Here is a 72,089-nt window from a genome sequence, read left to right as displayed (position 1 = left end):
ACCTGCCCCTCTTCATTCCCCAAAACCAAGTCCAGATCCGTCCCCTCCCTTGTTGGACTTGTTACATACTCGCTGATAAAATTCTCCTGAATGCATTGAAGCACAATCTAGTCCAGAGGGTTCCCACGCAGAAGATGCAGTCATGTGTGGCTGCTCAGCCAATCAGGTAGGTAGTTCACAGGTTCCCATTAATAGCACTAAGACTCGCGTATCTACCAGTTCTCAGTGCTATTAATGGTGACAAAACCAAACACACAAAATAATAAAAACTAAAAAACAGACCACAGATATTTAAAATTATTTGAAATTAAAGTTATTATGTCTTATAGAAATAAAATATGTTCCCGATTGCTAAAAAAGTTTTTTTAATTATGGTAATAAACTTACTGTAGTGTGGAGGTTTTTGAACAATAAACTAAATGTCTATAATTTTATTTTACAATTGTTTCTGTATGTTTTAAAGCACTTACGCCTGTAAAAGTAGGCTATGATTTTTGAGGACATTTGCTGGGCAAGATATGGATAAATAGTCCCATCTTGCCCATACAAATGTCCTCGCTCATGATCTGGCTACGATCTCTCCAGCTCCAGCTTGACAGATCGGAAAAGCAGGTTTTCAGTGCATGCGCATTGCACGCTGAAAACCGGCTTTTCCGATGCCTTCCCGGGTCCGTAGAAACTACGTACAGGCCCGGACACGTCAGAATTTCCACCTCAATATCGTTCTCTTAATTGTCTATCTGTGCTCGCAGCTCATCTGCAATATTCCCTATACTCCTTGCATTGAAGTATATACCATTGAGCACTGCCAACCATCTTTGCTGTCTATTTTCTGGGCTTTGTTTCCTCTGTCTTCCAAATTTACTTACTACTTTTCTGCTTTCCAATTCCAGATTTGCTTCTCTCCCCACTGAATCTATTCTCCGGTTCCCATTCCCCTGCCAAGCTAGTTTAAACTCTCCCCAACAGCACTAGCAAATCTCCCGCGAGGATATTGGTTCCGGCTCTGTTGACGTGTAACCCGTCCGACTTGTACAGGTCCCACCTCCCCGAGAAATGGTCCCAATGCCTCAGGTAACTAAAGCCCTCCGTCCTGCACCATCTCTCCAGCCACGCATTCATCTGCTCTATCCTCATATTTCTGTACTCACTAGCTCGTGGCACCGGGAGTAATACAGAGATTACTACCATTGCTGTGTTGCTTTTTAATCTAGCTCCCTAAACTCTGCCTGTAGGACCACATACTTCTTTCTACCTGTGTCATTGGTATCGATATGGACCACAATCTCTGGCTGTTCACCCTCCCCCCTCAGAATGTACTGCAGCCACTCAGTGACATCCTTGACCCTGGCACCAGGCAGGCAACATACCATCCTGGAGTCACGCCTGCGGCCGCAGAAATGCCTGTCTGTTCCCCTAACTATCGAATCCCCTATCACTATTGCTCTTCCACTCTTCTTCCTCCCCCCTGTGCAGCTGAGCCACCCGTGGTGCCGTGGATTTGGCTCTGGCTGAACTTCCTGGAGGAACCATCGCCCCCATCAATACTCAGAACAGAATATTGGTTGGAGAGCGAGATGGACACAGGGGACTCCTGCACTACCTGCCTGGACCTCCTCTTCTGTCTGGTGGTCACCCATTCCCTCTCATCCCTGCACACTCTTAAGCTGAGTGGTGGCCACCTCTAGAAACGTGCTATCCACGAAGTTCTCAGCCTCGCGGATGCACCGCAGTGACTCCAGCCGCCGCTCAATCTCCGAAACGCGGAGCTCGAGTTGCTGTAGCTGGTGACACTTCCTGCACATGTGGTCGTCCAGGCCACGAGAAGTGTCCAGGACTTTCCACGTGGCACAGGATGTGCTCTCCATGGGACAGAACTGCCCTGCCATGCCTCTATTTAATAGACTGAGAACTAACTTAGCAGAAATAAATTTAAAACTTAAAAAAAAGCAAATAATGGCCTAGCCTACATCATTCTGGCCATAATTTCTGGATTTGTTCACCCCACTGAGGGCGAACACAATCGATGGGCCATTAATGAGCCTTAAGTTTCCAGCTCAGTCAGCTGTGGCTCAATGGGCAGCACACTCACCTCTGAGTCCGAAGGTCCACTCCAGAATAGGAGGATAGAACAGATGAATGCGTGGCTGGAGAGATGGTCCACTCCAGAGACTCTCAGAAATCCACACTGACAGTCCCAGTGCAGAACTGAGGTAGTGACGCACTGTCGGAGGTGCCGTCTTTCAGGCGAGAGGTTAAACCAAGGCCCCATCTGCTCTCTCAGGTTGGCGTTAACGATCCCATGCCAATGTTTTGAAGAAGAGCAGGGGAGTTCTCCCCAGTGTCCTGGTCAATATTTATCCCTCAATCAACATCACAAAAACAGACTGGGGATGAAATTCCCCTGCTGTGTGCCTGCCATTAGTGCCTCCGGAGGGCGCTTATGGGGTGTGACAGAGTTTTTCCCCGAGGGTATGGAGTGGCGGTGCGGGGGGGAGCTACCCGCGCGATTTAGCAGAGACACGAAACGGAGAGTGCCCCGTGAGCCGTGTTCGCACCAGGCCTGTGGGTCACGAACCGGGCCGCATTTCACTCACGGGGTGAAAGTTACAGGCGGTGTATGCCTCTGCGCCCCGACATTTGTTTTGGACAACTAACCTGTCGGGTCTTTCTATGCCGATGTGACGGGGTCAGTGCCGCGATGGTGCAGCCTGACACTGGCCCCCGAGCCCGCCCCCAGGGGAAATGCTGTACACCACATTGCACTCCACTTCCTGTCAGGGGCTGTGACCCCAATTTTGCTTCCGGGGCGGGAATTCGGCTTGGAAAAGTTATAATTTGGGCCCAAAGTAACTTGTGGGAGCTTGCTGTGCACACACTGTCTGTCGTGTCTCCTCTATTACCTCAGCGACTACACTTCAAAAGTACTTCATTGGCTGTAAAGCTCTTTGGGATGTCCTGAGGTAGTGAAAGGCGCTATATAAATGCAAGTCCTTCTTTCCAATTCAGCTCTACGTCTTTGAAACCCAAACCCGCGGACAGTGACGGACAGGTAAAGACCCTGTGGTCCATCCAGCCCGTCCCACACAATTGTGATACCTTGTGTATCACAGTATAGACTCTCCACCCCACCCAAAACTACCTGATCTCCTGGGAGAGGCAAAAAACCAGGGAAAAAACCCATTGGGGGAAATAAATCTGGGAAACTCCTCTCCGACCATCCCCCGCTCCCCAGGCGATGGAAACTAGTCCAGGAGGTCACTGTGGCCCTGAATTCCCTGCAGTAACTCCCTTCTGTAAGTGGTGATCTCCGCACCGGTCACAAACAGGTCCTGCTCTCGCTTAGGTACAGCTCATGGATTTAAAATTACAAGCTTTCCCCAGAGTGTCAAGTGCTGCAAATACTGTGTTACATTCTCAGGGTTATATTCTCGCTGTCTGTCATTGTCACAACATGCGCTATATAAATACAAGTTGTTGTTGTATTCAGGGGCCGCTGTATCTGGCTCAGGCTTCTTATCCATCACCCCCTTCCCTTCCCCCTCCATTGGGGGCCGTGCCTTCAGCTGCCTGGGCCCTAACTCTCTGCTCCCTAAACCACTCTGCCACTCCACCTCTCTCCTCTTTTAAGACCTCCCTTCAAACCCAATCTGCGACTGAGCGTTTTGATCACCCTCCCAGCCCCTCCCCATTTGGCTCAGCACCACTTTGACCAGATTACGCCTCTGTCAGCTGCCTTGGGATGTTGTTCTAATGTTCCAGTTGCTATAGCAATGCAGGTTGTTGCTGCTGTACCTGGCGGCAGAGCGTCTCTGTGTGGTTATACCCTCTGTACAGAGCTCCGCGGTGAGGTCTTCCACAGTGGAATGGCCTGCCGATGCTCGATGCAGTGCGGAGTGGCTGCTGACCCACCAATCGGTCTGAGACACCGCCTCACGAGCGGACGAGGAGATACATGCTGAGATCCACCATCAAATGACACGTGGGGAACTGGAAATGATTCTGCAAACCTGACTGGAGGTTTGGTACAAACGGGTTTTACAAACCAATCAATTGAGTTTCACAGAAATTGTCAAAAAATGTGGTCTTTTCAGAAGCAACATCGTCCCCTTTTGGTATGAAGACAGCACTGACAATTTTCCTCACAATTTGACTGAGCTGCAATTTTCAATGTCTCCTTACGTGGCTCGCTGTCAATCTTTATTCTATAACGCTCCTGTAAAGCACTTGGGGAGTTTTACTGTGTTAAAGGTGCTGTATAAAAGTTGCTGTTGTTGTTTGTTCTAAGTTAGCTGTTCCAACTGAGGTCGGGATTTGACTCACAGCTCAGACTGTGCAGCATCCAGTGATGCAATGTTGTATCATGGGTTCAAGCCCCACTCCAGGGACCTGAGTGTAAAATAAAGACATACACTGCTGTGCAGTCCTGAGGGATTGCTGCACTGTCAGAGGGGCAGTACTGAGGGAGTGCTGCACTGTCAGGGGGGCAGTACTGAGGGAGTGCCGCACTGTCAGAATGGCAGTACTGAGGGAGTGCCGCACTGTTGGAGCGTCAGTACTGAGGGAGTGCCGCAATGTTGGTGGGGCAGTACTGAGGGAGTGCCGCACTGTCGGAGCGTCAGTACTGAGGGAGTGCCGCAATGTTGGTGGGGCAGTACTGAGGGAGTGCCACACTGTCAGAGTGACAGTACTGAGTGAGTGCCGCACTGTCAGATTGGCAGTACTGAGGGGGTGCCGCACTGCCGGAGGGGCAGTATTGAGGGAGTGCCGCACTATCGAAGAGGCAGTACTGAGGGGGTGCCTGTAGGTGTTTTTTTCCGGCGTAACGTAAATGCACCTCCAACTACAAGTTCTGGACGATAGGGATTATATGGATAGATCAGACTCGGACACATTTTTTTCAGGCTCAACTGTATTATGTTCAATAAGATTAACAACACCACTCATAAACAGTGCAAAACAGTACAACCCTGGCTTGTCCAATAAGCCCTGCCGTGCTAAGTTACCACGGCTTAATAAAAGAACCCTCCCGTGATATAAACTAACACAGGACCCCCCCAGCACTAAACCCCTTGGGTTTGGTTGGGACTTACAATCACCCCCTCACACAGCTAATATGCTCACCCTGATTGCCCGTTGTCTTGCTTGCAGCTTCTTCCTGAACGTCTCACTCCTGGGTTTTTTCTGAGCTTTTTCCTGGGCTTTTTCCTGAGCTTTTTCCGTAGCGTTCTTCCTCCTGAGCTGGAGCTTTTTGGAAAGCGGCTCCTTATATCCCCAAAACCCATCACCTTTCCTCCCGCCAATACTGACCGATGGATTGACTCCGGTGATCTGTTTGGACCCCCCACCTCCCCGTGTCCTGGAGCGGCTCGTAGCCTTTGAAATCTTTGTGAAAAATTGTGTTTTGTTTTCCCGCTCCCAGGCCTTGCGTCTGGAGAGACAATGGGTGCTGATTACTGGATGTCTGTCGTTTCCTGAGTTGATGGCCCCCATTAGCAGGTAATGGGTTTCGATCACAAACTGATCTTGCTTAACCGGCTTATCTTCTGGAAGACAATGGCCCGGCCATTTCCTGTCCTGCACCAGTTTGGGTTGGGACTGAGTGGTGACTGTGCTTTAACAATGCGAAGGAACAGTGTCTCTGAGTTACCTCTCGGGATATTGTTCCCAGGAATCACTTTAGATGGTGATGACATCAATGGGCCTGGGTTCCCTGCCACCCAACCTGTCAGTGTGAAATGTCCGGTTGTATATGAATGCACCTCAATGCCACCCCCACAAGCTCGCCAAACAGGACAGTTCTTTCTTGGGGATTTGGATTTAAGGATTTAAAGTATTGTTGATAGAAATGGCCAGAAAGCTGGAGCTACAATTCTTCACCTCTCCACTCACCCCCCCGCCCCCCAGGACAATAACGTATGTTCTTCAACGCTCCCCTCCCTCTCTCTTTCTCTCTCTCTCCCTCCCTCCCCCCACCCAGGGACAATAATGGTTTATTCCTCACCTCTCCCTCTCCTCTCCCACCCCCTCCCGGGGACAATAATGGTTTATTCCTCACCTCTCCCTCTCCTCTCCCACCCCCTCCCGGGGACAATAATGGTATGTTCCTCACCTCTCATAAGAACTGAAGAAATAGGAGCAGGAGTTGGCCACACCGCCCCTCGAGCCTGCTCCGCCATTTAATACGATCATGGCTGATCCGATCATGGACTCAGGTGAACTTCCCTGCCGGTTCCCCATAACCCGTTATCATTTAAGAAACTGTATTTCTGTCTAAAATGTATTTAATGTCCCAGCTTCCACAGCTCTCTGAGGCAGTGAATTCCACCGATCCACCAGCCTCTGAGAGAAGATATTCCTCCTCATCTCAGTTTTAAATGGGCGGCCTCCTATTCTCAGATTATGCCCTCTAGTTCTAGTCTCTCCCATCAGTGGAAACATCCTCTCTGCATCCACCTTGTCAAGCCCCCTCATAATCTGATATGTTTTGATAAGATCACCTCTCTTTCTTCTGAATTCCAATGAGTGGTGGCTCAACCTACTCAACCATTCCTCATAAGTCAACCCGCTCTCCTTCTTCGCCCCTCCCCCCCGGGGACAATAATGGTATGTTTCTCACCTCTCCCTCTCCTCTACCCCCTCCCTCCCTGGGAAAATAATGGTATGTTCCGCACCTCTCCCTCTCCCCCACCCCAGGGACAATAATGGTATGATCCTCACCGCTCTCTCTCTTCGTCTCCCCGGGTCAATAATTGTATGTTCCTCAAGTCTCCGTCTCCTCTTCACCACCCCCACCCCTGTGGACAATAATGGTATGTTCCGCATCTCTCCCTCTCCTCTCGCCCCCCCGCCCCCTCCCCCGGGGACAATAATGGTATGTTCCTCACCTCTCCCCATTCGCTCCCTCCCCCGGGGAAAATAATGGTATGTACTCACCTCTTCTCCCTCCACGATGAAAACAATTGTAGTTCCTCACCTCTCCTTCTCCTCTCCCCCCCGGGGAAAATAGTGGTATGTTCCTCACCTTTCCCTCTCCTCTTGCCCCCCTCGGGGACAATAATGGTATGTTCCTGTTGGGTTCCCCTGGATCATTCTCAGTTACTGAGGAAGTCCATGTAGCCCCTGTTGGGTTCCCCTGGATCATTCCCAGTTACTGAGGAAGCCTCGGCAGGTCCAATACGTGGGAATACCGAGCGCAGTGTTGAACAACAGGACCTGGTGACCTGCTCACTGTTTCCATCCAGGTGCAGCAACACCTGGACCCTCCGATTCCCCCCATGGCCAAGTTCCCCAGCACACTGAGAGCTTCAGCCCGCACTTTATCACACGGCATCGCAGAGCGGTTGGATCCTTGCGTGGGTTTTGTCTACAAACAGTTGTGGTTCTGTTTTTCCCAACAACAACTTGTATTTATATAGCGCCTTTAACGTAGTGAAACATCCCATGGTGCTTCACAGGAGTATTATGCGATATAAATTTGAAACTGAGCCGCATAAGTAGAAATTAGCGCAGGGAGATAGAGTTTAAGGAGCATCTTGAAGGAGGAAAGAGAGGTAGAGAGGCGGAGATTTTTAGGGAGGGAGTTCCAGAGCTTGGGACCCAGGCAAAAGAAGGCATGGCCACCAATGGTTGAGCGATTATAATCAGGGGGGCACAATTAGAGGAGCTCAGACATCGCGAGGGGGTTGTGGGGCTGGAGGAGATTAGAGAGATAGGGAGGGGCGAGGTCATGGAGCGATTCAAAAATAAGGATGTGAAATTTGAAATCGAGGCATTACTTAACCAGGAGCCAATGTAGGTCAGTGAGCACAGGGCTGATGGGTGAGCGGGACTTGGTGCAAGTTAGGACACGGGCAGAAGAGTTTTGGATCACCGCTAGTTTACGTAGAGTAGAATCTGGGAGACCAGCCAGGAGAGCATTGGAATAGTCGAGTCTAGAGGTAACAAAGGCATGGATGAGGGTTTCAGCAGCGGATGAGCTGAGGCAGGATTAGTGACGGGCGATGTTGTGGAGATGGAAATAGATGGTCTTAGTTATGCTGCGGATGTGTGGTCGAAAGCTCAGACTAATCAATGTGCCCGTCACTTTATGAGACCAGTAATGGGCTCCAATTGTAAAGTTGCCCAGGCCCGTGAAACACAGAAACTGGACAAGTGTAGAGCAAACACCCCAACAATCTGCTCACCAATGCGTCTGTGAGCTGCAGCTGTGAAACCTGTGGAGATTTGAACAACTCTCCGAAGGAGGAAGCCACGGTGATTGGCTGACAGTCTGGGACGGTAAGGATCGGAGCTGCCTGCCCTTCCACAATGCCAGGCAGGCTGAGGCCAGTGTATTTCACCATTGCTCTGGCCGGCAGGACAGCCTCCTTGTCGGACTTGCCCAGGTCCATCATCTGATCCCATCCCCCACTTTTCCCCGTGTCCTTACTGACTGTTTTATTATTGGTCGGAGCCAGTGGGTCCTTTAGTGCCCCCACACAGTCCATGCCCATCTCTGCTTCTCCATGTTTCACACCCAGCTGAGAAATCTCTCTGGTTGGATTTGCCGTGGGGAGCAGTACCATTGAGCAGAGAAACATTAACACAGGGGTTGAGATGAATGAGCAGGGGGCAGAATAACAGTGGGAATAATGTAGTCACCACCACTGCCAACTCAGGCTTAGTTTTCAGATGGCAGCCAGGGATCGAAGGGTTAAATAGATTGAAGCTCTCTCCTCGTTGCTCTCTCAGGCACAAATGCACAGTCTGTAGCACTTTGCTGTGATTGGTCCACCCCTGCGGTTTCTGTGTTGCCATGGTTTCCATTGTGAGGCCAGGGGACATGACCCCTCAGTGGTGATGTGTCCCGCGGGGGGTCATGTGCCCACATAAGTCCTGCCTGCTGTGTGTGTCAGTTTAAGGTGAGTGTTGGAGGTGGGAAAGGGGCGGTGTTGGGGGATGGAGAGGAGTTGTGTTGGGGGTGGGAGTTGGGGGCGGTGTTGGGGTTGGGTGAGGGGCGGTTTTGGGGGTGGGAGAGGTGAGGTGTTGTGTGTAAGGTTACCAATCTTCAGAAAAGCACAGAAGGAGACCATGCACTAAAAATTGCTTAATACCTGCTTTTGGAATGAAGCTGGACAATTAATGACATTCTGTGGTCAGGGACCAAAACTGACTCCATGCATAACAAGAATGGAGTTGTTACGTGAGGCCCTGAACTTGATTGACCAGGGTGGGGAAAACAAGCTCACTGGAGACACCAAGGGCTAGAACCTCCACTTTTGAGCTTAGTGCCCAAAAATGGGCGTGATTTCCGGCGTGGGTGGTAAAAAAGGATTTTCAGATCGCCGGCTTCTCGCCCATTCTCAAAACACTTAGTTTACATCTTTGAAAATGGCCGTTATCGCGAACGAGTTCAAATGGGCGGCAGCGTTACATTTTTCTGACCTTCTGTTGTAAAGTGCGGTCGTCCTTAGCAACAGCATGGCAATGGTCCATTCCCTCGATTCTGGAGGTCAAGGGTAACCATGACATACGCAGAAGAGGAGACAGAGAGAGAGGGAGCTCAGAGGCACTGAAAGCGTGTGTGTCTGTGGTGTGCGTTTGTTTGGCTGTTGTGGGAGGCACAAGGGAGATTCATCAACAGCAAAAAGCGCACTAAGCACCAAGAACATAGTTGGCATCGAGTTTTTGTCCCACAAATAACATATAAAATGTAAGGGATGGAGGAGGCCCTGGAGCTGGTAGCCAGGAACACTGGTGGCAGAGGGCTCCCAGTGATCCCGGAGTGCCGCACTTCACCCCAAGGTGATGCAACCCCATTGCCAACCACACATGAGAGCCAGGAGCAACATCTCGCTTCTGGCTCGAAGCACATTCCCACCTTGGGACCATCTTCTCCCATATCCGTCCAAGCAGTGCTTTGTCCATCACCTCCCACCTCCCAATGAAGCATCGCCTGAGAACCTCCGCGGTCAGGCGGCTTGGAGTCAGAAGGGGAAGGGGAAGGGGTAGAGTTGGGGAGAAGAAGCGGGGTGGGTGGGGGGAAGGGTTGGTTTGGACAGAAATACTGATGTTTTCAGACTAATGTTTGGTTTAAATGTTTTTTATTGAACAAAACCTTGCAGCACATTGGCTCAGATAGCTGTACCGTAACACGCTGGTGATTTGTTAACATCAAAGGATATAATCAAAGTAAACTTTAACGGTCACCAAGGTGATGTCCACGATTAATTTATGACCTGCACACCCAGCAGTGTGTCAGCTGTGGAAATAACACCAACATTCTTTTAGGCAAAGCGATCATTGATGAGCTCCTGGTGTAAGGCGCTTGCAGCTATCATGCCACCATGGGCCCTTTCATGCGATCTACAGAAGGGCGGGGGCATGGCTTCAGCGTCAGCCTGATTGTCTGATCCGATGTCGGCGTCCGCCTCCTCATCCTCCTCTTCCTCTCTCTGGTGAGATGGACTGTCAGGCTCATCAGGCAATTCTTGTCCCCTCCTGATAGCCAAGTTGTGTAGCATGGAGCACATCACCACGAATTGAGCTACCTGCTCAGGGTAGTATTGGAGCTCACCACCTGAGTGGTCCAGGCATCGAAAGCGCTGCTTCAGCACTCCAATGGTTTTCTCCACAATATTGCGAGTTGCTCTGTGGCTCTCGTTGTATCACCTCTCGGCCTCAGTGTGGGTGTCACGCAGGGGGTCATCAGCCAGGTGGCAAGGCCATATCCTTTGGCCCCAAGTTTCCAGCATTGACCTTGTGGCTCAATGTTAAACAAGTCAGATACAATGCTCTCACGCAGGATGTGTGCAGCATGGATGCTGCCCAGAAATTGAGCATTCACTGCCAGTATAATTTGCTGGTGGTCGACAACCAGCTGGACATTCAGGGAGTGGAATCCCTTGCGGCATCCTGAAAAGGTGCCCACATCGCGATGTGCGTACAGTCTATTGCTCCCTGCATCTTGGGGAAGTTTGCAATTCTGGAGAAACCTCGAACCCTCTCACTCTGTGCCTTCCTGGTCATAGAGAAGCTGATCAAGTCCCTCCTGCGTGTGTACAGGGCTTCAGTGACCTGTCTAATGCAGCAATGTGTGGCATGCTGAGAAAGTCTGCAAATGTCACCAGCTGTGGCCTGAAAAGAACCCGAGGCATAGAACGATAGTGGCGTGGTGACTTTGACCTCGACGGACAGTGCAGTTCTGATGGTGCTGCCAGGCTGTAGGCCTGCCCTTATCAGCTGGCATACCTCAGTGATAACCTCTTTGTGGAAGCGCAGTCTCCGAAGGCAGGTGGTGTCGGGCAAGTCGAGGTAAGAATGCTTCTCCTTGTACTTGCGGGGGGTGTAACGTCTGGTCCTCCTCATCTGTCTGTTATTTCGTACATTGGGCACATAATGCAATGTAGCGTTCCTTCAGCGATGTTGAGTCTGCTGCATATATTTGGTCACCAAGAGAGAGTGAGAAAGGACAGGCCCCATTGCAGTAGCTCTGTGTCTGTCACCGATTGCACACAAGCAAAGAATGTCCCGACGAGCACACCTCTTCAATTCCAATCGGTCACAGTGTGGTCAAGATGTTTTCAGAGATGTTCAAATCAACTCCAACGACCTGCAGAGTACATCTGAACTCCGCCGAGGTGAAAGGACGCGACATGTGATCTACATCATGGCGTCCATAACGCTGTGATTCGTTCTGGTTAGTTCCACTTTTTGTGGGTGGTTTTTTGAGCGAGCGATATTGTGGGCGATATGTGTACGAGGTGGTGAAATTGACGGTGGGTGATCTCCATGGCCGTTACTTTGGGGAAATATGCTGTTCATGACAAAAAACAGTCGGCGGGTGTTAATGTTGAATCTCGGCATTAATTCCATGAGGAAAGTAACGCTGGGTGATAATATGGGCGTTGAATTTGCCCATTCTGCTGATTCCGCCCCAAAAAAGTAGGTGGGCGATAATATTTATTCTCTGCGTTAAGCCCATTGGGAAAGTAACGCTCGGCGACAAGTCTCCTAAAAAAGCCCGTCAGTTTCCATTTTGTGCCAAAATGGGTGATATCTGGGCATTATATGTCATTTCAGTGGTAAAATGGGTGTTAAGTGTGCATTAAACAGGCAATAAAAGAGGAGGTTCTAGCCCCAAGTCTGTAAAAGGACCTGACAACAAAGGAACCACAACAGTTGCACATTTTTTAGGATGAGGTGTTAAGATGAGAAATCAACTTGAGCCTTGCAGACTCAGTGTGCAAATGGGAAAACAGACGAGTTCATTATTGTAATCAATCAACCAAGGGGACCACAAAACAATGTATTGATGCAAACACTTTATCAGAAAGCGCAGTGGCGGGAGATCAGTCATAACCTGGATATAAATATGTGAGCTCGAAGCAGCTCAGCAGGAGATGGAACAAGGACAGGAACAGACGGAAGAAGAAGCACACAGAAGAAGTAGAAGGACACATGTACAGATGGACACAGGTTGAAAGCACGAACAGACGAATGGACGGAGGAACATGTTGTACGAAACGTACACAGAAGTAACAGCACTGCAGAGAACGGCCAGAAGAAGAACCAACCGGTCACGGAACCAATGACCACGGACCTACAATAGCTACAGCCAGGAAGGGCAATTGTATGAATTCAGTCGATTTCTCTCAGAAGTCTAGTCCTGTAGTTTTCGACGGTTTTTGTGCATAATAAAACTGACACTGGGTAAAGCCTAAATGTTGTGCCACGTGTTGTCCTTTCCCACTACAAGTTCCCAGGTCTAAGAATCAGAGTAGAGTGAAAAATAAACTACCTACAGAAATTGGTGACCGCGGCAGGACCTCGGCTTTGGGAATAGTATTACGGACACATACCAGAGCAAAAACCCCGAGGGAGGCTTGGTTATGTCTAAGGTCGGCTAAGGTGGTCGAAAAGGATCTTCTCCAGGGCGGCTAGGGCGACCAGGAGAGTAACAGGGTCTGATAGGCTTGAGTCGATTAGGGTAGCCACTGAGAAAAGAAGTCTCAGGTAGTTGCTCAGTGGTCTGAGGGAGACCATTGTACTCTCAAGGGCAGCTAGGGCAGCCAGCAGACGAAGGAACAGTCTTGGGTAGGCTGGAGTAATCCTGGCTTGACGAGTGTAGCCACCGAGAAAGCCGCAGGTAGTCTGCGAAGGGGTCTCAGGGAGACCAAGGGAATCTCAAGGGGGACCAGGAGTAGCCGAAGAGCTCCGGCTGACTAGGGCAGCCACCGGGTGAAGTAATCACAGGTAGTCTGCGCAGGGGTCTCAGGGAGACCAAGGGAATCTCAAGGGGGACCAGGAGTAGCCGAAGAGCTCCGGCTGACTAGGGCAGCCACTGGGAGAAGTAATCGCAGGTAGTCTGCGCAGGGTGTCAGGGAGGCCAGGGATAATCTCACAGGCAGCCAGGGCAGCCTGAGGGAGAAACAGTCTCGGATAGTCTGGAGTAATCTCGGTTGACTGGGGTAGTCACAGAGAAAAGCCAATATTGTCACGGGGTCGTCTCAGGGAGGCCAAAGGTGATCTCAAGGGCGACTAGGGGACCAGGAGAGAAAGTCTCTGACATGCTGGAGTAGTCTCGGGTCGACTAGGGTAGCCACAGAGAGAAGCCAAAGTAACAGGAACCGCAGGTCACTGCGAGGTGGTCTCAGGGGACACCAAGGTAGTCAGAGAGAATTTCTCAGCCAGAGGCACTGGAAATGGACTCACCGCAGCAAAGCGCGGTAGAGCCCGCAGCTAACAGCCATCGTAGGAAGTCCATGGAGGCTAAGGTAGCTGGATATATAGGCAACAAATTGAACATTTCAGGGCTATGGGCACGGGAAATGCTGCACTCTGGGGATCCGCAGGAAAAAACAGCAGAGTGGACAGTCAGTAGTAACCACAAAGGGTCAAAAGAGAAGGAGGTTTGGCTCATGTGCCTGCAGAAGCAGACACAACTGTTGAGAGAAAGGGTAGGAAAGCTGGAGAAGGAGAATAAAGGGTTAAAGGGCGAGGTAGGCAGTTTGGAGAAGGAAAGGCAGGACCAGGGTAGGAAGGAAGAAACAGCACGGAATCACCTTGAGTATTTACAATGCCAGGTGACCGAGTACAAAAAGCAGCAGCAGACCCACATTGAACAAAGTGAAAGGCATTTAGAAAGAGCCAAGAGGCAGAGGACCAGGTCAGGAGAGTCGATAGCCTATCACGTAGCCCAGAAACAGGGTTACGCGAGAGCAGATCACGGACCTTGTAAGGAAAAAATCCACCAATTAACGGCAGAGTTAGACGGGACCAAAGGGATGGTTTGTCTCAGGGCACCCGGAACAGGCGAGGAAGATTGGGATCCAGAGGGGAAAGAGTCAGATTATGGGCCCGAGTATCACGAGCATCGGCCGGCTCCCGAGGCACCGGGACCCCTGAAACCTATGTGTCCTTTGAGACAGCAGAAATTCAGGCCACCCCCCCAAATGGTGGTCCGGCACCATTACAGAGCGACTAGTGATCCCATACACACCGCTTCAGCTGCAGGAGATGCTGACGGGTATAGTACAGTTAAAGCAAGGAGGAGATGCCTCTGTTCATTTTACTAATATAGAGCAGATAGCGGGTATCAATAACTGCAGCGAGGAGGAGAAAGTGCAGCTAACACTGCTCTCGCTGGAGGGGAAGCTTTATCAGAGCTTGTCGACAGCCACCAAGTTAGGTGCAGGAACCCCACAGGGCTTAAAGGAGCAAATGATGGCAGTGCTCGGGTACAGTCAGGGTAGTCCGTTCTGGCAGGTAGAACAGACTAGGCAGCAAGTAAACGAATCACCCGATACGTTTGCAGACAGACTGTGGGTGATTTATTTAAGGGCTGCTGGAGGAAATCTGGTGTGGGCAGATTTAATAGAGGAACCCAGGAACCATTGGCTGAGAACCGTAATGGTAACTGTTTGCCACAGCTCAGAGCAAAGGTCGAAGTATGGTTTGACCCAGACCATCTCCAGAATACAGAGGCAGGGGTGCTGAGAAGATTAACTCTCGCTTTAAGTCCAGGCAAGGGGAGGAGGAGAAACTAAACGGGAAGGTACACGAAGTAAAAGGAGAGGTTAGGCCATAGAAAGAATGGAGACAAGAGGGAGGTAATGCGGGTCGATCTAAAGGCGAGTGTTTTAACTGTGGGAAGTTGGGACACTGGAGCAAGGATTGTAGGCTCTCTAAAGGAGGGAAGCCAGGGTACGAGGTGCTGAGGCAGGAAAAGGCCAGAAGAAGGTAGCCGACGACCCAGTGCAGGTTTTAGTGGCCGCATTACAGCAGGTTATGGGCACGGGTGGAGGAAAGCTGGACGCAGCAGTGGGAGAAAAGGGACCCAATGTGTCGGCACCCCCACTGTGACGGTGTGCCCAGCCAGAATACCTGTGTCTGCTCATATATGATGGGTGGGGCAGGCCATGTGTGGATGTGAAGGTGGAAACAATTAGGGGAAGGGATCTAGTAGATACAGGAGCCTCTAGCACGGTTGTCCACTCACCGAATCCGACCACTTCCCCGTGGTTGAGCGGAGTACCATTTACACTGGTGGGTTTTACGGGTAATGAGCAGGCTGGGGCAGTGTGGAAACCCTCAACCGTAGAGTTAAGACCGAACATAATGAAATGGGAGGGCATTTTAATGAAGTGGGAACAGCCCGGTTCGGGAGTTCTCGGGACCGACTACATGTTGGCACACCACACCATAGTGGATATGAAAAACAATTGTCTATGGGGGGCAGTTGATGCAGATAAGATGGGAGAGATCGTAGTGATTCCCAGGGACAGTACAGACAAAGGTAGCACCTGCACGATGAAGCCGAAAGAGAGTTATGACTGAGAACGATTAGTAGATAACATTCCGGCCCGGTATCAAGGTATGTACAGGAGAATATGGATGCGTTTGCAATTCACAAGCACGATTGCGGGAGAGTATCTAGGGTGGAGGTGAAGATAGATGGGGATTGGATGACACGACCCCAGAAACAGTATAATTTTCCCCGGGAAGCAGAAAGGGATTTGGAAACTGCTATAAATTCCCTGGTGGATCAAGGTGTGTTGAGGACCATAGCCACACATGTAAACTCACCCCTATGGCCAGTAAAGAAGCCCGATAACTCATGGAGGGCCACGGTAGATGACCGAAACCTGAATAAAAATATTCCAGCCTGTGCGCCCACGGTAGCAGTGGTAGCGGATTTGATCGGGAGTATCCCTGCGGCCACAACAACTTTCACAGTGCTGGACATTTCAAACGGGTTTTGGTCCATTCTCCTGAGATGGGAGGACCAGTATAAATCGACCTTTACCTTTAAAGGTCAGCAGTATAAGTGGACATGTCTTCCACAAGGGTTTCACAACAGTCCCTCGATCTTCCACCAAAGTATGGCCGAGGCATTAAACGGTTTTAGTCAGCCAGACCGGTTGGTCCAATACGTGGACAACCTGTTGTTATTCTCCGAAAGTGCGGAGGACCACGGGCCCTTATTCAGTGAGTTACTGCATTTGTTGAAAGAAGCAGGTTTTAAAGTCAGTCCCAAGAAAGCTCAAATAGGCAAAGAGGAGGTGCAGTTTCTAGGTTTGACCATTAGGGCAGGAGAAAGGGCCATAGATGGAGCGAAGAGAAAGTCAGTCCAGGAACTACCTGTTCCGAAGGACGTTTCTGGAGTAAGGTCTTTCCTGGGAATAACGGGTTACTGCAGGGAATTCATAGAGGGATATATAACTATGGCAGCTCCTTTGTTGAGGCTTCTTAGGAAAGGAGTAGAGTGGGAATGGAGTGAGAGTTGTCAGGAAACTTTCATTTGGTTAAAAGAGGTGTTACAGACAGCACCAGCGTCGGGAGCAGTAAATGGGGACCAGGACTTTAGTCTGGAGGTAGCAATGACTGGGGACAGTTTGAGTGCAGTGTTACTCCAGGAGCGACACAGCAAGCTGAGACCGGTGGCCTACGTCTCCCGAGTTCTCACCGAAATAGAAAAGAGCTTTTCGAATTGCGAACGACATCTGTTAGTAATATGTTGGGCAGTGAAGCATTTTCGGTCGCTCACAGGGTTAGCTACAGTAACTTTACTGACCTGTCACACCACAACACAAGTGTTACTGGATGGTAGAATGAAAGATGGGACAGTGAGCAGTAACAGGATTGCCCGCTGGACATTGTTGCTTACTCAGTTAGACCTGAAGGTCGAGAGGCCAGGAGAATTAAAGCTCGCCCCGAACCTGGTTTATCCAGGGGCAGCTCATGTGTGTTCAGTGGAAGGAGTGTGGGATGTAGATGTGGGATTCTGAGCAGGAGAACACCTGACAGGCAGGGACGTCTATGTAGATGGGTCCAGTTCAGTAATAAACAGAGAGAGAAAGACAGGCTGTGGGATTTACGATCCAGAGGCAGTGATGGAGAAAGCCATAAAATCCCCAACACTTTAAGTACGCAGCAGACCGAGCTAGCAGCAGTAGCGTATGTAGTCACACACCCGAACGAATTCCCAACTCCCTATACGATATGTTCAGACTCCATGTTCATTTCTAACTCCTGTACAGAGTATTTAGCCATATTGGCGAGGCGAGGGTTTAAGCCCTCAGATGGAAAATGGTTGGTGATGGTTCCATTGTTAAAAGTCATTTTGCACGTCAAGGGTACGGACCAGAAGGGTGACTACATCCAAAAGGTCAAAGCACACTCTAAGACAGAGCCCAAGTGGGAAGGGAATGAGAAAGCAGACACACTGGCTAAAACAGGGGCAGGAGAAGGGACACCTTGGGACCCATGTCACTGTGGACAGATCACGGCTGTAACAGGCAGAGAGAGGCCCAAAGAAGTCCCATTGCCGCCTGATTTAAAACAGGCTCAGCTACAGGATGCAGACCTTAGAGCAGCGATTAGGGACAAAATAGACGGGAAGTCTGCAGTGGGACCTTTGGGAGCTGCAGACATAGCAGTAAAGCAAGGAATGTTGTTCAAGGGAGATAGTTGGATCGTGCCAGGGCAGTGCAGGGAAGAATTCTTGCAGCTGGTGCATGTGGGTCCAGGAGCTGGACATCCAGGGCCAGAAACAATGTGGAATAAAGTAGAAGCCGTGGGATGGTGGCCCGGGCTTAGAAGTGATGTCAGGGATTATTGCCAGAATTGTCTGGTATGTGCCACAAACAATCCACACCCTCACCGAGGAAGGCTCCGTTGGGACACACGAGGAGGGTAGAGGGGCCATGGCAGTCTATACAGATAGATTTAATTGGGCCACTGCCCACCTCAGGCAGAGGCAATAAATATTGCTTGGTGTTAATACATCTCTTTACAAAATGGGTTGAAGCTTTTCCATGTCGGGGCCACCGCGATAGTCACAGCAAAGATTCTGGTGCGAGAAGTATTTTCTCAATGGGGACTGCCCCTGATAGTGGAATCAGATCAAGGGAGTCATTTCACCGGAGCAGTAATGCAGGCCACGCTAAAGCTGTTTGGGATACAGGGGAAATTTCATGTGACGTATAACCCCCAATCGTTAGATCCAGTAGAGGACAAACCGGACCTTAAAAGAGAGGCTTAGGAAGGAGATAGGAGATACTCCGAAGAAATGGGATGAGACCCTACCCCGAATACTGATGAGCCACCGAGCCAGTCTCTCTAAGAGTACGGGACACTCCCCACATGTGATGATGACAGGGAGACTAATGAGGACCCCGACCCATATCCTAGCACGAGTCCTGACTGAAACGCAGGTTAAAGAGATCACACGGGACAGGTTTGTCAGATCTGTATGGTAATCTGAAGGGGCTGCATTGGGAAACAGCTAACAATATGGGCAGGCAGCACCAGCAGAATAAACTGCTGCTGGAACTCTGGGTTACACAGGAATGGAGGGCCAGGGGATCAGGTAATGGTCAGGAATTATGCCAGAATAGGGGCATTTGAACCATTGTATAAAGGATCATATAGCATTGTAGACAAGGCAAGCCCTATGATGTACACGATCCAGCTGCCAAAACATAAAATGGTTCCATATAAACCAGTGTAAGCTGTACAACCCCGGAGAGAAAAGTAAAAAGCGGGCGAAGGCCCCAGGAACAATAATGAGTTTGATCAGTGTAAGCCTCCCACCAATACTGTGGGATGATGAGGATGGAGAAGTAAGGGACGGAGCAGTAAGGTGGAGTGGTCAGGTACTGTGACCTAGGGTGCCCTGGACACCTCCTCCATCTCCACCCCCGAGCCTCCGTAAGCCCAAGCATCGGGATAAAAGGAGAGGGAAGCAGTGATTGTAAAAAGGAGTTATGTACATTTGTGAATAACTGAAGGAGGACCTGTGAGGGGGAGGCCCCACAGAGCAAAGGTATTTCTTTCATTTTTGTCTTTATAGGAGCGAATCGAGCCAAGGGTACGAGAGGAGGTGGACGTTGTGGATAGGCCTGTGGATGGCCATTATTATTAAAGGATTGGGAGATCGGGGAGACACCGGGACATTCCTTACACACGGGTGTATGGGAGGAACCGGCCCCACTGTAACTCAAGGGGGAGCCGTACGGAGCAACAAGGGCACAAACGCCTATGCTCACACTGGGAGCTGGCCAGGGTGGTTAGGGTCAAATTCGACCAAGTACTCCAGACAAACCGAGGGTAAACTTGGGGAGGTGTAAGTGTCCTGCCCCAGGGTAAACATCACGGCCAGGAATGTACGGGTGAGAGAGGGGAGACGAGTTTGTCTGGAATGTAAAGGGATTGCCCCCATGGGAGGGTGGTGGTGGTTACAGAAAACATACAGGGGAAAAGTTAATGCATCCACAGAATGGGAGAAACTGGGTAATAACTCAAACAGGCGGAGCAGAGGAACAAGAGAAGGGGTGAAATTGTGTTGGGAAAAGTGGTGGAAGGAGGAACAAGGGATTTATGTCTGTGTGGTTGGATCTAGCCACAAGTGCAGGGGAGGTGTGGGGATTGTTTTTAAATGACAATGACAGGATTTCGGGTTAGGAATGAATTGGACCCAGGGTTTTGATTCCTGTGTGACCTTGACCAAAGGCAGTAAATGCGACCGAACTGATCGCAAGCAGATTAAAACCTCTCCCTAAAATGCTGACAGATTCTTCCTTTTGTTTCAAACCCCAGGTTGAGGCACAAGTAGCACAAGAAAGAATAATTCCTATCTCAGACCACAAACATATCCATATTACAGTCAATGATACGTTACGAACCTCCAGGGATACATATCGCGTGTTGGATACTATATCCCACCGTGACCCGAACATTTGACTGAACTGTTAAAGAACATCGAGTTGTCCCACAAACATTATTACATGTTACACCAAAAGAATGAAAAAGTAAGGGCGGAAATTGAGGAAATGATTGCCCCTCCACAGTGGGATGTGGGACTCAATATTGAGATCCCATCCTGGGTTCGAATCGTATCACACTTGTTAGTAATTGTACAGTTGGTAATAGTGTTGTATCTATTCGTCTTGTCCTGTTAATTAAAGCAAAAGATGAGGGAAGGGAATCTTGAAAGGTTATTAAAATCAACCAAGGCGAAAGTGTTTGTAAAAGTATAAACTGAAGTCAGATGGATTAAGGCCAAACATTGTTTTGTTGTAAAAAGTATGTAAATGGAGATTTGACTGAAGACTGCAATACACCCAAAAGAGCTCAATGGAAAGAAGAAGAAGCCACCTATAGTAATGTCTCTGAGTTTATAACAAGAGATATTAAAGGGGGAAGTGTAAGGGTTATATGTTTCATGATTGAGGCACAGCAAGAGGCCATGGACTAAAATGGCTTAAAAGAAAACCTTTGGGACTGTAAGGAAGGAGAAAGAGCACCAGCCTGGGGCAGGTGGTGACTGATCACTGATTAATGTGATTTCTGGGGTCAGGAGTGAGACCCGATTAACATCGAGACAAAGGGTTTGACACAATCAAGCAGAGGAGCCCATGGATTCATTGGCCGGAGGGGAAAACCAGTTCCCTCTGGAGACTCCAAGTCTGCGAAAACCCAGGACAACAAAAAATCCCACAAGGCGTGCATTCTTGGATAACGGGGCACAAAAGATAAGCAGTTATCTTTTGCCCCGTCGATTCCATGTGTGAATTGTGGCCGTCCGAACAGATCCAGACCCATCACCACAGCCATCGAGACTCATCCAGCTGCATTAACTGAAAGGCAGCCCAGCAGGAGATGTGTATAATCGAATGGATATATCTGTAAGAGCTGAGAACAAAGGTTCAGAGAGAGGAAGAACAGGTCGAAGAAACATCTCAGACCAGCAGGTCAATGAACTACAGCCACGAAGCAGCAGCAGGGCCACAACACCTTCCCTCGCTCCACGAGCCGACAATGGACAACAGTAGCAACTGGCTGGATGGGCGATTGTATGTCTTCGGTCAATCTCTAAGAAGTCTTGTTCTGTAATGTTTAGTTGTTTTTTGTGTAACAAAATAACAGTTGGGTTTAAGCCGAAACTTTGCATTACGTGGAGTCCTTCCTGTAATTCCCGAGGTCTATGAATCAGAGGAGAGTGGAAAATTAACACCTTGCATCACATGAGCTCATGACCGCGAGGTAAACCTGGACAGGTTGGTCCAGAATCTGTTTGATGTTTTAAAACAGATTCACTGGCAGGCAGCCAGTAACCTGGGGAACCAGCACCAGGAAACATCGGTTGCTACTCGAGCCCCGGAGAAGCCACGAGTGGAAGGTGGGAGACCAGGTAATGTTCAGGAACTGTGCCCGAGTGGGGGCATTCGAGCCACTGTACATGGGGCCTTATAACATCGTAGATAAGGCCAGCCCCATGGTATATGCAGTCAGACTCCCGAAACATACAAAATGCTACCATATCAACCAGTGTAAGTTGTTTAACCCCGAGGGGGGGAAGACAAAGGCAAAGAGAAACCAGGGCACAATAATGAGCCTGGTGGACGCGGGTCTTCCTCCCATGGTGTAGGATGATGATGATGACCCAGATGGCAGGGCAGTAAGGAGAAACAGTCGGATACCACGGCCTAGGGCACCGTGGATGCCTCCTTACTCACCGGCCGCGAGCCGCAAGAGGCCCCAACAGGAGAGATTTTAACCGGGGGCACTCGATAATGCAGAACGAACTGTATATATATGTAAATAACGAAAGCCCGACCTGTGGAGGGAAAAAGCGCTCACTCACAGGTGGTGCTGTATCTGTTTGTCTTAATCAGGAAATCAGAAGAAACGGGAGCCCGGGTGTAATTGATCAGTTATGGACCCACAATGCACCTCCCGCAGCAGAAGACGACGGAATTCGAGATATTTCTGGTTTTGGTGACAAAATATCATCAGGGGGATTGTAGCACCAGCTTTCTGGCCATTTCTATCAACAATATTTTAATTTCATAAATCCAAATCCCCAAGAAAGAACTGTACTGTTGGCGAGGTTGTGGGGTGGCACTTAGCTGCATTCATATACAACCGGACATTTCACACTGACAGGCTGGGTAATAGGGAACCCAGGCCCATTGATGTCATCACCATCTAAAGTGATTCCTGGGAACAATACCCCGAGAGGTAACTCAAAGACACTGTACCTTCGCATTGTTAAAGCACAGTCACGACTCAGTCCCAACCCAAACTGGTGCTAGGCAGGAAATGGCCGGCCCATTGTCTTCCAGGAGATAAGCCAGTTAAGCAAGTTCGGTTTGTGATCGAAACCCATTACCTGCTAATGGGGGCCATCAACTCAGGAAACGACAGACATCCAGTAATCAGCACCCATTGTCTCTCCAGATGCAAGGCCTGGGAGCGGGAAAACAAAATATCATCTTTCACAAAGATTTCAAAGGCTACGAGCCACTCCAGGCCACGGGGGGAGGGCGGGGAGGAGGGGTCCAGACAGATCACCGGAGTCAATCCATCGGTCAGTATTGGCAGGAGGAAAAGTGATGGGTTTTGGGGATATAAGGAGCCACTTTGCAACAAACTCCAGCTCAGGTGGAAGAAGCTCAGGAAAAGACCCAGGAGCGAGACGTTCAGGAAGAAGCTGCAAGCAAGACAACGGGCAATCAGGGTGAGCATATTGCCTACGCCTACACATCCACAAGACCACTTAGCTGTGTGATGGGGTGATTGTAAGTCCCAACCAAACCCAAGGGGTTTAGTGCTGGGGGGGTCCTGTGTTAGTTTATTTCACGAGAGGGTCCTTTTATTAAGCCGTGGTAGCTTAGCACGGCAGGGCTTATTGGACAAGCCAGGGATGTACTGTTTTGCACTGTTTATGAGTGGTGTTGTTAAACTTATTAAACACAATACGGTTGAACCCGAAAAACATGTGTCTGAGTCTCGTCTGTCCATATAATCCCGATCGTCCAGAACTTGTAGTAGGAGGTGCGTTTTTGGTACGGCTGAGAGAACCACTTACAGGCAACCCCTCAGTACTGCCCCTCCAACAGTGCAGCACTTCCTCAGTACTGCCCTTCCGACAGTGCAGCACTCCCTCAGGACTGCCCCTCGGACGGTGCAGCACTCCCTCAGTACTGCCTCTTTAACAATGCAGCACTCCCTCAGTACTGCCCCTCTGACAGTGCAGCACTTACTCAGTACTGCCCTTCCGACAGTGCAGCACTCCCTCAGTACTGCCCCTCGGACGGTGCAGCACTCCCTCAGTACTGCCTCTCTGACAATGCAGCACTCCCTCAGTACTGCCCCTCTGACAGTGCAGCACTCCCTCAGAACTGCCCCTCTGACAGTGCGGCACTCCCTCAGTACTGCTCCTGCGACAGTGCGGCACTCCCTCAGTACTGCCCCTCTGACAGTGCAGCACTCCCTCAGTACTGCCCCTCTGACAGTGCAGCACTCCCTCAGGACTGCACAGTCGTGTATGTCTTTATTTTGCACTCAGGTCCCTGGAGTGGGGCTTGAACCCACGATACAACATTGCATCACTGGATGCCGCACAGTCTGAGCTGTGAGTCATATCCCGACCTCAGTTGGAACAGCTAACTCAGAACAAACAACAACAGCAACTTTTATACAGCACCTTTAACACAGTAAAACTCCCCGAGTGCTTCACAGGAGCATTGTTGTTATGTATTTAACCCCTTTTAACATTGTAACCTGCTTCACACCTGCCCACCAGAGGGCCTGCCTACCTGTTGGAGTCCCAAGGGATCCCAGCATCCCTTGGCAGTACAGTATATAAGCAGGCCACCCACGAGGTACCTGCACTCTGGAACTACAATAAAGGAGCTAAGGTCACACTTGCTCATTACACGCAGTAATCGGTCTGAGCATTTATTATGAGCATAACAATTGGTGACAAGATAACGAACCGCGCGTAAATGCAAAGAACAGTTGGCATCCTGGAGAAGTTCTCGGAGGGGGATGATAGGGAGGACTATGTGGAGAGACTCGACCAATACTTCATAGCCAACAAGCTGGAAGGGGACGAGAACGCGACCAAACGAAGGGCGATCCTCCTAACCGTCTGTAGGGCCACTACCTATGGCCTCATGAAGAATCTCCTGGCCCCGGCTAAACCAACAGATAAATCCTATGAAGAACTGTGTACGCTGGTCCGGGAGCACCTAAATCCTAAGGAAAGCCTTTTGATGGTGAGATATCGGTTCTACACGTGTCAACGATCGGCGGACCAGGAAGTGGCGAGCTACGTCACCGAACTAAGGCGCCTTGCAGATCATTGTGAGTTTGAGGCATTCCGAGAACAAATGCTCAGAGACTCTTTTGTACTGGGCATTGGACATGAGACAATCCTTCGCAAGCTTGTTGACTGTAGAAACTGCGAATCTGAATAAAGCCATAACGATAGCCTAAGCATTTATGTCCACCAGCGACAACACCAAGCAGATTTCGCAGAACAAAGAAGTTTTGGCCAGTACTGTGCATAAAGTAACGTCGGTTTTGAGCAGAAATGTACATGGCAGAATGTACACACTGGCTGCTGTGGCCTGACCTCAATTGACCCAGAATCCGTCATCATCTGTTAATGCGAGGCAGTTAACACCCTGTTGGTGCTGCGGAGGTGATCATCGGTCCCATCAATGCCGCTTTAAGCACTATGTATGCAATGGTTGCAGAACAATGGGACACCTCCAACGAATGTGCAGGCGAGCTGCAAACCCTGCAAACCACCACGTTGCAGAGGAAGATCAGTCCACAGTGGATCAGATGGAATTGGAAACTCATACTGAGGAGGCAGAGGTGTATGGGGTACACACGTTCACGACGCAATGCCCACCAATAATGTTGAAAGTTGAACTGAACGGTATTCCAGTGTCGATGAAGCGGTACACGGGAGCAAGTCCATAATGAGTAAAACAGCCTTCGACAGGCTGTGGGGGAAGAAGGCACCCAGATCCGTCTGCTCCACTGCGGACCGATCTTCCTCTGCAACGTGGTAATTTGCAGGGTTTGCAGGGTTTGTAGCTCACCTGCACATTCGTTGGAAGTGTCCCATTGTTCTGCAGCCATTGCACACAGGCCCAAGCTCAGCCCCATTCACACGAAGTTAAGGACTTATACAAAGGAACTAATCTCGGTAATTGGCTGTGCTGAAGTCAAAGTCTCCTATGATGGAGCAGTACACGAACTCCCGCTATGGATTGTGCCAGGGGATGGCCCCACGTTATTTGGCAGAAGCTGGCTGGGGAAAATCCGCTGGAACTGGGACGACATCCGAGCGCTTTCGTCAGTTGATGACACCGCATGTACCCAGGTTCTAAGCAAGTTCTCATCGTTATTCGAGCCAGGCATTGGAAGTTTCTCGGGGGCGAAAATGCAGATCCATTTGGTTTCTGGTACGCGACCGATCCACCACAAGGCTCGGGCGGTACCGTACATGAAGCGTGAAAAAGTGGAAATCGAGCTGGACAGGCTGTAACGCGAGGGCATCATCGCGCCGGTGGGATTCAACACTGGGCCGGCCTGATTGTTCCCATACTCAAGGAGGACAGTACAGTTAGAATTTGCGGTGACTATAAAGTAACAATTAACCGTTTTTCGCTACCCAAGGCAGACGCCCTATTTGCGACCTTGCTGGAGGGAAGACGTTCACAAGCTGGACCTGAGCTCGGCCTACATGACGCAGGAGCTGGAGGAGTCTTCAAAAGGCCCCACCTGCATCAACTCGCACAAAGGTCTATTCATTTAGAACCGGTGCCCGTTCGGGATTCGGTCGGCTGCAGCAATCTTCCAGCAAAACATGGAAAGCCTGCTAAAGTCGGTTCCTTGTACACTGGTCTTCCAGGACAACATATTGGTTACAGGTTGGGACACTATGGAGCACTATGGATGAGGTTCTTAGTCGGTTGGATCGCGTGGGGCTCAGGTTGAAACGCTCAAAGTGTGTATTTCTGGCACAGGAGGTTGAATTCTTAGGAAGAAGGATCGCAGCAGATGGCATCAGACCGACCGACGCCAAGACGGAGGCCATCAAGAACACGCTGTGACCACAGAACTGCCGTCGTTTCTGGGACTCCTGACTACTTCGGTAATTTCCTACCTGGGTTAAGCACCCTACTAGAACCCTTGCATGCGCTACTGCGCAGGGGAGACGACTGGGTATGGGGGAATTCACAAGAGGCTGCTTTTAAGAAAGCCAGAAATTTACTGTGTTCTAACAAACTGCTTGTCCTGTATAACCCATGTAAACGACTAGTGTTAGCTTGCGATGCGTCGTCATACAAGTTCGGGTGTGTTTTACAACAGGCTAATGAATTGGGGATTTTGCAACCGGTTGCATATGCATCTAGGAGTTTGTCCAAGGCCGAAGGGGCCTACAGCATGATTGAAAAAGAGGCTCTGGCGTGTGTTTACATTGTAAAAAAAATGCACCAGTACTTGCTTGGCCTGACTTTCGAACTTGAAACAGATCACACGCCGCTCATTTCGCTATTCTCAGAGAGCAAACGATAAATACCAATGCCTCTGCCCGCATGCCAAGATGGGCGCTCATGCTGTTGGCATGCAACTATGTAATTCGCCACAGACCGGGCACAGAGAACTGCACAGATGCTCTCAGTCGGCTACCATTGCCCACCACTGGGGTGGAAATGGCACAGCCAGCGGACTTGCTTATGGTCATGGAGGCATTTGAGAATGAGAAATCCCCTGTTACGGCCCGCCCGATCAGAATATAAGAACATAAGAACATAAGAATTAGGAACAGGAGTAGGTCATCTAGCCTCTCGAGCCTGCTCCGCCATTCAACAAGATCATGACTGATCTGGCCGTGGACTCAGCTCCACTTATCCGCCCGCTCCCCATAACCCTTAATTCCCTTGTTGGTTAAAAATCTATCAATCTGTGACTTGAATACATTCAATAAGCGAGCCTCAACTGCTTCCTTGGGCAGAGAATTCCACAGATTCACAACCCTCTGGGAGAAGAAATTCCTTCTCAACTCGGTTTTAAATTGGCCCGTATTTTGATGCTGTGCCCCCTAGTTCTAGTCTCCCCGACCAGTGGAAACAACCTCTCTGCCTCTATCTTGTCGATCCCTTTCATTCTTTTAAATGTTTCTATAAGATCACCCCTCATCCTTCTGAACTCCAATGAGTAAAGACCCAGTCTACTCAATCTATCATCATAAGGTAACCCCCATCATCTCCGGAATCAACCTAGTGAATCGTCTCTGTACACCCTCCAAAGCTAGCATATCCTTCCTTAAGTAAGGTGACCAAAACTGCATGCAGTACTCCAGGTGCGGCCTCACCAATACCCTATACAGTTGCAGCAGGACCTCCCTGCTTTTGTACTCCATCCATCTCGCAATGAAGGCCAACATTCCATTCGCCTTCCTGATTACCTGCTGCACCTGAAAACTAACTTTTTGGGATTCATGCACAAGGACCCCCAGGTCCCTCTGCACCTCAGCATGTTGTAATTTCTCCCCATTCAAATAATATTCCCTTTTACTGTTTTTTTTCCCAAGGTGGATAACCTCACACTTTCCGACATTGTATTCCATCTGCCAAACCTTAGCCAAACGTTAGTCAGGACCTGGACCAGCCAGGATCCTTTACTGGCCCTGGTAAAAAAAACTGTGTCCTCCATGGGAACTGGTCCAGTGTCCCAGTGGAGATGCAGGAAGCGATTAAGCCATTCCATAGATGCAAAGATGAGCTGTCCCTGCAGGCGGACTGTCTCTTGTGGGGCAATCCTGTGGTATTGCCCAAGAAAAGCAGAGACACATTTATTGGGGAACTACACAGCACCCACTCAGGCATCATAATGATGAAAGCCATATCAGATCCCATGTGTGGTGGCCAGACATCGACTCAGATTTAGAGTCATGTGTACGCCAGTGCTTGCTCTCCATTGAGCAATGCACCCAGAGAGGCACCACTAAGTTTATGGTCCTGACCATCCAAACTGTGGTCGAGGATCCATGTAGACTATGCAGGCCCATTCCTAGGCAAAATGTTTTTGGTTGTCGTGGATGTATGTCCTTACACACGACTATATATTCACATGAGGCACATTCTGCAGATAAGGTCACTCTGTGACCTGAACCTTTATTCACAGGACCAAGAAGTGATGACCCTGCGTGGGACCTCCCTTTATATACCTGGAAGACCAGGTGAGGAATGTCTCCCACAAGTTCACCCCCTGTGGTCAAGGTATGCATTTCTTAGGTGTATATAGTATGCAGTGTTATTACATAAAGGTTACAGTTACATGAAGGTTGCATACATGACATCACCTCCCTCCAACATCTTATGGGGTTAAAGATTAAGTCTTTCAGGCGGTCGACGTTCTCTCGTGGAGCGCCGAAGTTGGGGCTCTGGTTGTTGAGCCTTGGTATGCGTCTCTGTCACCTGTGGTGACTCCGGCCTGTCCGGGCTGGCCACAGGAACTGTGCATGCTGCTGAATGTTCTTGTTGCTCGTTCACTGGCAGTGGTGTGGGCAACATCTCATGATCTTCCACAGGTTCCTCAGTGTCCATGCTGAACCTTTTTTTTTACTTGGTCCACATGCTTGCGGCATATCTGTCCATTTTTAAGTCTGACCACTATGACCCTATTCCCCTCTTTGCCAATTACAGTACCCTCAAGCTACTTGGGCCCCAAAGCGTGATTAAGTACAAATACAGGGTCATCGATTTCTATACATCTCCCCTTTGAGTTACGGTCATGGCACTCATTTTGGGACTGGCGCTTGCCCTCAACAATGTCTGACAGGACTGGATGAATGAAGGACAGCCGAGTTTTAAGTGTACGTTTCATGAGTAGTTCCATGGGCGGGACTCCCGTGAGTGAATGTGGTCGGGACTTATAGGCCAGCAGGAGGCACGATAGGTGGCATTGAAGGGAGGGTCCTTGAATCTGGAGCATGCCTTGTTTTATTATTTGGACCGCACGTTCCGCCTGGCCATTGGAAGCCGGCTTGAACAGCGCCGTCCTGACATGTTTGATGTCATTACCCGACATGAACTCCCGGAATTCATAGTGAGTGAAACACGGGCCATTGTCGCTAACCAGAATGTCCGGCAAGCCGTGAACCGCTAAGACCGCATGCAGGCTCTCCACAGTGGTGGATGTCGGACACAAATTCAATATGATGCACTCGATCCATTGAGGAACAACAATGAGGAACATTTTTTCCATGAATGAGCCCGCGTAGTCTAGGTTAATACGTGACCATGGCCTGGTGGGCAAGGGCCACGGGCTGAGTGGGGCCTCGCTGGGGGCATTGCCCAGCTGGGTATACGTCGTGCACCTGTGAACACAGTGTTCCAGGTCCGAGTCAATTCCCGGCCACCATATATGTGACCGGGCAATGGCTGTGCAGTTCTCTGACAAATGCTTCCCTGCTCCTCTGGGGCATGACTACCCGGCTGCCCCATAGTAGGTAGTCGGCTTGGATGGAGAGCTCATCCATCTGTCTGTGAAACGGTCTGACCTCCTCGGGGCATGCTCCATGTGCGGGCGCCAAATCCCCAGGCAGGACACATTTCTTAATCAAGGATAGGAGGGGATCTCTGTTGGTCCAGATTTTGATCTGGTGGGCTGTGATGGGGGAGCCTGCGCTGTCAAAGGCATCGACAGCCATGACCATCTCAGCACTTTGCTCTGCTGCCCCCTCTGTGGTGGCCAGTGGAAGCCTGCTGAGCGCGTCAGCGCAATTTTCGGTGTCTGGCCGGTGCCGTATGGTGTAGTCATATTCAGCCAGCGTGAGAGCCCATTGCTGTATGCGAGCTGACACATTGGCATTGAAAGCTTTGTTGTCTGACAACAGGGATGTTAATGGCTTGTAGTCCATTTCTAACTTCTGCCAAAAAGGTACTGTGCATCTTTTTCACCCCGTAGACACATGCGAGTGCTTCCTTTTCAACCATCCCATATCCCCGTTCTGCTTGGGAGAGTGACCTGGAGGCATAAGCCACAGCTTGGAGTTGGCCCTCATCATTACTCTGCTGCAACACGCACCCAACCCCATAGGATGGTGCATCACATGTCAAATCCAATTTCTTACAGGGTTTGTACAGGGTCAACAGCTTATTTGAACAAAGCAGGTTCCGCGCCTGATTGAAAGCCCATTCCTGACAGACCCCCAAAACCAATCGCAACCCTTATACAGGAGCATGTGTAGCGGCTCCAACAATGTGCTTAAGTTCGTCAGAAAGTTCCCGAAATAGTTCAAGAGTCCCAGAAGTGCACGTAACTCCGATGTGTTGCCGGGCTTGGGCGCACGACGAATCGCCTCCGCTTTGGTTTCGGTAGGCCGGATCCGGTCTGCGACAACCATCCTGCCCAAAAACTCGACCTCTGGGACCAAAAACACACACTTGGACTTCTTTAGTCGCAGGCCTACTCGGTCCAGTCGGCGTAGCACCTCCTCCAGGTTGTGGAGGTGTTCCTCGGTGTCTTGACTTGTGATAAGGATGTCGTCATGAAATACGATTGTTCCAGGGATGGATTTGAGCAGGCTTTCCATGTTCCTTTGAAAGATAGCAGCTGCTGATCGAATGCCAAATGGACACCTATTGTAGACAAACAGCCCTTTGTGCATGGTGATGGTTGTCAGTAGCTTGGATTCTTTGGCCAGTTCCAAGGTATGTAGACTGAAGTGAGGTCCAACTTGGTGAACAGCTTGCTGCCTGCCAGCGTGGCAAAAAGTTCCTCTGCTTTCGGAAGCGGGTATTGGTCTTGTAGAACCACTCGGTTGATAGTGGCCTTATAGTCACCACAGATCCTGACCGAGCCATCCTTTTTTAGGACAGGGACGTTGGGGCTTGCCCAGTCGCTGAATTCAACGGGCGTAATTAAGCACTCTCTTAGCAACCTGTACAACTCACTCTCAATTTTCTACCGCATCACATACGGCACAGCTCTGGCTTTGTGGTGCACTGGTCTGGCGTCCGGGGTGATGCGTAACACGACTTTGGTAACCTTAAACGTCCCGACACCGGGTTGAAATAGTGACTCAAATTTCTGTCGGACCTGTGAGCGTGAACTTTGCTCCATGGATGAAATGGTGTCACATCCCCCCATTTCCAGTTCATCTCGGCTAGCCAGCTCCTCCCCAAAAGCGCGGGACCATTTTCCGGGACAATCCAGAGTGGCAGCCGGTTCTCTGATCCATTATGTGTGACCAGCAACATTGCACTGCCTCGCACTGGGATGATCTCTTTGGTGTACATCCGTAATTGCATGTCAATGCGTTCTAGTTTGGGTCTGCTAGCTCAGAGTGGCCATAACTTCTCGAATTGTTGGACACTCCTAAGTGGCTGGCTGGCCCTTTGTCCAGCTCCATGCGTACCGGGATGCTGGTTAATAGGACTTTCATCATCATGGCTGGCGTTTTGGTATATGAGCTGTGGATGTTTGCTACATGAACCCGCTGAACTTCAGCGTCCATTGCTTTGTCCCAAGCATCAACCTGCCTTGCAGACCCCTCTTCTGGTTCATCTGCCTCGTAAATTAGCCTCGCTGCAGGCTTCCTGCACATTCTGGCTAAATGTCCACTGAAGTTACAATTTCTACAGGTAAATTGTTGAAACCTACAGGTTTTTGCAGCATGTCTGCCCCCGCACCTCCAGTGAGTAGTGGGGTACCGCAAGGTTCTGTGCTGGGGCCCCAGCTGTTTACATTGTACATTAATGATTTAGACGAGGGGAATAAATGTAATACCTCCAAATTTGCAGATGACACTAAGTTGTGTGGCAGTGTGAGCTGCGAGGAGGATGCTATGAGGCTGCAGAGCGACTTGGATAGGTTAGGTGAGTGGGCAAATGCATGGCAGATGAAGTATAATGTGGATAAATGTGAGGGTATCCACTTTGGTGGTAAAAACAGAGAGACAGACTATTATCTGAAAGGTGACAGATTAGGAAAAGGGGAGGTGCAACGAGACCTGGGTGTCATGGTACATCAGTCATTGAAGGTTGGCATGCGGGTACAGCAGGCAGTTCAGAAAGCAAATGGCATGTTGGCCTCCATAGCGAGGGGATTTGAGTACAGGGGCAGGGAGGTGTTGTTACAGTTGTACAGGGCCTTGGTGTGGCCACACCTGGAGTATTGTGTCCAGTTTTGGTCTCCGAACCTGAGGAAGGACATTCTTGCTACTGAGGGAGTGCAGCGAAGGTTCACCAGACTGATTCCCGGGATGGCGGGACTGACCTATCAAGAAAGACTGGATCAACTGGGCTTGTATTCACTGGAGTTCAGAAGAATGAGAGGGGACCTCATAGGAACATTTAAAATTCTGATGGGTTTAGACAGGTTAGATGCAGGAAGAATGTTCCCAATGTTGGGGAAGTCCAGAACCAGGGGTCACAGTCTAAGGATAAGGGGTAAGCCATTTAGGTCGAGATGAGGAGAAACTTCTTCACCCAGAGAGTGGTGAACCTGTGGAATTCTCTACCCCAGAAAGTTGTTGAGGCCAATTCACTAAATATATTCAAAAAAGAGTTAGATGAAGTCCTTACTACTAGGGGGATCAAGGGGTATGGCAAGAAAGCAGGAATGGGGTACTGAAGTTGCATGTTCAGCCATGAACTCATTGAATGGCGGTGTAGGCTAGAAGGGACGAATGGCCTACCCTTGCACCTATTTTCTATGTTTCTATGTTTCTATGAGCTGAGATTGTTGTGAACAAAAGAGCTGTTGCCAGGCATTCCTCTCTGATTATCTCTTTGATTACTCTTGAGCACTCTGTTAGTGTGTGTCAATGGCCCCATCCCTCGACACATTGTCCACCGTGATGGCGTAAATGTCCATTCAACCTGCCATTGTCTCTGTTGAGGACCCACTCTCGAGTCTGTTGCTGCCTGAGTGGTGTCGAATTGCCCTTGCCTGCCTGCGGGGTTCTGAGTCGCGTTTACAATGTTAACTCCCTGATCCATTGCCACCTTGGAAACAGAGTTGCGCGCGTATATTGTCTTGGTTTCCTCTTCCCCTGCCATGAAGGTCTGAGCCATGAACGCCACCACTTCCAAGGTCAAGTCCTTGGTCTCAATTAGCTTTCTGAAAATACCGACATGACCAATGCCCTCAATAAAGAAATCCCTTAACATCTCCCTCCTGCAGGCGTCTGTTAACTTACAGAGGCTGGCCGAGCACCGAAAGTCTGCAACGAAGTCCAGTATGCTCTGTCCTTCCCAACGTCGGTGTGTATAGAATCGGTGTCGGGCCATGTGTATACTGCTCGCCGGTTTGAGGTGCTCACTGATCAGTTTGCTGAGCTCTTCAAAGGTTTTGTCCGCCGGCTTATCGAGTGCGAGCATGTCTTTCATCAGCGCGTACGTCTTAGGTCCACAGCTGGTCAGTAGATGCGCACTTCGCTTGTCAGCCGCTGCATCTCCCAGCCAGACCTTTGTGACAAAGCTCTGCTGGAGCCTCTCAATGAAATCGTCCCAGTCGTTACCAACACAGTACCGTTTCTCTGTGCTACTGGTGGCCATTCTCGTGAGTTGTTGATTCCTGTTTCTCTTCGCCAAATGTAATGTCCTTACACACAAATATAAATTCACATGAGGCACATTCTGCAGACAAGGTCACTCTGTGACCTGAACCTTTATTCACAGGACCAAGAAGTGATGACCCTGCATGGGACCTCCCTTTATATACCTGGAGGACCAGATGAGGAGTGTCTCCCACAAGTTCACCCCCTGTGATCAAGGTGTACATTTCTTAGGTATATATAGTATGCAGTGTTATTACATGAAGGTTACCGTTACATGAAGGTTACATATATGACAGTGGATGCTTACACAAAATGGATTGATTGTGCAGTAATGTTTGGAAGCACGTCCACAGCCACCATTGAAAGTCTAAGAGCTATGTTTGCCACGCAAAGCCTGCCCAATGTCCTAGTCAGCGACAATGGGCCATGCTTCACTAGTGCCGTATTCAAAGAATTCATGATCCGCAACAGGATCAAACATGTCACATCTCCGCCGTTGAAGCCCGCATCCAACGGCCAAGCAGAACGGGCAGTTCAGACCATCAAGCAAAGCTTGAAACACGTGTCGGAAGGCTCCCTGCCAAACCGGTTGTCCGAGTAATGCTCAGCGACTGCACCAGACCCCACTCACACACAGGGATTCCCCCAGCCGAGCTGCTCATGAAAAGGGCGCTTAAAACAAGGCTCTCTCTGGTCCACCCTGATCTACATGATCACGTGGAGGACAAGCGGCATCAACAGAGTGTGTATCATGACCTCGCAAACTTGTCACGCGATATTGAGATCAATGATCCTGCGTTTATGCTCAATTTTGGACATGGTCCCAAATGGCTTGCTGGCATGATCACAGCCAAAGAGGGGAGTAGGGTGTTTGAGGTCAAAGTGACCAATGGACAAATGCACAGAAAACACTTGGACCAAATTAAACTGCGGTTCACCAACAGCTACGGACAACCTCAAGAGGACGCTACCAACTTTGACCTTCCAACACGCACACAAGTGACAACTGACATCACAGTTGACCAGGAAACAGAACTCGTCATCACCAGCAGCCCGGCAAGGCCGGCTGCCCAACAGTCCAATGAAGAACTGACCAACCCAATCATATCAACATTTGTACCAAGACGATCGACAAGGGAGCGCAGAGACCCAGATCGTCTCACCTTGTAAATAAGTGTATTGTTGACTTCACGGGGGAGGGATGTCATGTATTTAACCCCTTGTAACCTTGTAACCTGCATCAGACCTGTCCACCAGAGTGCCTACCTGTTGGAGTTCCAAGGGATCCCAGCATCCCTTGGGAGTACAGTCTATAAGCAGGCCACCCACGAAGTACCTGCATTCTGGAACTACAATAAAGGAGCTAAGGTCACACTTGCTCATGACACACAGTACTCGGTCTGAACATTTATTATGAGCATCACAGTTATAAAATAAAGATTGACAGCGAGCCACATAAGGAGACATTGAAAATTGCAGCTCAGTCAAATTGTGAGGGAAATTGGCAGTGCTGTCTTCATACCAAAAAGGGACGATGTTGGTTCTGAAAAGATCACATTTTTTGACAATTTCTGTGTCATGCAATTGATTGGTTTGTAAAACCCATTTGTACCAAACCTCCAGTCAGGTTTACAGAATCATTTCCAGTTCCCCATGTGTCATTTGATGGTGGATCTCAGCGTGTATCTCCTCGTCCGCTCATGAGGCGGTGTCTCAGACCGATTGACGGGGCAGCAGCCACTCTGCACTGCAGCGAGCATCGGCAGGCCATTCCACTGTGGGAGGCCTCACCGCGGAGCTCGGTGCACGGGGTATATCCACAGAGAGACGCTCTGTTGCCAGGTACAACAGCAACAACCGGCATTGCTATAGAAACTGGAACATGAGAAGAACATCCCAAGGCAGCTGAAAGAGGCGTAATCTGGTCAAAGTGGTGCTGAGCCAAAGAGGGAGGAGCTGGGAGGGTTGTACAAAATGCTCAGTCACAGATTGGGTTTGAAGGGAGGTCTTAAAAGAGGAGAGAGGTGGAGTGGCAGAGAGGTTTAGGGAGCAGGGAGTTAGTGCCCAGGCAGCTGAAGGAGGCCCCCAATGGAGGGGGAAGGGAAGGGGGGGATGGATAAGAAGCCTGAGCCAGATACAGCGGCCCCTGAACACAACAACAACTTGCATTTATATAGCGAGTGTTGTGACAATGACAGACAGTGAGAATATAACCCTGATAATATAATCCTGATAATAAAAAATTCTGGAATTTTTTGAGGATGCAACTCGTAGAGTGGACAAGGGAGAACCAGTGGATGTGGTGTATTTGGACTTTCAAAAGGCTTTTTGACAGGGACCCGCACAAGAGATTGGTGTGCAAAATTAAAGCACATGGTATTGGGGATAATGTACTGACATGGATAGAGAACTGGTTGGAAGCAGTGTGTCGGAATAAACGGGTCCTTTTCAGAATGGCAGTCAGTGACTAGTAGAGTGCCGCAGGGCTCAGTGCTGGGACTCCAGCTCTTTGCAATATACATTAATGATTTGGATGAAGGAATTGAGTGTAATGTCTCCAAGTTTGCAGAAGACACTAAATTGGGTGGCGGTGTGAGCTGTGAGGGGGACTTAAGAGGCTGCAGGGTGACTTGGACAGGTTAGGTGAGTGGGCAAATGTATGGCAGATGCAGTATAATGTGGATAAATGAGAGGTTATTCATTTTGGAGGCAAAAAATTAAGGCAGAATATTATCTGAATGGCGGCAGATTAGGAAAAGGGGAGGTGCCATGAGACGTAGGTGTCACGGTTCATCAGCCTTTGAAGGTCGGCATGCAGGTACAGCAGGTGGTGAAGAAGGCAAATGGTTTGTTGGCCTTCATAGCTAGGGGATTTGAGTATAGGAGCAGGGAGGTCTTACTGCAGTTGTACAAGGCCTTAGTGAGAACTCACCTGGAATATTGTGTTCAGGTTTGGTCTCTTAATCTGAGGAAGGACGTTCTTGCTATTGAGGGAGTGCAGCGAAGGTTCACCAGACTAATTCCAGGGATGGCTGGACTGTTATATGAGGATAGACTGGATCAACTGGGCCTTTATTCACTGGAGTTTAGAAGGATAGAAACATAGAAACATAGAAAATAGGTGCAGGAGCAGGGCATTCGGCCCTTCGAGCCTGCACCGCCATTCAATGAGTTCATGGCTGAACATGCAACTTCAGTGCCCCAATCCTGCTTTCTCGCCATACCCCTTGATCCCCCTAGTAGTAAGGACTACATCTAACTCCTTTTTGAATATATTTAGTGAATTGGCCTCAACAACTTTCTGTGGTATGGAATTCCACAGGTTCACCACTCTCTGAGTGAAGAAGTTTCTCCTCATCTCGGTCCTAAATGGCTTACCCCTTATCCTTAGACTGTGACCCCTGGTTCTGGACTTCCTCAAAATTGGGAAAATTCTTCCTGCATCTAACCTGTCTAAACCCGTCAGAATTTTGAATGCTTCTATGAGATCCCCTCTCATTCTTCTGAACCCCAGTGAATACAAGCCCAGTTGATCCAGTCTTTCTTGATATGTCAGTCCCGCCATCCCGGGAATCAGTCTGGTGAACCTTCGCTGCACTCCCTCAATAGCAAGAAGGTCCTTCCTCAAGTTGGGAGACCAAAACTGTACACAATACTCCAGGTGTGGCTTCACCAAGGCCCTGTACAACTGTAGTAACACCTCCCTGCCCCTGTACTCAAATCGCCTCGCTATGAAGGCCAACATGCCATTTGCTTTCTGAACTGCCTGCTGTACCTGCATGCCAACCTTCAATGACTGATGTACCATAAAACCCAGGTCTCGTTGCACCTTCCCTTTCATTAATCTGTCACCATTCAGATAATAGTCTGTCTCTCTGTTTTTACCACCAAAGTGGATAACCTCACATTTATCCACATTATACTTCATCTGCCATGCATTTTCCCACTCACCTAACCTATCCAAGTTACTCTGCAGCCTCATAACATTCTCCTCGCAGCTCACACTGCCACCCAACTTAGTGTCAACCACAAATTTGGAGATACTACATTTAATCCCCTTGTCTAAATCATTAATGTACAATGTAAACAGCTGGGGCCCCAGCACAGAACCTTGTTGTACCCCACTCGTCACTGCCTGCCATTCTGAAAAGTACCCATTTCTCCTACTCTTTGCTTCCTGTCTGCCAACCAGTTCTCAATCCATGACAGCACTCGACCCCCAATCACATGTGCTTTAACTTTGTGGGACCTTGTCAAAAGCCTTCTGAAAGTCCAAATACACCATAGAAACATAGAAACATAGAAACATAGAAAATAGGTGCAGGAGTAGGCCATTCGGCCCTTCTAGCCTGCACCGCCATTCAATGAGTTCATGGCTGAACATTCAACTTCAGTACCCCATTCCTGCTTTCTCGCCATACCCCTTGATCCCCCTAGCAGTAAGGACCTCATCTAACTCCTTTTTGAATATATTTAGTGAATTGGCCTCAACAACTTTCTGTGGTAGAGAATTCCACAGGTTCACCACTCTCTGGGTGAAGAAGTTCCTCCGCATCTCGGTCCTAAATGGCTTACCCCTTATCCTTAGACTGTGACCCCTGGTTCTGGACTTCCCCAACATTGGGAACATTCTTCCTGCATCTAACCTGTCTAACCCCGTCAGAATTTTATATGTTTCTATGAGGTCCCCTCTCATTCTTCTGAACTCCAGTGAATACAAGCCCAGTTGATCCAGTCTTTCTTGATAGGTCAGTCCCGCCATCCCGGGAATCAGTCTGGTGAACCTTCGCTGCACTCCCTCAATAGCAAGAATGTCCTTCCTCAGGTTAGGAGACCAAAACTGTACACAATACTCCAGGTGTGGCCTCACCAATGCCCTGTACAACTGTAGCAACACCTCCCTGCCCCTGTACTCAAATCCCCTTGCTATGAAGGCCAACATGCCATTTGCTTTCTTAACCGCCTGCTGCACCTGCATGCCAACCTTCAATGACTGATGTACCATGACACCCAGGTCTCTTTGCACCTCCCCTTTTCCTAATCTGTCACCATTCAGATAATAGTCTGTCTCTCTGTTTTTACCACCAAAGTGGATAACCTCACATTTATCCACATTATACTTCATCTGCCATGCATTTGCCCATTCACCTAACCTATCCAAGTCGCTCTGCAGCCTCACAGCATCCTCCTCGCAGCTCACACTGCCACCCAACTTAGTGTCATCCGCAAACTTGGAGATACTACACTCAATCCCCTCATCTAAATCATTAATGTACAGTGTAAACAGCTGGGGCCCCAGCACAGAACCCTGCGGTACCCCACTAGTCACTGCCTGCCATTCTGAAAAGTACCCATTTACTCCTACTCTTTGCTTCCTGTCTGACAACCAGTTCTCAATCCATGTCAGTACACTACCCCAATCCCATGTGCTCTAACTTTGCACATCAATCTCTTGTGTGGGACCTTGTCGAACGCCTTCTGAAAGTCCAAATATACCACATCAACTGGTTCTCCCTTATCCACTCTACTGGAAACATCCTCAAAAAATTCCAGAAGATTTGTCAAGCATGATTTCCCTTTCACAAATCCATGCTGACTTGGACCTATCATGTCACCTCTTTCCAAATGCACTGCTATGACATCCTTAATAATTGATTCCATCATTTTACCCACTACCGATGTCAGGCTGACCGGTCTATAATTCCCTGTTTTCTCTCTCCCTCCTTTTTTAAAAAGTGGGGTTACATTGGCTACCCTCCACTCCATAGGAACTGATCCAGAGTCAATGGAATGTTGGAAAATGACTGTCATCGCATCCACTATTTCCAAGGCCACCTCCTTAAGTACTCTGGGATGCAGTCCATCAGGCCCTGGGGATTTATCGGCCTTCAATCCCATCAATTTCCCCAACACAATTTCCCGGCTAATAAGGATTTCCCTCAGTTCCTCCTCCTTACTAGACCCCCCGACCCCTTTTATAACCGGAAGGTTGTTCGTGTCCTCCTTCGTGAATACCGAACCAAAGTACTTGTTCAATTGGTCCGCCATTTCTTTGTTCCCCGTTATGACTTCCCCTGATTCTGACTGCAGGGGACCTACGTTTGTCTTTACTAACCTTTTTCTCTTTACATATCTATAGAAGCTTTTGCAATCCGTCTTAATGTTCCCTGCAAGCTTCTTCTCATACTCCATTTTCCCTGCCCTAATCAAACCCTTTGTCCTCCTCTGCTGAGTTCTAAATTTCTCCCAGTCCCCAGGTTCGCTGCTATTTCTGGCCAATTTGTATGCCACTTCCTTGGCTTTAATACTATCCCTGATTTCCCTTGATAGCCACATCAACTGGTTCCCCCTTGTCCACTCTACTGGAAACTTCCTCAAAAAATTCCAGAAGATTTGTCAAGCATGATTTCCCTTTCACAAATCCTGCTGACTTGGACCTATCATGTCACCTCTTTCCAAATGTGCTGCTATGATATCTTTAATAATTGATTCCATCATTTTATCCACTACCGATGTCAGGCTGACCGGTCTATAATTCCCTGTTTTCATTCTCCCTCCTTTTTTAAAAAGTTGGATTACATTGGCTACCCTCCACTCCATAGGAACTGATCCAGATTCTATGGAATGTTGGAAAATGACTGTCAATGCATCCGCTATTTCCAAGGCCACCTCCTTAAGTACTCTGGGATGCAGACCATCAGGTCCTGGGGATTTATCGGCCATCAATTTCCCCAACACAATTTCCCGCCTAATAAGGATTTCCCTCAGTTCCTCCTTCTTACTAGACCCTCTGACCCCTTTTATATCCGGAAGGTTGTTTGTGTCCACCTTAGTGAATAACGAACCAAAGTACTTGTTCAATTGGTCTGCCATTTCTTTGTTCCCAGTTATGACTTCCCCTGATTCTGACTGCAGGGGACCTATGTTTGTCTTCACTAACCTTTTTCTCAATACATATCTATAGAAGCTTTTGCAGTCCATCTTAATGATCCCTGTAAGCTTCCTCTCGTACTCTATTTTCCCTGCCCTAATCAAAGCCTTTGTCCTCCTCTGCTGAGTTCTAAATTTCTCCCAGTCCCCGGGTTCGCTGCTGTTTCTGGCCAATTTGTATGTCACTTCCTTGGCTTTAATAATATCCCTGCTTTCTCTTGATAGCCACGGTTGAGCCACCTTCCCTTTTATATTTTTACGCCAGACAGGGATGTATAATTGTTGTAGTTCAACTATGCGGTCTCTAAATGTCTGCCATTGCCCATCCACAGTCAACCCTTTAAGTATCATTCGCCAATCTATCCTAGCCAATTCACGTCTCATACCTTCAAAGTTACCCTTCTTTAAGTTCTGGACCATGGTCTCTAAATTAACTGTTTCATTCTCCATCCTAATGTAGAATTCCATCATATTATGGTCACTCTTCCCCAAGGGGCCTCGCACAACAAGATTGCTAATTAATCCTCTCTCATTACACAACACCCAGTCTAAGATGGCCTCCCCCCTAGTTGGTTCCTCGACTTATTGGTCTAGAAAACCATCCCTTATGCGCTCCAGGAAATCCTCCTCCACCGTATTGCTTCCAGTTTGGTTAGCCCAATCTATATGCATATTGAAGTCACCCATGATAACTGCTGCACCTTTATTACATGCAGCCCTATTTTCCAGTTTGATCCCCTCCCCAACAGAAGGGATCTCATAGAAACTTATAAGATTCTGCCGGGGCGGGATATGTTTGATGCGGGAAGAATGTTCCCGATGTTGGGGAAGTCCAGAACCAGGGGACATAATCTTAGGATAAGGGGTAGGCCATTTAGGCCTGAGATGAGAAGAAACTTCTTCACTCAGAGAGTTGTCAATCTGTGGAATTCCCTACCGCAGAGAGTTGTTGATGCCAGTTCATTGGATATATTCAAGAGGGAGTTAGATATGGCCCTTACGGCTAAGGTGTCAAGGGGTGTGGCGAGAAAGCAGGAAAGGGGCACTGAGTGAATGATCAGCCATGATCATATTGAATGGCGGTGCAGGCTCGAAGGGCCGAATGGCCTACTCCTGCACCTATTTTCTATGTTTCTGTGTAACACAGTATTTACAGCACTTGACACTGTGGGGAAAACTTGTAATTTTAAATCCATGAGCTGGACATAAGCAAGAGCAGGACCTGATTGTGGCCGGTGCGGAGATCACCACTTACAGAAGGTAGTTACTGCAGGGAATTCAGGGCCACAGTGATCTCCTGGACTAGTTTCAATCGCCTGCGTGTGGGGGGCAGGGGCGGGGTGTCGGAGAGGAGTTGCCCAGATTTATTTTCCCCCAAGGGTTTTTTACCTGGTTTTTCTCCTCTCCCAGGAGATCAGGTAGTTTTGGGTGGGGTGGAGAGTCTGTACTGTGATACACAAGGTATCACAATTGTGTGGGACGGGCTGGATGGACCACAGGGTCTTTACCTGTCCTTCACTCTCCATGGGTTTGGATTTCAAAGATGTAGAGCTGAATTGGAAAGAAAGACTGGCATTTATAAACCGCCTTTCACCACCTCAGGATGTCCCAAAGTGCTTTACAGCCAATGAAGTATTTTTGAAGTATAGTCACTGCGGTAATGGAGGAGACATAACAGACAGTTTGTGCACAGCAAGCTCCCACATATGACTATGACCAGATAATGGGCCCAAATTGCGTATTGCCCCGGTTGGGGCGGTAACTTTTCCCACACCGAAATCCCGCCCTGGAAGCAAAATTGGGGTCACGACACCTGACAGGAAAGGGAGCGCAATGTGGTGTTCTGCACTTCCCCTGGGGGTGGGCTCGGGGGCGAGTTTCGGGCTGCACAATTGCGGCATCGACCCCACCACATCGGCACAGAAAGACCCAACCGGTAAGTCGTCAAAAACAAATGACGGGGTGCGACAGCACGCACCTCCCTATAAATTTTACCCCGCAATTGAAGTGCAGCCCGGTTAATGATCCACAGGCCCAGCGCGGACACAGCTCACGTACACCGCTCATGGTCATGGACACAGCTAACAGGAGGCGGACACGACTCACTGGGCGCTATCCGTTTCAAGTCTCAAGAATGTGACTTGAACCCACAACCTTCGGACTCAGAGGTGAGTGTGCTGCCCATTGAGCCACAGCTGACTGAGCTGAAAACTTAAGGCCCATTAATGGCCCATCGACGGTGTTCGCCCTCAGTGGGGTGAACAAATCCAGAAATTATGGCCTGAATGATGTAGGTCAGGCCATTATTTGCTTTTTTTTAGTTTTAAGTTTATTTCTGCTAAGTTAGTTCTCAGTCTTTTAAATAGAGGCATGGCAGGGCAGTTCTGTCCCGTGGAGTGCACATCCTGTGGCATGTGGGAAGTCCTGGACACTTCTCGTGGCCTGGATGACCACATGTGCAGGAAGTGTCACCAGCTACAGCAACTCGAGCCCCACGTTTCGGAGATTGAGTGGCGGCTGGAGTCACTGCGGTGCATCCGCGAGGCTGAGAACTTCGTGGAATGTATGTTTCTAGAGGTGGCCACCCCGCAGCTTAAGAGTGTGCAGGCAGAGAGGGAATGGGTGACCACCAGACAGAAGAGGAGGTCCAGGCAGGTAGTGCAGGAGACCCCTGAGTCCATCTCGCTCTCCAACCAGTATTGTGTTGTGAGTACTGGTGGGGGCGATGGTTCCTCTAGGAAGTGCAGCCAGAACCAAGTCCACGGCACCACGGGTGGCTCAGCTGCACAGGGGGGAGGAAGAAGAGTGGAAGAGCAATAGTGGTAGGGGATTCGATAGTTAGGGGAACAGACAGACATTTTTGCGGCCACAGACATGACTCCAGGATGGTATGTTGCCTCCCTGATGCGAGGGTCAAGGATGTCACTGAGTGGCTACAGTACATTCTGAGGGGGGAGGGTGAACAACCAGAGGTTGTGGTCCATATCGATACCAATGACATAGGTAGAAAGAGGGATGAGGTCCTACAGGCAGTGTTTTGGGAGCTTGGAGAGAGATTAAAAAGCAAGACCTCAAAGGTAGTAATCTCCGGATTACTCCCGGTGCCACGTGCTAGTGAGTACAGAAATATGAGGATAGAGCAGATGAATGTGTGGCTGGAGAGATGGTGCAGGACGGAGGGCTTTAGTTTTCTGAGGCATTGTGACCGTTTCTCGGGGAGGTGGGACCTGTCCAAGTCGGACGGGTTACACCTCAACAGAGCCGGGACCAATATCCTCGCTGGAGGTTTGCTAGTGCTGTTGGGGAGGGTTTAAACTAGCTTGGCAGGGTGATGGGAACCGGAGAATAGGTTCAGTGGGGAGAGAAGCAAAGCTGGAATTGGAAAGCAGAAAAGCAGAAAGTGAATTTGGAATACAGAGGAAACAAAGCCTAGAAAATAGACAAAAAGGTATTTTGGCAGTGCTAAATGGTATATACTTCAATGCATGGAGGATAGGGAGTAAGGCAGATGAGCTGAGAGCACAGATAAACACTTGGGAGTACGATATTATAGTTATTACTGAGACATGGCTGAAAGAAGGGCAGGTATGGCAGCTCAACATTCCTGGTTGCAGCCTTTCCTGATGGGATAGAGAGGGGGATAAAAAAGGAGGAGTTCGCAGTTGTAAAACAATTGAAAGAAACAATTACAGCTGTGAGGAGGGATGATATGTCGGAAGGATCATCAAATGAGGCCATATAGGTCGAATTGAAGAACGAAAAAGGGGTAATCACACTGCTGGGAGTGTACTATAGACCCCCAAACAGTCAGAGGGAGAGAGAAGAGTAGGCACATTTCTGACAATTGCAAAAACTATAGGGCAGTAATAGTCGGGGATTTCAACTACCCTAATATTAACTGGGATAAAATTAGTGTGAAATGTATAGAGGGTGCGGAATTCCTAAAAATGCATTCAGGAGAACTTTTTTAGCCAGTATGTAACAAGTCCAACAAGGGAGGGGACGGTTCTGGACTTGGTTTTGGGGAATGAAGAGGGGCAGGTGGAAGGGGTATCAGTGGGAGAGAATTTTGGTGCTAGTGATCATAATTCAGTTAGATTTAGGATAGTTATGGAAAAGGACAAAGATAGACCAGGAATAAAATTTCTCATTTGGGGAAATGCCAATTTTGCTGAGCTGAGATGAGATTTGACCAAAGTGGACTGGAAACGGCTACTTGAAGGTAAATCAGTGTCAGAGCAGTGGGAGGCATTCAAGGAGGAAATCCTGTGGTTTCAGAGTAAGTCTGTTCCCTTAAAGAAAAAGGGTGGGGCTAACAAATCTAGTGGCCCTGGATGTCGAGGGAAATACAGTGTAGGATAAAGTAAAAAAATGGAGGCTTTTGACAGATACCGAGGGCTCAATACTGCAGGAACTTTAGAGGAGTATAGAAAGTGCAGGGGTGCAATTAAAAAGAAAATTAGGAAAGAGAGAGCATGAAAACATTTTGGCAAGTAAAATCAAGGAAAACCCAAAAATGTTTTATAAATACATTAAGAGCAGGAGGATAATTAAAGAAAGAGATTGGCCTAATTGAGACCATAAAGGTAATCTGTGTGTGGAGGCTCGATGAGGGCTGTGCGTTTGATGTAGTGTCTATGGATTTTAGAAAGACTTTTGATCAGGTCCCACTTTACAGACTGGTATCGAAAGTAAAAGCCCATGGGATCCAGGGCAAAGTGGAAAGTTGGATCCAAAATTGTCTCAGAGGCAGGAAGCAAAGGGTAATGGTTGATGGGTGTTTTTGTGACTGGAAGGCTGTTTCCCCTGGAATTCCGCAGGGCTCAGTACAAGGTCCCTTGCTTTTTGTGGTGTATATCGAGGATTTAGACTTGAATGTAGGGGATATGATTAAGAATTTTGTAGATGATATTAAAATCGGCCGTGTGGTTGATAATGAAGAAGAATGCTGTAGACTGCAGGAAGATATCAATGAAATGTTCAAATGGGCAGAACAATGGCAAATGGAATTTAATCCGGAGAAGTGTGAGGTAATGCATTTGGGCTAACAAGGCAAGGGAATACACATTAAATGGCAGGATACTGAAAGGTGTAGAGGAACAAAGGGACCTGGGTATGCATGTCCACAGATCCCTGAAGGTAGCAGGCCAGGTTGATGGGTATTTACGACAATCCGGCAGTTTCATGGTCACTTTTACTGACACTAGCTTTTTACTCTAGATTTATTTAATTAACTGAATTTAAATTCCCCAGCTGCCATGGTGGGATTTAAACTTGTGTCTCTGGATCATTGGTCCAGACCATAGTAGTCCATAGTTCTTTCAAAGAGCCAGCACAAGTTTGATGGGCCGAATGGCGTCCGTCTGTGCTGTGAGATGCTGTGACGAAGGAGCGGGGCTCCAGCTAGCGTAGGCAACGTGGGTTCAAGGGTTGAAAGCAGGGGTTTGGGTGGAGCCCATATCGATGTACCACAAGGAAGCGCTACAGCATCGATTGATCCAATTATTGGCAGCGGGGAAACCAGGGACGGGAATAGCTTCAATAAAATGTATGCTGCGACTTTTAAAGTGGTCAACACCACCAGCACGATCATAGAATCACAGAAAATTACAGCACGGAAGGAGGCCATTTCGGCCCATCATGTCTGCGCCGGCCAACAAAGAGCTACCCAGCCTAATCCCACTTTCCAGCTCTGGGTCCGTAGCCCTGTGGGTTACGGCACTTTAAGGGCACATCTAAGTACTTTTTAAATGTGGTGAGGGTTTCTGCCTCTCTCACCCTTTCAGGCAGTGAGTTCCAGACCCCCAGCACCCTCTGGGTGAAGAATTGTTTCCTCATCTCCCCTCTAAACCTTCCACCAATTACTTTAAATCTATGCCCCCTGGTTGTTGACCCCTCTGCTGAGGGAAATGGGTCCATTCTATCCGTATCATGATGCTGAATGCCCGATATCCTGGCAGCAGTCACGATGCTTTTATTCTGCACCAGGCCGCTGCCCCCTCAGTCTTTGAGTCACCGAGACAAACCAGAGGCTGGCTACTGGGCGACAAGGGCTATCCACTGACCATGGGCTCCATGACTCTGCTCCACAACCCAACCACACGTGGGCAGCATGAGGACAATGAGAGCCATGCTGCCACACACAATCTGATGGAGCAGAACATTGGTGTCCTGAAACAATGCTTCCACGGCCTGGGCCGCTCTGGAGGAGTGCTGCTGTACTCACCAGAACATGTGTCCTGATTGGCCGTGGCCCGCTGCGTGCCCCACAACCTCGACCATCAGGAGGGCACTGTCCTTGTCACCAGGTGTACAGTGAGCAGCTGGGGAGGAGGAAAAGGAAGAGGAGGATGAAGTGGAAGGGAGTAGTGACCCAGACAGCCCCTTTCTGCCCGGGCTGTCCGTGATCGAATCCTCCGAGTGTGGTACCAGTGAACCCAACCCCCACTCCCCATTGACCAATAGTCCCACACTTTGCTGTCCCTCTCTAACTGACAATCACACCCAGCACTTGGCCCCACAGCCACAATAAAGGCCCCCCAACACAAACATTCCAACCCAATGTTATATAACAATCCATCCAATATTACATCACAAACTCAACTAACCCCGTTGTGAATACCCTCAGTGGGTGCCTTGCGTGTATCTTTGGCTGTCCCAGTGAGTGCTCCTGTACAGTGCTACCCCAGGGGCTGCAGCATGGATGGTGGAAGGCTGCTGACTTTCAGTGGGGGAGGCTGCGGATGGCCTTGCCAGACCATCTCGAGCAGCTCTGGGCCTAGAGGGCCCGGCTGTAGACTGCCCCACCTCAGCCTGGGGCGGCAGTGGAGTGGCAGTGCGGGGAGGGGGGAAAGGCAGTGGGTGGAGGGGGTGTGGCAGTAGGGGAGGGGGAGTGGCAGTGGGGGGAGGGGAGTGGCAGTAGGGGAGGGGGAGTAGCAGTGGGGGGAGTGGCAGTGGGGGGAGTGTGTTGAGGGGGGAGTGACAGTGGGGGGAGGGGGTGTGGCGGTAGGGGAGGGGGAGAGGCAGTGGGGGGAGGGGAGTGGCAGTAGGGGAGGGGGAGTAGCAGTGGGGGGAGTGGCAGTGGGGGGAGTGGCAGTGGGGGAGTGGCAGTGGGGGGAGTGGCAGTGGGGGGAGTGGCAGTGGGGGGAGGGGAGTGGCAGTGGGGGGAGGGGAGTGGGGGCAGGACAAATGCTCACAGCCTGAGAGAAGACACATGTTCTTGCTCCATGTAGCCCCTGCCACTACCCTGGGGCAGCACCTCAGCGTTCCTTTTGGAGAACAAAGGACGGGACGGCGATCGGCATATTAACAGTGAAAGGTTTGTCAGAGGTGCAGTGGGGCCGATTAGGGAGCACAATACAGATCGATTGGTGGAGGCAGAAGGTATCGCTGAGGTACTGAATGACGCTGTGCACCAGTGTTTACCAAGGAAGGGGACTTTGTCCAAACTACAGTAAACGAGGAGGCTGTTGGGATACTGGATGATAAAAGTAGATAAAGAGGAGGTACTGGAAAGGATGGAAATAATTAAAGTGGATAAGTGACCCGGTGCAGACAGGAGCCATCCTTGGATACTGAGGGAAAGGTAGAAAGTGCAGAGTGGCGGACCACAATCGTCCAATCCTCATTAGATACAGGGGCCAGGGGACTGAGGATTGTAAATATTACACCCTTGTTCAAAAAAGGGGAGAGGGATAAAGCTGCCAATGACAGGCCGAGCAGTTTAACATTATGGTGAGGGAGCTTCAAGGACAATAATCCGCGAGAAAATGAGCAGCCATGTGGATAAGCACGGACCAATAACGGAGAGGCAGCACCTAGTGGTTACAGGCAAATCATGTGACTAACTTGATTACATTTTTTGATGAGGTAACAGAGGGTGGATGAGGATAGAAACATAGAAACATAGAAAATAGGAGCAGGAGTAGGCCATCCGGCCTTGGAGCCTGCACCACCATTCAATAAGATCATGGCTGATCATTTTTTCATTACCCCTTTCCTGCTTTCTCTCCATACCCCTTGATCCCTTTAGCTGCAAGGGCCATATCTAACTCCCTCTTGAACATATCCAATGAACAACAACTCACTGCGGCAGGGAATTCCACGGGTTAACAACTCTCTGAGTGAAGAAGTTTTTCCTCACCTCAGTCCGAAATGGCCTGCCCCTTATCCTAAGACTGTGTCCGCTGGATCTGGACTTCCCCAACAGCGGAAACATTCTTCCCGCATCTAACCTGTCCAGTCCAGTCAGAATCTTATACGTTTCTATGAGATCCCCTTTCATCCTTCTAAACTCCAGTGTACAAAGGGCCAGTTGATCCAATCTCTCCTCATATGTCAGTCCAGCCATCCCTGGAATCAGTCTGGTGAACCTTCGCTGCACTCCCTCAATAGCAAGAACATCCTTCCTCAGATTAGGAGACCAAAACTGAACACAATATTCCAGGTGAGGCCTCACCAAGGCCCATACAACTGCAGTAAGACCTCCCTGCTCTTATACTCAAATCCCCTTGCTATGAAGGCCAATATACCATTTGCCTTCTTCACCGCCCGCTGTACCTACATGCCAACCGTCAATGACTGATGAACCATGACACCCAAGTCTCGCTGCACCTCCCCTTTTCGTAATGTGCCGCCATTCAGATAATATTCTGCCTTCATGTTTTTGCCCCCAAAATGGATAACCGAACATTTATCCACATTATACTGCATCTGCCATGTATTTGCCCACTCGCCTAACCTGTCCAAATCACTCTTAGCATTCTCCTCACAGCTCATTCCGCCACCCAGTTTAGTGTCATCTGCAAACTTGGACATATTACACTCAATTCCATCATCTAAATCATTAATGTATATTGTAAAGAGCTGGGGTCCCAGCACTGAACCCTGCGGCACTCCACTAGTCACTGCTTGCTCTTCTGAAAAGGACCCGTTAATCCCGACTCTGCTTCCTGTCTGCCAACCAGTTCTCTATCCAAGTCAGTACATTACCCCCAATACCATGTGCTTTGATGTGAGCCCATGAGCTGCCACATAAAAGGTTACTGCACAAGATTCCTATGGACTGGAGGGTAGCTAATGTAACACCACTTTTTACAAAAGGAGGGAGAGAGAAAACGGTTAATTATAGACCGGTTAGCCTGACATCAGTGGTGGGGAAAATGTTGGAATCAATCATTAAGGATGAAATAGTAAAGCAGTTGGAAAACAATGACAGGATCAGACCAAGTCAGCATGGATTTGTGAAAGGGAAATCATGCTTGACAAACCTTCTGAAATTTTTTGCGGATGTAACTAGCAGAGTGGACAAGGGAGAACCAGTGGATGTGGTGTATTTGGACATTCAAAAGGCTATTGACAAGGTTCCGCACAAGAGATTGGTGTGCAAAATCAAAGGGCATGCTATTGGGAATAATGTACTGACGTGGATAGAGTACTGGTTGGTAGACAGGAAGTAGAGAGCCGGGATAAACGGGTCCTTTTCAGAATGGCATGCAGTGACGAATGGAGTGCTGCAGGCTTCAGTGCTGGGTCCCAGCTCTTTACAATATACATTAACGATTTAGATGAAGAAATTGAGTGCAATACCTCCAAGTTTGCAGATGGCACTAAACTGGATGGTGGTGTGGGCTGTGAGGACGATGCTAAGAGGCTGCAGGGTGATTTGGACAGGTTGGGTGAGTGGGCAAATGCATGCTCGTGCAGTATAATGTGGATATATGTGAGGTTATCCACTTTGGTGGCAAAAACACGAGGGCAGAGTATTTTCTGAATGGTGGCAGATTATGAAAAAGGGAGGTGCAACGAGACCTGGGTGTCATGGTTCATCAGTCATTGAAAGTTGGCATGCAGGTGCAGCAGGCGGTGAAGAAGGCAAATGGTATGTTGGCCTTCATAGCTAGGGGATTTGAGTATAGGAGCAGGGAGGTCTTACTGCAGTTGTACAGGTCCTTAGTGAGTCCACACCTGAAATATTGTGTTCAGTTTTGATCTCCTAATCTGAGGAAGGACGTTATTGCTATTGAGGGAGTGCAGCGAAGGTTCACCAGACTGATTCCAAGGATGGCTGGACTGTCATATAAGGAGAGACTGGATCAACTGGGCCTTTATTCACTGGAGTTTAGAAGGATGAGAGGGGATCTCATAGAAACGTATAAGATTCTGACGGGACTGGACAGGTTAGATGCTGGAAGAATGTTCCCGATGTTGGGGAAGTCTAGAACCAGGGGACATAGTCTTAGGATAAGGGGTAGGCCATTTTGGTCTTAGATGAGAAGAAACTTCTTCACTCAGAGAGTTGTTAACCTATGGAATTCCCTGCCGCAGAGAGTTGTTGATGCCAGTTCATTGGATATATTCAAGATGGAGTTAGATATGGCCCTTACGGCTAAGGGGATCAAGGGGAATGGAGAGAAAGAAGAAAAGGGGTACTGAGGGAATGATCAGCCATGATCTTATTGAATGGCGGTGCAGGCTCGAAGGGCCGAATGGCCTACTCCTGCACCTATTTTCTATGTTTCTATGTTTCACGGGGATGGAAGTAATGTATTAGCATGGTTAGAGGATTGGCTAACTAACAGAAAACAGAGAGTTGGGATAAATGGTTCATTCTCGGATTGGCAATCAGTAACTAGTAGGGTGCCGCAGGGATCAGTGCTGGGACCCCAACTATTTACAATCTATATTAACGACTTGGAAGAAGGGACTGAGTGTAACGTAGCCAAGTTTGCTGACAATACAAAGCTGGGAGGAAAAGCAACGTGTGAGGAGGACACAAAAAATCTGCAAAAGGACATAGACAGGCTCAGTGAGTGGGCAAACATTTGGCAGATGGAGTATAATGTTGGAAAATGTGAGATCATGCACTTTGGCTGAAAAAAATCAAAGTGCATGTTATTATTTAAATGGAGAAAGATTGCAAAGTGCTGCAATACAGCGGGACCTGGGGGTACTTATGCATGAAACACAAAATGATAGTATGCAGGCACAGCAAGTGATCAGGAAGGCCAATGGAATCTTGGCCTATATGGCAAAGGCAATGGAGTACAAAAGCAGGGAAGTTTTACAGGGTATTGGTGAAGCCTGGAATACTGTGTGCAGTTTTGGTTTCCATATTTACGAAAAGATATATTTGCTTTGGAGACAATTCAGAGAGGGTTCACTAGATTGATTCCAGAGATGAGAAGGTTTATTTATGAGGAAAGGTTGAATAGGTTGGGCCTCTACTCATTGAAATTCAAAAGAATGAGAGGTGATCTTATCGAAACGTATAAGGTTATGAGGGGGCTTGACAAAGTGAATGCTGAGAGGATGTTTCCACTAATGGGGGAGACTAGAACGAGAGAGCGAATTAGAATAAGGGGCTGCCCATTTTAAACTGAGATGAGAAGAAATTTCTTCTCTCAGAAGGTTGTAAATCTGTGGAATTCACTGCCTCAGAAAGCTGTGGAAGCTGGGACATTGAATAAATTTGAGACAGAAATAGACAGTTTCTTAAACGATAAGGGGATAAGGGATTATGGGGAACGGGCAGAGAAGTGGAGTTGAGACCATGATCGGATCAGCCATGATCGTATTAAATGGCGGAGCAGGCTCGAGGGGCTGTATGGCCTACTCCTGCTCCTATTTCTTATGTTCTTATAATGTGTTTTTGGACTTTCAAACATTTGATAAAGTACCACGTATTAGGCAAGTTAACAAAATTGAAGCTGATGGGATAAAGGGGTCAGGAACAGCATGGACACAATATTGGCCAAGGGATAAGTGTGGTGTTGAATGTCTGTTTTCCAGACTGGAGACAGGTGAACAGTGGTGTTCCCCAGGGTTCAGGACCAGGACCACTGCTGCGTTTGATTCACATTAATGATTTGGGCTTTGGGGAGGGGGAATATAGGATACAACTAGGCAATTTGTAAATAGCCCAAAACATGGAAGTGCAGTAAACAGTGAGGAAGATAGCAAGCGACTTCAAGAGGACACAGACAGGCTGGTGAAATGGGCAGACACATGGCAGATGGAAATCAATGCAGCAAAGTCTGATGGAAGACATTTTGGCGGGAGGAATGTGCAGAGATAATACAAGCTAAGTGGGGCAATTTTAAAGGGGGTGCAAGAAGGGAGACCTGGGGGGGTTTATGCACAAATATTTGAAGGTGGTTGGACAGGTTAGCAAAGCATCTGGGATCCTAGGCTTTAAAAATAAGAGGCATAGAGTACAAAAGCCAGGAAGTTACACTAAACCTATATCAAAGACGAGTTGGCCCCAGCTGGAGTATTGTGTCCAATTCTGGGCACCACACCTTAGGAAGGAAGTGATGGTATTGGAGAGGGTACAGAAGAGATTTACTACAATGGTTCCAGGGATGAGGGATTACAGTTCCGGGGATAGACTGAAGAAGTTGGGGTTGTTTTCCTTAGAGCAGAGAAGGCTATGAGAAGATTGGTTAAAACCATGAAGGGTTTAGATGGAGTAAATAAAGAGAAACTGTTTGCAATGGTGGAAGGGTTGATAACCAGAGGGCACAGATTTAAGTTGACTGGCAAAAGAACCAGAGGCGAAATGAGGGAAAACTTTTTTTACGCACCGAGTGGTTGGGATTTGGAAAGCGCTGCCTGATAGCAAAATTCCAGCTTACATTTTTCGGGGTTTCAGCCCAAATAATCGTGCATGCGCAGTTTTTCCATTTAAAAGCCAGCAAGCAGCCTGGGCAGGACCTCCAGATCATTGAATGGCCACAGAACTTAACGGGAACATTCCCGATCGGGTGGTGGAAATGGATTCAATAGTAGCCTCCAAAAGGGAATTGGATAAATACCTGAAGGGAGAATGATAACCAAAGCATGACAGGTAGGGACAGAGCATATAAACATAAGTGCATCAGAAAGTTGGGTCAGAGTAGGGAAAATGGTAAAAAGACAAAATTAAAAGCTCTTTAATCTGAATGCATGCAGCATGCATAACAAAATAGATGAGTTGACAGCACAAATAGAAATACATGGGGATACATCTGATAACCATTACAGAGACGTGGTTGCAAGGTGACCAAAGCTGGGAACTGAATATTCAGGGTTATTTGCCATTTCGGAAGGATAAGCAGAAAGGAAAAGGAGGTGGGGTTAATAAAGGATGAGATCAGTGCAGTAGTGAGAAATGATATTGGCTCAGAAGATCAAGATGTAGAATCAGTTTGGGTAGGGATAAAAATTAAAGGGAAAAAGTAACTGGTGGAAGTAGTCTATAGGCTCCCTAACAGTAGTACACTGTAGCACCAAGTACAAATCAAGAACTAATGGAGGCTTGTAAGAAAGGTACAGCAACAATCATCGGTGATTTCAATCTTCATATTGATTGGACAAATCAAATTGGCAAAGGTAGCCTTGAAGAAGAATTCATCGCGTGTATTCGGGATGGTTTCCTAGAACACTGCATTGTGGAACCAATCAGGGATCAGGCTATTTTAGATCTTGTACTGTGTAATGAGACTGGATTAATTAATTATATCATAGTTGAACTTCAAGCCATCGTCAACACTTTCACCGAAGCGTACGAGAGTATGGGTCTTACATTAAACATCCGTAAGATTAAGGTCCTCTACCAACCTGCCCCCGCCATACAGTACTGCTCCCCGATTATCAAAATCCATGATGAGGCTTTGGACAATGTGGACCATGTTCCATACCTCGGGAGCCTACTGTCAACAAAGGAAAATGACGATGATGAAGTCTAACACCGCCTTCAATGTGCCAGTGCAGCCTTCGGTCGCCTGAGGAAGGGAATGTTTGAAGACCAGGACCTCATAGCCGGACCAAGCTCATGGTCTACAGGGCAGTAGTGATCCCGCTCTCCTATACGCTTCAGATACATGGACTATATACAGCAAGTACCTCAAACCACTGGAGAAGTACCACCAACGCCGTCTCCGCAAGATCCTGCAAATCCATTGGCAGGATAGGCGCATCGACATTAGTGTTTTCACTCAGGTCAACATCCCCAGCATTGAAGCACTGTCCACGCTCAATCAGCTCCGATGGTTGGGCCACATCGTCCACATGCCTGACACTAGATGCCCAAAACAAGCACTCTACTCAGATCTCCAACATGGCAAGCAAACCCCAGGTGAGCAGACAATATGCTTCAAGGACACCCTCAAAGCCTCCTTGAAATAGTGTAACATCCCCACCGACATTTGGAAATCTCGGTCCCAAGACTGGAGGAGACATTCGGGAAGGCACCGAACACCTCGAGTTTCTTCACTGGGAGCAAACGGAAGCCAAGCGCTAATAGCAGAAGGAGTGCATGACAACCCAAGTACCCGACCCACCCATCCCTTTAACCACCATCTGCCCCACTTGTGACAAAGACTGTTGGTCCCACACTGGACTCATCAGTCACCTGAGAACACATATTAGTGTGGAAACAAGTCATCCTCGACTCCGAAGGAATGCTTAAGAAGGAGGAGAAGGCAAAGTAAAGGATCCTCTTGGGAAGAGTGATCATAGCATGGTAGAATTTCAAATTCAGTTTCAGGGTGATAAACCTTGGTCTCAAACTAGGGTCCTGAACTTATATAAAGGGAATTACAAAGGTATGAAGGCAGAGTTGGCTAAAGTGGACTGGGAAAATATATTAAAGTGTAAGACAGTAAAGAAGCACTGGCAAATATTTAAAGAGATATTTCAAAACTCTCAGAAAAGATATATTCCAGTGAGAAAGAAAGACTCTAAGAGAAGGATGAACCATCCATGGCTAACTAAGGAAGGAAAGGATGGTATCGAATTAAAAACAAAAGCATGCAATGTTGCGAAGAATAATGGAAAGCCAGAGGATTGGGAAATTTTTCAAACCAGCAAAGGACAACAAAAAAAAATAATAAAGAGAAGACAGTTTATGAGAGTAAACTAGCAAGAAATATAAAAACACACAATAAGAACTTACACAGGTATATAAAAAGGAAGAGAGTAGTTAAAGTAAACGTTGGTCCTTTCGAGGATGAGACTGAGGAATTAATAATGGGGAACAGGGAAATTGCAGAAACTTTCAACAAATATTTTGTCTTGGTCTTCATGGTAGAAAACACTTGAAACATCCTAATAATTGATAATCAAGGGACTTTTGAGAGGGGCGAACTTAATCAGGAAGGCAAATCATTGCAAGGGGAATAGAGTATAAAAGCAGAGAAGTTCTGCTACAACTGTGAGACCACACCTAGAATACTGCATGCAGTTTTGGTCTCTGTATTTAAGGAAGGACATACTTGCATTGCAGGCATTTCAGAGAAGGTTCACTAGGTTGATTCCGGAGATGAGGGGGGTTGACATGAAGATAGGTTGAGTAGGTTGGGCCTATAATCATTGGAGTTCAGAAGAATGAGAGGATTCTTATTGAAACATATAAAATAATGAGGGGACTCGACAAGGTGGACGCAGAGAAGATATTTTCACTCATAGAGGAAACTAAAAATAGGGGACATAGTCTTAGAATAAGGAGCTGCCCATTTAAAACTGAGATGTGGAGAAATGTCTTCTCTCAGAGGGTTGCAAATCTGTGGAATTCTCTGCCGCAGAGAGCTGTGGATGCTGGGTCATTGAATATATTTAAGGCAGAGATAGACAGATTTTTGAGCGATAAGGGAATAAAAGGTTATGGGGAGCGTCCATGATCAGATCAGCCATGAACTTATTAAATGGCGGAGCATGCTCGAGGGGCCAAATGGACTAATCCTGCTCCTATTTCTTATGTTCATATGTTCTTAAAACAATCACTGGAGAAAAAGTACTCGGCAAACTAATGGGACTAAAGATGGACAAGTCCCCTTGACCTGATGGCCTGCTTCCTAGGGTCTTTAAAGAAGTAACTGCAGAGATAGTGGATGCATTGGTTGTAATCTACTAAAATTCCCTGGATTCTGGAGAGGTCCCAGCGGATGAGAAAATGGCAAATGTAACGCCCCTATTTAAGAAAGGAGGGAGACAGAAAGAAGGAAACTATAGACCAGTTAGCGTAACATTTGTCATTGGGGAAAATGCTGGAGTCCTTCATTAAGGAAGTAGTAGCAGGACATGGAGAAAATCATAACACAGTCAATCAGAGTCAGCATGGTTTTATGAAAGGTAAATCATGTTTGACACATTTGCTGGAGTTCTTTGAGGATGTAACGAGCAGGGTGGATAAACGGGAACCAGTAGATGTCGTGTATTTGGATTTCCAGAAGGCATTCGATAACGTGCCACATAAAAGATTACTGCACAAGATAAGAACACACGGGGTTGGGGGTAATATATTAGCATCGATAGAGGATTGGCTAACTAACAGATAACTGAGAATCGGGATAAATGGGCCAGTTTCAGGTTGTAAAACGGTAACTAGTGGGCTGCCACAGGGATCGGTGCTGGGGCCTCAACTATTTACAATCTATATTAATGACTTGGATGAAGGAACTGAGTGTTATGTAGCGAAATTTGCTGATGATACAAAGATAGTTGGGAAAGCAATTTGTGAGGAGGACGCAAAGAATCTGCACAGGGCTATAGATAGGGGGGAGGTTTCAGGTGAGCAGAAACCTAAAAGCTCAAAGAATAAGGCAATAGAGCAGGGTAGCATTGGGAGAAACAAAAACCAGTGCATGACAGGAAGGGATAGAATGTATAAACAAAAGAGTGTATCAGAAACTGGGACCATAGCAGGAGAAAATGGTATGAAAACACGTTTAAAAGCTCTTTATCTGAAACACATAACATTCGTAACAAAACAGATGAGCTGTCGGCACAAATAGTTACAAATGGGTATGATCTGATAGCCACAACAGCGACGTGGTTGCAAGGTGACCAAAACTTGGAACTAAACATTCAGGGGTACTTGACAATTCGGAAGGACAGATAGAAAGGAAAAGGAGGTGGGATACCTCTGTTGGTAAAGGATGGAATCACTGCAATAGTGAGAAATGATATTGGCTCAAATGATCAGGATGTTGAAACAGTTTGTGTGGAGATAAGGAATAATAAGGGGGAAAAGTCACTGCTGGGCGTAGTCTATAGGCCCCCTAACAGTAGCAACTCTGATGGTCGGAGTACAAACCAAGAAATAGTGAGGGTTTGTAAAAAGGGAACAGCAATAATTATGGGCGATTTTAACCTCCACATTGATTGAACAAATCAAAATGGTCAGGATAGACTTGAGGAGGAGTTCGTAGAGTGCATAAGGAACGGGTTCCTTGAGCAGTATGAAAAGGAACCAACCAGGGGGTAGGCTATCTTAGATCTGGTCCTGTATAATGAGACAGTATTAATAAACAATCTCCCAGTAAAGGATCCCCTTGGACTGAGTGATGATAACATGGTTGAATTTCAAATTCGGATGGAGGGCGAGAAAGTTGAATCTCAAGCCAGCATACAAAGCTTAAATAAAGGAGACTACAAAGGTATGAGGGCAGAGTTGACTAAAGTGGACTGGGAAAATAGATTAAGGTTTAGGACGGTTGATGAACAGTGATGTACATTTAAGGAGATATTTAATAACTCTCAAGAAAAATATTTTCCAGTGAGGAGGAAAGGGTGAAGCCATCCATCGCTAACTAAAGAAATAAAGGATGGTATCCAATTAAAAACAAGGGCATACAAGGTGACCAAAACTAGTGGGAGGACAGAAGATTGGGAAGCTTTTAAAAGCCAACAAAGAATGACTAAAAAAATGATTAAGAAAGTGAACATAGTCTCTGAAAGTAAACTAGCACGAAATATAAAAACAGATAGCAAGAGTTTCTAAACGTATATAAAAAGGAAAAGAGTGGCTAAAATAAATGTTGGTCCCTGAGAAGATGAGACCGGGGAATTAATGATGGGGAACATGGAGATAGCAGAAACTCTGAACAAATATTTTGTGTCAGTCTTTACGGTAGTGGACACAAATAATATCCCAACAGTGGATATTGGATGGTTGGAACGAGCTTAACACAATCACAATCACGAAGGAGGTGGTACTCAGTAAGATAATGGGACTAAATGCGAATAAATCCCCTGGACCTGATGGCTTGCATCCTAGGGTCTTAAGAGCAGTAGCAACAAGGTTAGTGGCTGCATTGGTCACAATTTAACTAAATTCCCTGGATTCTGGGAAGGTCCCAGCAGATTGGAAAACTGAAAATGTACCGCCCGTATTTAAAAAAGGAGGCAGACAAAAAGCTGGAAACGATAGACCAGTTAGCCTGACATCTGTGGTTGGGAAAATGTTGGAGTCCATTATTAAAGAAGCAGTAGCAGGACATTTGGAAAAGCATAATTCAGTCAGGCAGAGTCAGCATGGATTTATGAAGGGAAAGCCATGTTTGACAAATTTGCTGGAATTCTTTGAGGATGTAACAAACAGGGTGGATAAAGGGGAACCAGTGGGTGTGGTGTATTTGGACTTCCAGAAGGCATTTGACAAGGTGCCACATAAAAGGTTAATGCACAAGATAAAATTTCACGGGGTTGGAGGTAATATATTAGCATGGATATAGGATTGGCTAACTAACAGAAAGCAGAGAGTTGGGATAAATGGTTCATTCACAGGTTGGCAATCAGTAACTTGTGGGGTGCCGCAGGGATCAGTTCTGCGACCCCAACTATTTACAATCTATATTAGCAACTTGGAAGAAGGGACTGAGTGTAATGTAGCCAAGTTTGCTGATGATACAAAGAGAGGAGGAAAAGCAATGTGTGAGGAGGACACATAAAATCTGCAAAAGGACATAGACAGGCTATGTGAGTGGGCAAACATTTCGCAGATGCAGTATAATGTTAGACAGTGTGAGGTCATGCACTTTGGCAGAAAAAAATCGAAGAGCATGTTACTATTTAAATGGAGAACAATTGCAAGGTGCTGCAGTACAGCAGGACCTGAGGTTCCTGGTGCATGCAACACAAAAGTATAGTATGCAGGAACAGCAAGTGATCAGGAAGGCCAATGGAATCTTGGCCTTTATTGCAAAGGGGATAGAGTATAAAAGCAGGGCAGTCTTGCTACAGTTATACAGGGTATTGGTGAGGCCACACCTGGAATACTGCATACAGTTTTTGTTTCCATATTTAAGAAAGGATATACTTGCTTTGGAAGCAGATCAGAGAAGGTTCACTAGGTTGATTCCGGAGATGAAGGGGTAGACTTATGAGGAAAGGTTGTGTAGGTTGTACCTCTACTCATTGGAATTCAGAAGAATGGGAGGTGATCTTATCAACATGTATAAGATTATGAGGGGGCTTGACAAGGTGGATACAGAGAGGATGTTTTCACTGATAAGGGAGACTAGAATTAGGGGGCATAATTTCAGAATAAGGGGCCGCCCATTTAAAACTGAGATGAGGAGGAATTTCTTCTCTGAGGGTTGTAAATCTGCAGAATTTACTGCCTCAGAGAACTGTGGATGCTGGTCATTGAATAAATTTAAGAAAGAGATAGACAGTTATGTAACCGATAAGGGAATAAGGATGTTTTCTATGTAAACCTGTATATACCTTGTGTAGCCACCAGAGAGCTCTTCACACAATCCCTTGGGAGCACAGGTACTTAAGGAGGCCTCACAGGCTGGAGAGACACTCTGGAGACCTGCAATAAAAGACTAAGGGCGCACTTTACTTTGAGCTCACAGTATCCAGTCAGACTCCTTATTCATACACAACAAAGGGGTTACGTGAAGCGGGCAGGGAATTGGACCTGAGGCCATGATCGGATCAGCCATGACCTTATTAAATGGCGAAGCAGGCTCGAGGGGCCGTATGGCATTCTCCTGCTCCTATTTCTTATGTTGTTATGTAAATAGGCTAAGTGAGTGGGCAAAAATTTGGCAGATTAAGTATATTGTGGGAAAATGTGAGGTTATCCACTTTGGCAGGAAAAATTAAAAGCAAATTCTTTAAATGGAGAGAGATTACAGAATGGTGCAGTGTAGAGGAATCTGTGGGGTTCTTGATCTATGTGCCTCCAGCTGCTTAGGCCTCAAGCTCTAGAACTCCCTCCTTAAACCTCTCCGCCTCTCTATCTCTCTCCTCCTCCTTTAAAACATGCCTTAAAACCTACCTCTTTGAGCAAGCTTTTCGTCATCTGCCATAAATACATATTTTTTGTCTTATAACACCCCTGTGAAGCGCCTTGGGATGTTTTACTACATTAAAGACTCTACGGGCTAGACGTTCAGCACATCATGGCCCATTGATCACCCATTGATCACCCATTGATTGCCCAGTTATCACCCATTGATCACCCATTGATCGCCCATTGATCACCCATTGATCACCCATTGATCGCTCATTGATCGCCCATTGATCACCCATTGATCGCCCATTGATCGCCCATTGATCGCCCATTGTTCACCCATTCATCGCCCATTGATCGCCCATTGATCGCCCAGTTATCGCCCATTGATCGCCCATTGATCGCCCATTGATCACCCATTGATCGCCCATTGATCGCCCATTGATCGCCCATTGATCGCCCAGTTATCGCTCATTTATCGCCCAGTTATCAACCATTGATCGCTCATTTATTGCCCATTGATCGCCCATTGATTGCCCATTTATCACCCATTAATCGCCCATTGATCGCCCATTTATCACCCATTGATCGCCCATTTATCATCCATTGATCGCCCATTGATCGCCCAGTTATCGCTCATTTATCGCCCAGTTATCAACCATTGATCGCTCATTTATTGCCCATTGATCGCCCATTGATCGCCCATTTATCACCCATTAATCGCCCATTGATCGCCCATTTATCACCCATTGATCGCCCATTTATCACCCATTGATCGCCCATTGATAGCCCAGTTATCGCTCATTTATCGCCCAGTTATCAACCATTGATCGCTCATTTATTGCCCATTGATCGCCCATTGATCGCCCATTGATCGCCCATTTATCACCCATCGATCGCCCATTGATCGCCCAGTTATCGCTCATTTATCGCACAGTTATCAACCATTGATCGCTCATTTATTGCCCATTGATCACCCATTTATTGCCCATTGATCGCCCATTGATCGCCCATTGATCGCCCATTGATCGCCCATTGATCACCCATTTATCGCTCATTTATCGCCCATTGATCGCCCATTTATCGCTCATTTATCGCCCATTGATCACCCATTGATCGCCCATTTATCGCCCATTGATCGCCCATTTATCGCCCATTGATCACCCATTTATCGCCCATTGATCGCCCATTGATCACCCATTGATCACCCATTTATCGCCCATTGATCACCCATTTATCACCCATTGATCGCCCATTGATCGCTCATTGATCGCCCATTGATTATCCATTGATCGCTCATTTATCGCCCATTGATCACCCATTTATCGCCCATTGATCGCCCATTGATCACCCATTTATCGCCCATTGATTGCCCATTGATCACCCATTGATCGCCCATTGATCACCCATTGATCGCCCATTGATCGCCCATTGATCGCCCATTGATCGCCCATTTACCGCCCATTGATCGCCCATTGATCACCCATTGATCGCCCATTGATCGCTTATTGATCGCCCATTGATCGCCCATTTATCGCCCATTGATCACCCATTTATCGCCCATTGATCACCCATTTATCGCCCATTGATCGCCCATTTATCGCCCATTGATCACCCATTTATCGCCCATTGATCGCCCATTGATCACCCATTGATCGCCCATTGATCGCCCATTGATCGCCCATTGATCGCTCATTGATCGCTCATTGATCGCCCATTTATCGCTCATTTATTGCCCATTGATCGCCCATTGATCGCCCATTGATCGACCATTTAGCGACCATTAATCGCCCATTGATCGCTCATTGATCGCTCATTGATCGCCCATTTATCGCTCATTTATTGCCCATTGATCGCCCATTGATCGCCCATTGATCGACCATTTAGCGACCATTAATCGCCCATATAAGCGCAAAGATTCAGGCTACCGCCCATATTTGCTGGAAAGTTGAAACTAGCACCCAATTATCGCCCATTTGTTGCTGGTCCAACTTTTGGCGACATGAATGTGCTGCATCGCTCAGCCTAATTTTTTTTTTTTAAATGACATCATCCGCGTGCAAGGCCGAAAATTGGGCTGAAAATGGAAACTTGCGGCAGATTATCGGCGACCGCAACTTTCGGCATTTCGCCCATACGTCGCCGAAATGATTGCTGGCCAAAAAGGTCGCTGAAGAAAAGCTGCATCACCTGACCTAAAGTCGGCACTAGTCGGCAGTACTCGGCACGACGGACGTCATTTTGTGACTCGGAGGATCTGTACTGAAAGGCTGCTTCAGGTACTTGTGAGGAGAATCAATTTGTGAATGGTTTTAAGGGTCTTTTTGACCCTTCCAATCATCTAATCACATTTGTATCTGTTGAGGACATATTAAGGGCATTTATAGCGATTTATAGTGTGAGGGCCTGTAATTTCTCAACCACTATTGGTCTCTAATCACATGTTGCAGACTACAGATGGGAGAAGGTATATTGAAGAGCATTATGTGCCCAATCAAAGAGATGGCTTACTGCTGAGGAGGAAACATAGAAACATAGAAACATAGAAAATAGGTGCAGGAGTAGGCCATTCGGCCCTTCGAGCCTGCACCACCATTCAATAAGATCATGGCTGATCATTCCCTCAGTACCCCTTTCCCGCTTTCTCTCCATACCCTTTGATCCCTTTAGCTGTAAGGGCTACATCTAACTCCCTCTTGAATATATCCAATGAACTGGCATCAACGACTCTCTGTGGTAGGGAATTCCACAGGTCAACAACTCTATGAGTGAAGAAGTTCCTCCTCATCTCAGTCCAAAATGGCCTACCCCTTATTCTAAGATTGTGTCCTCTGGTTCTGGACTTTCCCAACATCGGGAACATTCTTCCCGCATCTAACCTGTCTCGTCCTGTCAGAATCTTATACGTTTCTATGAGATCCCCTCTCATCCTTCTAAACTCCAGTGTATAAAGGCCAAGTTGATCCAGTCTCTCCTCATATGTCAGTCCAGCCATCCCTGGAATCAGTCTGGTGAACCTTCGCTGCACTCCCTCAATAGCAAGAATGTCCTTCCTCAGATTAGGAGACCAAAACTGAACACAATATTCCAGGTGAGGCCTCACCAAGGCCCTGTACAAATGCAGTAAGACCTCCCTGCTCCTATACTCAAATCCCCTAGCTATGAAGGCCAACATACCATTTGCCTTCTTCACTGCCTGCTGCACCTGCATGACAACTTTCAATAGCTGATGAACCATGACACCCAGGTCTCGTTGCATCTCCATTTTTCCTAATTTGCCACCATTCCGGTACTACTCTGCCCTCGTGTTTTTGCCACCAGTTATCCACATTATACTGCATCTGGCATGCATCTGCCCACTCACCCAACCTGTCCAAATCACCCTGCAGCCTCTTAGCATCCTCCTCACAGCTCACACCACCACCCAGTTTAGTGTCATCTGCAAACTTGGAGATATTACACTCAATTCCTTCATCCAAATCATTAATGTATAATGTAAAGAGCTGGGGTCCCAGCACTGAGCCCTGTGGCACTCCACTAGTCACTGCCTCCCATTCTGAAAAGGAACCGTTTATCCCGACTCTCTGCTTCCTGTCTGCCAACCAATTCTCTATCCATGCCAGTAGATTACCCCCAATACCATGCGCTTTGATTTTGCACACCAATCTCTTATGTGGGACATAGTCAAATGCCTTTTGAAAGTCCAAATACATCACATCCACTGGTTCTCCCTTGTCTTCTCTACAATTACATCCTCAAAAAATTCCAGAAGATTTGTCAAGCATGATTTCCCTTTCACAAATCCATGCTGACTTGGACCGATCCTGTCACTGCTCTTCAAATGCGCTGCTATTTCATCCTTAGTAATTGACTCCCAGATTTTCCCCACTACTGATGTCAGACTAACCGGAGGAGACGTTATACCCAATGCATATACACTGATAAGCTATCGTACCTGGCCCTGTCCGATAACACTGCATTAGGAGGCTGCGCTTCCGAAAGGAGGTCATCAGTGAGATATGCCAGCTCATTAAGGGAGATCTGCAGCCTACCAGCACCATCAGGACCGCACTGCCTGTTGAGGTTAAGGTTACTGCGCCACTTTCCTTCTACGCATTGGGCTCATTTCAGGCCTCTGCTGGCGACATTTGCGGTATCTCTCAGCACGCCACACATTGTTGCATTCGACAGGTGACTTTATAAGCTTCCCTATGACCAGGGAGGCACAGACTGAGGGGGCTTTGGGGTTCTCAAGAATAGCAAACTTCCCCAAGGTGCAGGGAGCAATAGACTGTACGCACATCACCCTGAGAGCAACTTTACAGAATGAAGAGCTGTTTAAAACCGAATGGGATTCCACTCCCTGAATGTGCAGCTCGTTGTCCACCACAAATAAATAATTCTGGCAGTAAATGCTAATTTTCCAGGGAGCATATATGATGTGCATTTCTTGTGTGAGAACACTGTCTCTGACCTGTTTAAGAGTCAGCCACAAGGTCACGGTTGGATGCTGGGGGATAAAGGATATGGCCTTGCCAGCTGGCTCATGAGCCCCTTGCGTAATTCCCAGAGAGAAGCCGAGAAGTGCTTCAAGGAAAGCCATATTGCGACAGGTAATCACGCAATATCATCTAAAAGACAATTGGGGTGCTTAAGCAGTGCTTCAGATGCCTGGACCATTCAGTTGGCAACCTACAATACCACCCTGAGCAGGTCACTGAGTTTATTGTGGTGTGCTGCATGTTGCATAACCTAGCTATAAGAGGAGGACAACAATTGCCAGATGTGACCGCCGGTCCACCTTAGGAGAGAGGAGAGGCTGAAGACAAGGACGAGGAGGAGGAGGACGAGGAGGAGGAGGAGGACGACGACCTCGGGGAGGACAATCAGCCTGGCAATGAACCCATGCCCCCACGCCGCCCCCCACAACACTGGAAAAGCCACGTGGAAGTTACGCACCTGCAAACCTCTTGCATCAGCAGCTAATAAATGAACGTTTTGCGTGAACTTATATTGGTGACAGTTACAGTTGTGTTATGTTTCATCCTTGCCTGGCCTGGGCTGGCCTGGCCATTGTTCCCAACCATTGTACTGCAGAATTTACCAATATCTTGCAAAGATTCCAGGTATCTTTCCCCTGCAGAGGAGAAGAATCCCTTTCTGGACTTTTAAAATGGAAGGAAAACTTTGGGACACAAATGAATTTTAAAGGGGCAGACGAGGCCTGCAGGGGATAAAAGGGGGTGCATTCATGGAGACCCCCCCCCCCCAGTGTTTGGACTCATAGGAAAGGGAATTTAAGTTGGAACAAACTACCAGAAAGTTTGAAATCCTAAAGTGCACGTGGAAGAAACTACGAATTTGAATCGAATTTGGGATTTTTAAAAGGTGTATGTTGGGTCTGCAAGAAAAGGGGTGGGGTCAATATCTAAAGGGCCAGTTTGGACATTGGAACTAATCAAATTGTCTGGGAACTGTATACCCTCGAAACTTGCCCCTTGAAAACATTAGCATTTAAACAATCAATGATGGAAGAAACATTTATCACCGCACCCAGAGGACCCAAATGTCACATACATATTCCAACACCTTTGCAACAGGCATAAAATATCTGGCTCAGGCCAGACTAGCACAATGGAGAGCTCACCAACTTTGAAAAGCCTATTAACGCCAGATTAAAACCACTTAATCAAGTTTCAGTTAGCTGGCTGAAAAATCGAAACAAAGAACTGAGCTAGATTTGATGGGAGATACCGGAGCCTTTTTTTTGGGTTATATCTATTCCCAGTTTTACCAAGGAACAGAACACAGAAAGCAGGACACAGACTCGAACAGCAGGACACAGACTCAAACACAGACAGACACAAGCAGCCGGAGGTGGGGAGTGAAGAAATGGAGTAGTGAAGGAAACGACAAGAAATCATCAAGGACCGACTGAGCACGAGGCCCACGAAATGGAAGGTTGTCAGCAACCAAATTGACAACCCGGGCCACCACAACCAGCGAAACGACTAACCAAAACCAACTCAGCAAAAACCGAAGAATCGACATTTATTTCCACTCTACAATCTACTTTGGAACGACCAACGGGTGAGAAATTACCAAAAGGGACTAACTAAACTATTCCTAACCAAAGAAAGTGGGTACTTACCCCATACATCCAAAACGCAACTTACCGCATCAACGGACGCACCCCAACCGAAGACTACATAGTCCGAAGTCCTCTCCTCCGACCGGGGTGCGGCTCGCCTCGAAGGCCAAGTGCAGCGAACCCCGAAACCGCGATTCACTGGCAACTGTCAAAAAGGGGATTGGTGAGCATGGCCCCTGAACCCACAGAGCTATAACTTAGTTAGTTCGGGGAATTGGGGGAGGGAGGCTGGGATAACTTGTGTAAATGTATCTGCATTCTCCTCTTTACCCCATTTAGAGTTTAAGCTGTATTCTTTTCCCCACAGACTGTAATTGGACAATTTATTCAATGTGTTTGTTAGATCTCTTAATTTCCAATGAAATACGAACTCCGATGGTAGTTTTAACTTTTTGATCTTGGCAGAGAGTAACAAGCTGCTGGCTGATTGCCAGTTTCTTTGTCTTACTGAAACCACATGGTCAAAATGGCTGTATTTATACCTGGATCAATTTACAGAAAAGAACTCGCCTTCTTTGACCTTATTGGCTCAATTGAAAGTCTTTTAACGTTTTAATTGGCTCGCTACCCAAGGTCCGAAAATGTCAAGTTGATTGATGACTTAATGCAATGTGGCCTGTGTTTTTTCACAGCCTGTCTAAATGCAGCCTGTTTGAATTCTCTATCAATCCCCCATTTGATTCTTTCACAAACTGAATCATAAAACATCAGGTATCACTGGTTAAATATTCTACAAAATAATTTCATACATGTTAATAGAGTTTCCATCTAAAATTTGTTGATGTGTTTCGCCACATGTCCGGACTAGTAGCTTCCACACAAATTTACACCAACCCGAGTTCCATCGTGGCCACAATAGAAGTCTGGTTTTAGTAGGTTAATTAACCTTATTCCAATTTAATCCAAATCAATATCTTAATTCAACCAGTAAACCACCTTTCCTTAAGCATAACATACCCCTGTGCCACGTACAGATGGTTTGCTGGGATCTGCAAGGTATCTCACCTGTGGGACAGCAGCTACAGCCGCCTGGTCGCAACAACATTTAATCAACATAAACAAAAAATATAAAAGTAAAAGGTATTTACATGTAATTCCATTGCTACCCTACTATTTCCCTTTCGTGCAGAGGGTCGGCTAGTAAGAAGTAGGCCTATGCCTAGAATACCTACAATCAATACTACAGTAAATTTATACATTTTCGCGAAAAGTAATTGTCCTTATTTCAGCTTCAGTTACGGGTGCTCGTTTAACGTGTGAAGCGTGGATCCAGGCTTTCTTTCCTTGGACTTTAACAGCTGCCTGGGTGGTCAATAACACTTGATAAGGTCCCTCCCACTTGGCACCCAAAGGTTCTTTATGCAACTTTTTCACATACACCCAGACTCCCGGGATGATGTCATGTCCTCCTTTGGGTGGATTACCCCAAGCTGCCGATACCTGTCGGGAAACAGAACTAATAGCATTGGTTAAGTTCTGACAGTATGATAACAAAGTGTCACTCATTAAGTGAACATCAGCTTTCCATAAATCGATAGTTCCTGGCAGCGACATGGGTCTTCCTGTTATAATTTCAAATGGGCTTAGACCTGTAGTTCTGTTCGGGGTTGCCCTAATGCTACATAGCACTATTGGTAGTGCCTGGGGCCATGGTGTTCCTTCTTGGTGATATTTGGCAAGCCGTTGTTTCAGAGTTCGAATCATTCGCTCTACTTGACCTGATGATTGTGGATGATAAGGACAGTGTAAATCCCACGTAATGTTCAGTAACCTACAGACTTCTTGGCAGACAGCACCTGTGAAGTGTGTTCACTGATCTGAGTCAATGCTACTCGGGACTCCCCATCGGGGAATGTAATCCTTACACAAGACCTTTGCAGTGTGATTGGCTGTGGTTCTTTGAGTTGGGACAGCTTCTACCCATCTAGAGAATCTGTCGACCATGACAAGAATGTTAGTGTATCCTTGGCATGAAGGAAGAGATATATAATCAACCTGCAGATGCTGGAATGGTCCGACAGGGGCAGGGAGCCTCAGTTGGCGCATTATCGTGATGGGTCCAGAATTATTTTTCCGGCAGACCACACAGCGGTCTGTTACCAGCTGGGCATGTTTTTTAAATTCCTGACCCCACCAGCTTTTCTGGAGCCGTGCCGTCATCTGTTGTGAGGCCAAGTGTCCCCACGAGTGGATCTGTTGGGCTAAAAAAGGCATAAGCGCTTGTGGCGCAACTGGCTTGTCGGTAACTCTTTGTCTCCAGACACCATCTTCACATAGCTTAATTCCTGCCTCAATCCATGTCCATTTTTCCTCTCGGGAGCACTCGCCTTGCATTGTTTGAAGGTCTCGTGTCAGAGTCCTGAGTGCTTTCAATCTGCACATCTGTGTTGGTTCTTCTGGGGGAACGCCCTGTGAGGCGGCATCTTTAGCTGCCTGGTCGGCTCGGGCATTTCCCTGAGCTTCTGTGGTATTTTCCTTGGTATGGGCCTTACACTTCAGGATGGACACTTCCTGAGGTAATTATATGGCCTCCAGTAAGTCTCGGACTTCTTTTCCATTTCGGATAGGTTTACCAGCAGCAGTGAGGAATCCTCTTTTCCGCCATAACATACCAAAGTCGTGAGCGACTCCAAAAGCATAACGCGAATCTGTGTAGACATTAGCTGTCTGTCCTTCTGCTATTAGACATGCTTCTGACAGGGCCAGTAACTCGGCCTGTTGTGCTGACGTTCCTGAGGGTAAACATCCTTTTGCCACTACCTCATATAAGGTTGTAACTGCCCATCCTGCTTTTCTGGTACCATTGTCAACAAAGGAGGAACCATCTGTAAACAGGATGAGGTCTGGGTTGTGCAGAGACTCCTCTGCTGCTAAGGCTGCTTCTTCTGTTTCTTTTAAAATCTCCACGCAGTCATGCTCTTCACATTCTCCCCGCTCTTGCTCCCTCGATTCTGACATCGGGAGCATAGTTGCGGGATGAACCGGGCTGGCCCGGACGATATGGAGATTTGGAGCTTCCAAAACTGCTGTCCAGCGGGTCCATCTTGCTGCTGTCAACTGAGATATTCTATTCATAGACAGCAAAGCATGTACATTGTGGGGACACTTGACAATCAGCTTTTGGTCGAGGACTAGACCCGCAGTGTTCATTACCGCTCGATATGTAGCTTCCATGGCCCTTAGGCAACTTCCCCATCTGAGGGCTACCGCATCCAGTTTTGCCGAATAATAGCCAATAAGTCTTTGCCGATCCCCATGTTCTTGTGTCAGTATAGCTGTCGTATATCCTTCTTTCTCATGAACAAACAGGGTAAATGGCTTACCACTATCGGGGATTCCCAGAGCCGGTGCTGAACACAAAACCTTTTTCAAACTCAGGAAGGCCTCTTGCTGTTCCTTAGTGAGGGTGATGGCTTCTTTAGAGGCACGTTTCCCCTTTAAAATATCATTCAGTGGCTGAGCAAACTGTGTGAAGGAATCAATCCAATTTCTGTTAAAGTTACACAATCCCAAAAAAGACCTTAGTTCCTGAATAGTGGTGGGTTTTTTAGCAGCCCGAATGGCTGCAGTTCTATTCTGGGTAAGTTCTCTCTTTCCTTGTGAAATCTTTTGTCCCAGGTATACAACCTCTTCTTGGGATATTTGTGCTTTGTCGATGCTGGCTTTATGTCCTTTCAGCCGAAGGTGGTCCAGCAAAGCTCGTAAATCTTGTTCATGTTGTTCTTCCGTGTTTGAAGCTAGCAGGATATCATCTACATATTGGATGACTGTGGATAACAGGGGAGGTAATTCTCGCAAATGGCTTTGTAAAGCCATGTGGAATACCGTAGGGCTGTTGTGGAAACCCTGCGGTAACCGGGTCCAAGTATACTATTGTCCTTGGACCGTGAAAGCAAACCACTGTCGAACCTCCGGTGCCAGAGGCACCGACCAAAATCCGTTGGCCATATCTATAACCGAGAAATATTTATGTTCCGGTTTGAGGGCATTAAAAATGGTGGAGGGATCTGCGACCAAAGGAGCTTTTTGATCAATACACTGGTTAGCTTTCCTATAATCGACAGTCAAACGCCAAGTCTCATTAGATTTCTGTACCAGCCACACGGGGCTATTGGAGGAGCTATGCGTTTTAATAAGCACTCCTTGTTTCTCCAATTGCTGAATAACCGGTAAGATTCCCGCGATGGCAGTTGGACTGTTGGGACACTGTTAGTGCATGGAGGCTTGGTCCCGGTAAATGACACAGGCTCCATCTGGAGTAGACCACAATCGTTCTTATCTTTAGCCCATATCGGGTGTTCCTTCAATTCTTCTTTCTTCAAAGTTTTAATTGACCATGTCACCCAACCATCCTCGAAATGCAACGATGAATCTATTTGGATTAGAACGTCCATTCCCAAAAGGGGTTGATCTACTGGGCCTATCCAGACCGGCGTGGTTAGTTCATGTAGACCCAGCCCTATAAGTACCGGTGTTGTCCTTTTAATTTCCATTTTATGGCCCCCAACTCCATAGGCTGTACGTGCCCTACCATCCAACGGCAAAAAGTTTCCATTTTGTAGGGGTAAGCATGTTAATTCCGCCCCTGTGTCTAAAAGACAGTCCACATCCTTATCGCCCACCCTCACAGTTATATATAGCCCATCTCCCCTTTGTTGTATTAGTGCGAGGAGGGGGGCCAGGGTGGGCACTAATCGTTTTTTGCTATCCCAAGTAACTCCTTCTGTTGTTGTATTGTCAGTCACTTAAATGCTTCTATGAGGTCGTTAGCTTGTGACAAGCCTGGTTTGTTGGCTGAATTGTATCCCTGGCTGCATCCTCTTCCCCAGCCACGACCTTGCTGTTTTGCCCTGCACGTCTTGGCCCAGTGACCTTCTTTCCCACAATAATGACATTTTCCGGGTAATTTTCCTAATGACTGTTTATCGGAATCCTGGGATTTCCATCCCATAGCCTGTACAGCTCGGACTTTAGCTCCCATATCCCAATCTAATTGGTTACATCGATCCACCAATGCTGCAAAGGTAGTTCCTCTACCTTCCCAGTCCGGTAACACTACCTTAAGCATTTTGGACAGTTCTGGCTTTAGACCTGCCACGAAAGCTGCTTTCAGGGGTCCAAACACTTGTTCATCCATTTCC

The sequence above is a fragment of the Pristiophorus japonicus genome, chromosome 8 (genome assembly GCF_044704955.1).
Source record: "Pristiophorus japonicus isolate sPriJap1 chromosome 8, sPriJap1.hap1, whole genome shotgun sequence".
NCBI classification, from domain to species: Eukaryota; Metazoa; Chordata; class Chondrichthyes; family Pristiophoridae; genus Pristiophorus; species Pristiophorus japonicus.
This window is presented reverse-complemented; position numbering follows the sequence as displayed.